The 72,089-nt window shown below is 31.4% G+C and overlaps 1 protein-coding gene across 3 annotated transcripts; it reads right to left on the bottom strand.

Moving 5' to 3' along the window:
* Positions 1-16,555: 16,555 nt before the first annotated feature.
* tup (LIM1_Isl and LIM2_Isl domain-containing protein tup) lies at positions 16,556-71,520 on the bottom strand. 3 transcript variants are annotated; one of them, XM_089218779.1, is made up of 8 exons: positions 71,218-71,520; positions 64,950-65,198; positions 41,104-41,317; positions 32,823-33,208; positions 23,030-23,346; positions 19,552-19,758; positions 17,539-17,733; positions 16,556-17,227 (listed from the first exon to the last, which is right to left on the bottom strand). In XM_089218779.1, exons 1-7 carry the CDS (start codon positions 71,249-71,251, stop codon positions 17,578-17,580), a joined length of 1,563 nt encoding a protein of 520 aa, XP_089074905.1. In that variant the 5' UTR covers positions 71,252-71,520; the 3' UTR covers positions 16,556-17,227; positions 17,539-17,577. The 3 variants fall into 3 exon arrangements, with proteins under 3 accessions (XP_089074905.1, XP_089074906.1, XP_089074907.1); XM_089218780.1 differs by having other exon boundaries at positions 41,104-41,293; positions 71,218-71,519; XM_089218781.1 differs by lacking the exon at positions 71,218-71,520 and adding an exon at positions 65,401-65,733.
* Positions 71,521-72,089: the final 569 nt, after the last annotated feature.

Genomic DNA, 72,089 nt, shown 5'->3' with positions numbered 1-72,089 from the left:
TTCGCTCTTTTTTACGACAAACCGCGCCGTTTGCTTCAATTTTAGCAGCTTCAGCATCATGTGTGTGTTAATTTATTCGTTTTATAATGTCAAAATCGTTAATTGATGTATGCACTCGAGCTATACATTCAGTTTTATAGCAAAAACGACAAAATCGGAGAAAAACTACTAGAACTCATCGCGTCAAACAAATACATAAAACCATTTTCAACTAAAATGTTTCATTCACGAACCGATTTTATTTATGAACAAGACATCGTTGCACTTCGCTTTCAAACACTACAATGAAAAATAAGAAACAAATAATGTGTCTCATCTCAAATATTGTACCCTATATTAACTTATGATAATAAATTACGGTCGTTATTTCCGGTAACACCGCTACAGAACAACGCGATAAACGAAATTCAATTACGATTACGATATAGGTACTAAGAAATTCCTAGTCTAAAAAAAAGTATTTTTAACAATTATTATAAAATAATTGTTCGTCCAAATTTCTCACGCCGAAACGGTCCTATGTCCAAACATCTCACTCCAAAATGGTTGTACGTCCAAATATCTCACGCCAAAACGGTCAAGTCCAAGCGGTCACGTCCAAATGTCCCATTCCCTTAATTTTGCGTTGAATCGTCCATCTGATATTTGAGATGTCTCTTATCTGTGTCTCCTTCAATAATGCATGAGGGTAATTTTTAGGGAAAGAGCCATCCACTATGCTAGGCGATTTTCCATCGAGAGTTCCTCAAGCGCCGTGAACCATTTTATTCATCACGATTTTATAGGTGACAGAACTACAATCTTTCCAAATTTTGCAAAGTTGCATAGCGCTGATGTCCAAAGGATTTTGTCCTAGCAATTGTATGTCGTGGAAAATTATTGTTTTCGCCAAAATGCAGATATAGCTTAATTTGCAATTGTAAAATATATTAATTATTGAACACAATGAACACTAATCGATATCGTTTAGCTAAAAATAAATATGATCATGACTTTCAAGAAGTCTGCGTATAGTCGATTTCGTAGATTTCTCGGATTCGTGGAATGTGACCATCTGATGTTGTTTTTTACGAGATAGTGTAATAATCATACTGCTATATTATAATAATATACTGTAATATTGTAATAAGTTATTACACTACCGTATAGCTTTTAAAAATTCGTAGTTACATAACATCTGCTGTTGTTTTACAATAGATTACACAACACTAATAAATACAATAATAATTGTATTACATTTCGGAGTTCCTACCCGTCATAATATTATACTTTGTTATATTACCTTTGATCTGAATTTTCCTTTTATTCCATATAGTCTTTTAAAATACTATTCTCCAAGTAAAAGCACTTTTAAAAGAACGCTGTATAATTAGTGATATTGCCTAGAACATGAAACAAAAATTCTTCCATTAGACTCATTTTTGTTTCTTCGTTTCAGCAATCATTAGAATTAAAATATTTTTTGAATAAACGCCGGGTTTTTGTTTATCCACTTTTCATAGTAATTTTCATCAATTTATAATACCTATGATGTTATGTATTGGATTCAAATCAGAAGACCTAACAAGAAATTTTTTTGTAAGTAGTAAAAATATCAATGGAATTTTAAACTCTTAAATCGAATTTCGAACATTTAGGTGAAATTTCTATTGGTATAACGTTAGATAACATAACATACGTACCTTGTGTGAGACATCTAGAATAACGAATCTATAACTTGCATTATCTTATACGTACCTATAGGAAATTCGTGTACCTTTTCCCATAATGATATAGAATTTTAAATAGCCAGGAAAGTTGGTTTAATGTTAAGATAGAGATTGTGTATAACACACCATTAGGTCCCTATATAAGTCACAGATTACTGTGAATATTACTTACCTGTACACAAGTCAATTTTGTAAACTCAATGATAAATCGTTGTATACATAATGTTACTAATTCAAAGATCTAAGAATATTTCATTATTATATATTTTTATTTATATTGCTTGTTAGTATTACGGTAGGTCGAATGCATTTTTGAAGAAAAAAACATCGTATTTATTATAATTTATATTATTAAAAGTTTCAAGTCTCTAATAATAATTGTTTTTTGCAGTTACAACTCCAAACAAAAATCTTTGCTTTTCGTTTAAATATACAAATTTTATCAACATTAAAACTTGAACAAACTGTCGTAAATTTATTAACTATTATAATAGACACTGGATTTATCTTGATATCCTGTAATCCTGCAATTAAATCATGTTTTTATAGGTATAATATCAATTTTATTATCGAGAAGGATATCCGAAAGGCCCAACAGGGTTCCATCATATACCGCATATTAATAATTTATGAATATTGTTTATCGATTTGATTTATACAAAGACAAATAAAATCATTTAGGATATATCGTAAAAGCAGACGTGGAGTACAAATTCACAAAGGAATATTCTCATTATCGGCAAGACCGATTTGTTTGAAATTCTTCTTCAAATCGAAATACCATCCCATTCTATATAACACATGGTGTTCCACAAGGCACTGTTCTTGGCCCACTGTTGTTCATTAAATCATAATATATTAAATGGTCTTTTAAAATATTAATGTTGATGCTGAAATAATTTGTCATGTAGACGATACAGCTATCTTAGTTCATGGTAGTTCTATTGTCATTATATATAACAGCAAGCAATGTTATTAAAGATATTAAATATTGCTTTGATAATAACTTATTAGAATTAAATTTAAATAAATTTAAAGATATTCACTTTAATATTAATTCAGACGTAATTAGTCCAGAATTAAATATATGATGCATACGCCATACATTCATCGATTCATCTAAATGTCAGTCTAGTAATTGTGATAATTGTGTTATTCTAGAGAATTCTAATTATATTAAGTACTTAGGCCTTACCTTGGATATTAAACATAAATGGAATTATTATATTAATTTTCTTACAAATACTATTCGAACATTTTTTTTAAGTTTTTTATGATTTAAGGCATATATTTAATATTGATATGAAATGTATAATTTATTTAGCTTTAGTTCAATCTACTTTACGCTATGGTATTGCCTTTTGGGAGGAAGAGTATGAGTCTCATATTCATTCTTTAAATAATGTAATCAAATGTATACTCAATTTACTAATACTTACCAATAACGAATTTGTATGCAATGTTTTTAATCTACTTAATAGTACATTTTTATTTTATAAGAATGTATTATTTTGTTTTCATAAATTAAAAAAACATTACTGTTTATGTTGATCATATTTATAATACTCGTTATAAAACTAATATTAATCTAAATGTACCTCAAAAATATACCATAAACAGTTATAGGCTTGAAAAGTGCTACTTCAATGACAGTTAGATTACCTATGTAGAATACTTAAATTAAATTTATATAATTATAAAAATGTATATGATTTAAAAATCTATTTAAAAAATGTTTATCTTACACTAATTGTAATGTAATTTTATAAATTTATTTTAGTAATAGGTATTAAATTGTCAGTAATTGAATTCAAATAAAAATCCCCATCACGAGCTATGCTTATAGGGGAATAGCAAATCTTTGTATTTTATATATCTTAAAGATACATCATATGTACATGTTTTTTGATTTGCATAATATACTATTATTATTATTATTATTATTCCTGGCTGAGTAGAGGAAAATTAAAATTGTGATTTAAGTATACACTTTTAATCGTTGTTATTGTTTTGTGTACTGCAGCTATATGGACGAATGTGGGGTGTTAAAGTGGATATATTTTGTCTAAGGCGGAAGTCACTCAGTTGAAGTTAAAAATAGAAACTTTCGTAGATACAGATCAACACTTTATTACTGGTACTACACAATATTAACATAATATTTTAATATGTCACCATAGCGAAGAATTTATTTCAAAAGTTTATTTCGTACATCAAAAGTTTGTTTGGTAAAACAACAAAAACATTTGGAATATATTATTCGAACTCAAGGCACATTTGCAAGACTTCGTTCAGATCAAGACGTATTTTTAGCACACACTTAGAATTATTATTTTTAATATCAATAAATAAAATAAATGTATTTTTACCACATTATAATGCTGCATGCTGCATATCCGTCTCTATTTATCCATAACATCATAATAACAGTATATACGGATATATTAAACTAAAATATAAAATATGTTCTAAATTATTTTTTATTGGTTACAGTCTATAGACGATACGTATTAAGCACTCGATGATGGACAATAGTTTTGTTTACAAGTGTATATATACCTAATATACACCACGACATGAGCAAACGAAGTCTTTTCTGTCTTCCGTTTATTATACTTGTGGCGCGATAGGAATGTACACATTAACCGTATGCATAATGCAATAAATAATAATATACCTACTGTATAATTTAGGCAGGTACAGTTAAAACTTTTGTTAACGGTATAACATTTATTATGTAACAACAGTCATTGTATTCTGTCTTATCGAGTGTTATGTGAAAATACATTAAAACCAACTACTATTATAAAGTAGACACTCTAAATAACGGTCACTCATCAATAAAAGTATATGTCTAAAAGATAAAAAATGTTGATTTATTTTCAATTTTACTGTAAGGATACTTTAAAATTATTTTCTTGTCAAAGTATGTTTACAACTGCAGTGAAATAAAGACGCGTACACCTGATAAATTTAAATAATCTTTTTTAACATTTGAAGTTATTTGCAAGAAAATAAATAGGTTAATATGAAAACAGTGAACGAACGTGATATACAAGTTAAAAAATATTTTAATAATTCTGAAGGACTGCGAGATATGTTTAGATAGATAATTCGCGAGTTGAAATAGATTGTTTTCCTAAAGTTCTCCTAAATGAAATATTTAATAATTACAAATGGAATTTGTATGCCCAGAGACTGCATGAATGTAATGGCATTAGGTATAATACAAGAAATTAAAAACAAATTATAATATTACACAATTGTTTTAGTTTATTATATTGTAGTGTGTATACAATTTAAAACAATTAAATTAATTTTACACAATTCATTTCTTTTCTAAGTGTGATGTGTACATTAAAATCAGATTTATATGTAGAATTTTTTGTTGATTAGAAGATTAGATACAGTCTTACAGATTGGTGGACGACTATTTTGTGGGATACATTCGTCAATTAACTTAAGAGTCAAGATTTTCACCTAAATTTTAAATATACGTATAATTTGTTTAAAATTAGATTTTCATACATTGACATACTTCAAAAAATATTCACCTTCGGAAAAGTAAAAAACTTAAAATGATAAAAAATAAAATAGTATATATTTTAAGTTATTATGGAAAAAAATTTTTTGAAAAACGTAAATATTTGTTGATATAATAATAATAGTATAACATCATCTGTTAGGTTGGGTTAGGTTCATCCAATAATACACTGAAATCCCACTCATCACGTTATATACTACGAAATATACTATTAGTTCGATCAACAATAATAAACTCTCTTCAATAGTATATAACTTATATGTGTATACTGTTTGAAAAATTTTAAATAGTAAATCAATACATTTTAAAGTTATACATATGCGTGTGTGCTTCGAACGATAAGAAAAAAAATCAAACAAATAAAAAATTAAGCTCTGTGTTAATTATATTTAATTAAAATATATATATATATATTTTATACCAGTTTTTTTTATTTTCATGTTTGAAAAATGTTGTTTAATTTAACATTAATTTTTTATAACTTATGCGTTTTGTTGACATTTGCATGCGATCGTACAATAATAAGAAGTGTAGGTAAAGTCCACGCGAGCCTGGTATATTTATAGCATCAAGAAAAAAAAAACATTATTTTTCATATTATTGTATTAACATAAAAACATAAAAAACAAGGTGCAAACAACGTTTACCAACCAATACACGTTTATCATCGATAGTGTATTATCATAATATTATTAAATATAAATTAAATCGATTGTACACCCAATGGCCCATGTTGCAGTGGATTTTTTAAATAAAAAATATACATATTATATTATATAGTATAGATACGGTCACTGGTGAATGGTATTTGATAATACTTTGGTATTTATTATGAATAGAGAATTTTTCTAAAGACCATACATACTAATATACTATAATGATGATTATGAGTTGTGACGTAGAATGTAGATAATGTGGAGTCGTCCGCGACATCGACTAAATATATTATAATATTATATACCGTATACCAGCGGTTCTCAACCTTTTTATAGTCACGTACCACCTACACAATTTGAAAAGTTTTACGTACCACTTGACCATTTTATTGGTTATTAATAATGTATACGTTTATGTTATATGTATAGAATTTTGTTAATAAATACATTTTTTATAAAGGTAGACTTTCTTCACGTACCATCCATGAGCTTTCCGCGTACCACAGGTTGAGAACCGCTGCCGTATGCAGTTACAACAATCATTTTCAATTTTTATCGGAATTCATACCTAAGTATCATTGGTGTTTTCAAATTTAAGCTTTTACGTATTATCACTTTATCAAAAATCCGTATGTTAAATATTAATTCATTTTGTGAATATTATATTCTTGCGTAGGTTAAATTATGTGCTGCTTGTTTATAACAAGACAAACAAATTTATTTTCATTTCGTATTATAATTTTATCTTTTATGAGTCGTAAATGGTTTGTGATTACTACAGGTCACAGGATATGTTATGTTACGGCCAATATGTGTGTAAACTTGTGTAAGTAAGTACCTACAGCAACTATGTGTGACTATTAATTGTATCCATGTCCTCAATAATTTGCTTTACGCAGTAATTATTTATAGAAGATTTGTTAGACACGTTAGTACCTAGGTACTAGGTGAATAATTATTAAATCATTAAATTTGGAAAATAGTTCAAACTGCAAAACAAATACAATTTCGTTTAGTACTACCTAACCTAAGTTTATTTATTTTATCATTTTGTCTACTACATCAGATAGTATATTAATTTATATTATAATCGCAATATATTATACTTTTCTCAATAATGATAAGATCTGTTATCTTTTACTAAACTTAAAAAAAAAATTATTATATTATTATATTCGTTTGTCGGTCCACGGACAGTCCTATGAAATGTCGCTGTCGTATAAATCCTATACGCTTTTAAATAGGTCATGATTGTTTAATTTACATTTAATTTCATAATGTTTAAACTAAACTTGATATTGGCTACTATAATAGCTAGGTATAGTATACTACAATCTACGGCGTGTGACTGTAGCAAATAACTATAATAAGTTAAACGTCGTGTAGTAGTTGTATTTAAAGCTTAGTGAACAACAACTATAACAAGTCTTTATAATGCAGTCGCGTACATAAATTATTTATGGTCTATTAAATTTTCTGTTTAGCCACGAACGAATCACTTTATCCAACTCAAAAGAGTAGCCGTCTGTTTTGGATCACTGCCATTTTTGGAACCACTGTATCAAGTAGATGAATATAATGATAATAATAATATTATTTTAAAATCACAAAACAACAACTGCAGGCCTTTTTATTGTACATTTGTACCTAATGATTACTATACATAACTTTGAATATTGCGTTCTGCATTTTAGTGATCATAGGATGGCATACTATTATAACGATTTATATATTATATATAATACGAAATTTGAAATATCAGTATTGTACGATTTACTATAGTAGGTACGATGAACCTACACGCGCGATGACTGCGTAGTGACACATCGACCGCGGTATATGGTAGCTGCTAACATACCTACCGCTGAGTATATAATAATATTATTAGGTACCTACACATGCTTATCCAAGAAATTGGCATAATATATATTATGTATAATATTATGACACGTAGGTCGGTAAGTATAAACGCGCTCGCGACCGAGAGTGTGTCCTAGAAATACTGGTTTTAAACGGAGTCATAAGTGGGTAGGTAATATTATCACAATAATTACTCGTGTGGTGAGCGTAAAATAATATGATAAATCTGGGCGCAATGTCAAACGCCACGGGTGAAAAAATAAACATTTTATAAATGTCACAAGAGTGAATGTCAATACTATAATATAATATTGTGGTACCTAGTAATGGGGACAGGGTATTTCTCGGGCAAATCGTGGCGTGCTATATATTGCGTTTGATATTATTTATTTTTTTACTAGCTTTTAGTCAACATTAATATTATATTATGCATTTACGTATACTGACGCATCGGTTGTTCTTGTTCGACAATCGCCCGGAAATTCGTGCCTTAATACGTCATGGTATGTGAGATGATATATTGTATAATTATGTTGTGTGCCTGCGCGTCGCACGTCGACTATATTATTATTATTATAATATTATAATTATTAAATATCAATGCGATTGGTACTGCAGTTGTATAAATAGCGTGCCACCGCGCCGTACAATTATATTATTATAAATATTATAATGTAATAACATGCGAGTGAGTATGCGACTGGGCTGGAATAGTACTTAATATATTTGGCAAATCGACGCAAGGCAATAATGAATTAATTATAGGAGGTTATTATAAGCGACATCGTCCGGACGCAATGTTGTAATAATAATAATAATAATAACAATATCAATTATTAACAATACAGGTGCGCCTTCTACGCGTGTAAACATAAACATTAAACGATCGCCAAAAATAAACAATTGGTGCATGTGTACGAATATGCAATACCTACCTAATACCTCTACATACGTATTATGATTTTATAAATATTTAGATTTCGATCTGCGAATACGCCATCGATGACTCGGCTGTCACCTACATCCTATCCATATCGTCTATGTGCAGGACACTACGCAGAAGCGTATACACATTCACATCGCACACACATATAGGTAATGTATTTTATTAGTTAGCACCGCATTTTGGTGAACTTCTGAAGGGAAACCAGTTTTTTATATGTATGTAAAAAAAATCATTTTGACTCTTTAAATACGCAATATTATATAATTATCCGGTGTGGTAGCGGTTCCCAACCCATTGGCCGGGGCCCACTTGTGGCCCGCGAGGAATGTGGTACTGTGGGCCGCCGCGGACGCTGATCGATGCCAATGGGGGCCAAACATTTTGATTGGAATCAAAATCGATATTTTGATACACGTCATAAATTTTCTTCTACCTTCTTGTTTGCGTTTGTCAACATTTTCTATATCTGTATATTATAAGGTAAGTGTGGGCTTCAACGTTTTTATTTTTTACATTATCGGTGGTCCGCACAGCTAAAAATGTATTGGGAATCACTGTGGTACGGATGTATTAAGTGTGTGAAATGTTGAAAAGTGAAAAACGAAAAATACCTACAACAGAGAAAAAAAATCAAAAATTTAAAAACGGTGTCGAATATTTTGTAAACCATAGGTACACACTGCAGTCTTCGTGAACTCGGTGGATGAAGTTCATTAATTACAATCTCGCGTGCGTCGTGTTTTTTTTTTTGCTTATTATATTTCCGCGTAAGACCCAATTTTATATTTTTAATCGTCCGCAGTTTTTTTTCTTCGCTTTTTATAAACGTCTGCAGTTATTCCGTTATTGGTGACAATTAAAACCCACGTATGTAAATTAACGAAACAGTATGGCTATATATATATAAATATTATTACAATCGAACGCGTCATGAAAATGTGCCATAACTTACTTTGTCCGTAATCATTGCATTAAGTACGCTCTGGTGCATGCTAAGACAATAATAATAACAATAATTTCACGTCGGCAAATATATTTATAGGTACAATGGACGATGTGACATACCGAATTGTGTTAACACATTCTGCTACCATCAACAATTTCCATCATGCGCACAATACGCGTCAAGACATCGAACTTTGGCTAGATTTATTGATATACATAGTTTAAAATTATATTTCCCCCTCAAATATTGATTCTTCTTAATTTTTTCGTGATAAATAAAAATATTCGTTGAGCGAATATATCATTGAAATTCGTCTTTTACAAACAATCTGCAGGAAACACGCAGTATCTATATACCTGCAGAGTAAAAGTAATATTTTAAAATATGATATGATGTTAATCTTAATGTACTTTCCTTTGTAAAAACGAACAGCTAAAGAGACCGCGAGAATCGATGTACAAATGTAGACAAAAATACATTTCGATGTCTGACGTTATTTTATCGACTGCAAAAACGTGACCGAAAGTAGTTAACATGTTAAATTTCGGAATATTTCAATTTCAGAACAGCCCTGTAGAGGAGTTTATGGACAGATTAAAACACAAAAGTCACTTACCTTTGTTTTGTTTTCAGATGTAGGAAACGTACAATGTATGCACGATAGATAGTCCCAAAAGTTGTTTGTAAGAAACGAATATTTAAAGGAACATTACACTGATTCAAAAAAAGTTTAATGATTGTTCTTGTATGCAATCCGCAAGCATTATCGCAGTACTAAATATTTGTATCGTTAATACCATATTATAAATAAGGTTGGAATTCGATAAAGATTATTATTTTTATACGATCATAGATTGATGATCTTGGATGGAGGTGTGAAAAACTTATTAAATTATATGTATATATAATAAAATTATAACATAAATCAAGCTTTTATTAATTTGCCCACAATCATTTCACCAATCTCAAAAGTTGACTCTTGGTGAATCGATAGTAATTCAAGGCATTAAGCTTTTTCTAAAACAAAAATATTTTCATTTTTTTTTTTTTGGTTTATTTATACTTAATGACAGTTTCATCTGTACTATGCAAAATAATCGAAGTTGATAAACATTTCTTAGACATTGTGTTTTTTAAGTATGTTTTAATTATTTTTAATGTGGCGAGAGAGACCGCTTTGCAGCTGTTGCAGCCATTAACATTTTTTTAAAGCACAGATTGACTTTTTCGATCGATGTGAGGATGAGGTCCGCATTTATCATTGTATTATATTAGAGTCTATAATAATTACTAATTTGACTATATTATTGCATTTCTGTTTCGGACATTTAACCTTGTTTTTTTTTCATCGTACTTATCATCTATATAGCTTTTTTTTATTATTGATTATTTTTATTATCTATCTAGTGATCATCGTGTCATAAACTCTGCAGGATAAAAACTTGAATATATTTTACTTTGTATAGTTATCATTTACCCTTCCGGGAGCGTTTTTATTATTATGAATACAAAAAAAAAAAAAAAAAAAAAATGAATACTTTTTCGCGTGTTAATATACAATTGGTTTTTCGACGGACGTATATTAGTTTCCGGATACAACTACGGAACTTGGTCAAAAAGTATAATATACCTACCCTGCAAATCCCTCGCACAGTCCCGTCATACATAAAATAATATAACTGTATATATAACCGTATAGTACATAATATCATACAAATGCACGGTAAGGCGGTCGCTTATCGATCCGGAGGAAGTGTTGTGGATGTCGGTGGCGGGTGAGTTGCAGTGTGGTGTGTGTGTGCGGGGTGTACGAGGCCGCAGAACTACGCCTAAACCACCTTCACTAAACGACTTGACGCGCGCGAAACTTTTTACTTGCGGTTTCGACGCCGCCGTTATATGTATATACATTTATACAAATTTTACAAACTGAGAGTTGATATATAGTGCCGGTGTAATACATATATATAGCGTTTACTGCACTTTTACTGCTGTACCGCTTGATAAACATGTATATAAGTATACAATGTTTAAACTTTTGATGCGTATAATATTATTATATTTTATGACATCATATATACTATATATAGATTATAAACTGTGTCCGCGAGAAGAAAATGAGCACGAAAACGGGAGATACATTATTTATAAAGTAAATACAATACTAAGTTTTCTATTTTTTTTTTCGGTATCGCCAAGTTTAAAATCTTATGCATTTAATGATCTAAAAAATAACCACGCGACGAAAATAAATCCTACCTATATATAGCCTTTAATATACATTCGTCGTAGTCGTACAAATTATACGACGTATAATACACTGCAGATAATATTATAATATATTAGAGATCGGGACCAACTGGCGAACACTTTTTTTACGGACCTTTATCCGCGGAGTAATTTCTAAGTTTTTAAAATGTTGATAATATAAATAAATATAAAAACTATAAGTGATGTGTGTCGTATAAAATGTATATTACGACAAGAGAATCGTTTATAAGTAATAATCTGCAGTATTTCTGTATTCGTAAACGGGGAAGCCAATGTTGAGAATTCAATTATAAATCCTGCAGATATGATGTGTGTAAATGTCAATATCACTGTTCGAGACCACGGCCAGTTTGGTAAGTTTCAAAACGGACCTCCATAGAAATTGGTTAGGTTAGGTGACCCCTGTATTAGATATTATATATTGTAGCGCACTGTGTATAGCGTTGTTGCGGTATACGAAACTTTTTGGATTGCATTCTGTTGCAGTACACCAGAACATGTATATATTATACATAATATGTCATATATATATATTATATTATATACTATATGGTCGGTTTTGTCAGGCACACACAATACATTATAATATATATTGAACACACACACACATACCCGCATATACGTATATATGTATAACAAAGTCGTTTACTGTGTGTGTGGGTGTGTGTAGGTACAGTCTGTACCATCATCGAGGGGCGCGAGTGAACGGTGGAAAACCCAAGCGATGTCCATCAATCATATAACATACCGGGCGGCGTCCCGAGCCGGAGTAGGAGGTAAAGGAGAGCGCAGGGGTCGTGGGCGGACGCGGTGGGGTGGAGTTTTTCCGAGTACGCCCTCGGAAAATACATTTTTCATGACCCTTTTAGGGGGTAATCGGGCGCGGTACCACACCACACCGCACGCACACTGTATATACACCCGAGTATAAATAATACTCACACACACACAAACGCGTATATTATTCGTTCGCATTTGGACCCTCTATATTACCATCACGGTGTATATATATCGCGAAATCAAGACCCATAACCGCGCTATATACAGCGAGAGCAGGAGCAGGAAAAGCGACGGCAGTATATATGGGAGAGGGCGTCGGCGTTTTTAAAACTTTTCTTGCCCACCGCGCGTATATATATATATATATATATATATTATATATAATATTGTACATCGCCGCCGCCGCACTGCAGCCTACACGGTCCTCTCTCATCGCCGACACTTATTCCTCGCACACATTTTACGATGCACTATATGGGCCGCATATATATACCCTTCCCGGGTCGTTTATTTCTTCAAGGTATATGCGCATAAAATATAATACTCAACTTTATACCTATATATAATATATATACGCTGTAGCAGTTTACCCACTCGCCGGACGCGCTTTACACTGCACCCTCTCATCGCATTGTATATACATATATAAGACGTCCGGAACGTGCGCCGTCGCACCCACAACCGGGAGGAACGACCGAGTGAGATATTATTAAAATATTATCATGAAAATCATTATGAACGATTCATCGACGAGTGGAAAACGATAGTGTATAAACAAAAATTAGAGTCGAGACCGTTCGTCGCCGCTACGTCGCAGTGTCCCGTCTTGGCGACGACGACGCGAAGATTTCTTCTTCTTCTTCTTTTTCTTCATATTTTAGTGCGATGCGGCTGTATAGCGAAAACCTGTAATGTTATGTACCTAAACAAATTTGTTTATGACAAATACGTACTACGCGCGTGTATGGTATATAGTCTCGATTATGACGTCATTCGTGTGAAAGTCGTCCGCATATACGGCCCATATATTATACATCATGTCGTGCTGCAGTGCATGCGTTCATTTTTTCGGCGACAACAACGTTAGGCGCTTTTTACCGTTTTTTACAGAAACGAGTGATTTCAATTTTCGTTTTAAAAAATCCACATTGCTCGTAGATACCTATTATACCGGGTAACGAGAATGCAGTCGTGATCGTGATGTGTACAACAGTACGTTTCGACACGATCCGAGCAATATTGAAAACGATACAATAATATTGGCCCCTTAGTCAGTTGTTGAAGTTCACCTACTAATTATTCTTATATATACTGCCTAAAGTTGACACTAAAAAATAATTACAGAAATTCGTGATATAATACCTATACATTATGTATTGTTTTATTGCCTCCGATGTGTGTCGTTGCATTTCTGTTATAGCGTCATCGGCCGACCGTCAATCGTGATGAGCGCGTCTTGTCTCCGGCGCCGAGAAATATAATGTTATCAAAAAAATTTCTATATATTATATAAAAATTGATTTCTGTCTGTCTGTCTATCTGTTTGTCATTTATGCGCATTTCTATAAACGGCTGAACCGATTGCGACGAAATTTGGTACAGAGATATATTATAGACTTATATGGGCAGAAGATAGGCCATGTTAAAAAGTGACAGGCCCAACCCCGGGATGTGCTCAAACGGACATTTCTAGATTTACGATGGTAATTTATTTTTATTTTATTGGGTATTAATTTACGCGTCTATTACATATACGGTATTTGTGTACGCCAGGAAAAACAAAAGACACTGTGTAATATCCAAATGCATCTCAATAAACCTAACCTAACCATTCAATTGAATGCTTGAATTGCCAGACTTTTCTCGATAAAACGAATAAAATTGCACGATGATAAACTAAATATTGAATATCGTTGTAAGATTATTACTCGGCATATTTTAACCGTTATCTGTCTATACGCATAAAAATATACTGCTATAGCATAATCACAGGTAACGAATTTAACAGACAGTTCGAGACATATAAGAGGTAGGATTTTTAACGGGCTACGAAGTGCACGGGTTCAGCTATACATATGGTTACATCATATTTTCCCAGATCTCAAGAACTACCTATATGCGCGCGCCGAAAATCGTAACTTCTGTAGCCATATTGATTGATTTCCCGCGCTCAAATCTACGTTTTAGGCACATAGACAAATAAAGGAATTATTGTCTGGAAATTTGCCGCATTTTCCTGTGACCTAGTTACGATTAGAAACAGTAATAGTTATGTGCCATCGAGGCATCTCAGCGCACGCGGCGACGATCATCACTGTAGTGTGATAGAAGGAGTAGGAGGTATCACATTTTTGTGTACGCACTAATTGACAAAATATTATATTGAATAGCCCGACGAGTCCTTCGGTCCGCAGACGAAGGTAGAACTGACGATCGAATATGATGGAACAAACGTACAAATTTAATTGTATCACCACTACTTTGGGCCGAAATTAATGATAGTAATTATTGTTGTAAACAATGCTTGTGGCAATGCTGAGCAAATCGCATTTTATTTCAACTTCAATAATAACAGAGCACGACTACGGCTCATTTAGGTCAATAATTGTAAGTACTATAAGTACCTATAGTTAATAACTGATGCGCAAAGTGTATAGTGTCATAATAGACTACAACAATAGTATAGTTATAATGTAAATGTTAGCCAATAATTAACTAACCTTAGTTGTTGAGACTTAAATAAATAATAATAATAATAATAATAATAAAAAATAGTAACTATGCACGTGTTTATAATTGTATAGATGGGATTCAAATCATAGAAACATAAAAAAAAATTACTATAAAAAGTAATAATTCGAAATGTGCAAAAATGGACGTAAGCCAAAATAATAATAACTATATAGTCTGTGGTGCACCTATATCGGGTAACTTAAACGAACCGGTACGCTTCCGGGCGATATTAGACTCACTCCGGAAACCTTCTCGTAGGTAAGACAGACTAATAATTTATTTGTTTCTCTGCAGTTGGCTACCAAACATTTCGTTTCCTGAGAGTTAAGTTAACATTTAGGGACGTTCCATTAAAAAAAAAAAAAAATGCTATAATCTACGTGTGAGAACTTAGATAAAATCCGCAATCAAGCATCGCAACTTCGGTTCCGGGTCGATTGGAATGCGTCGCCGGAAACGTTCAGCGCGCGTCCTAAATGTATTTAGTCCGACTGCAAATAACAAATCGACTGTTTACCTGTCCACCGAAAAATACGACCGCCACGTGTGTGTGTAAACGACTATGTATAACATTGGCCGCATTCATATTGTATCGATGGTAAATAGTTTAGTTGAATTACTCGGCGACGGCTTTATTTGAATAATTATAATAATCGAAAATTAATAACTTACGTAGCAAATGTAAAGGTCAATCGCCGGCAATGATAGTAAATACTGTAACATAATATTATATAATATATTGTGTATCTAAAACAAATTATAAACGCGCGTCGTGTAATTAAATGCAATAACAAAGTTTTTTTGATATATGATATTATAATGTATATAATATTATGTCTTTAACGGCCAGTGGGTAATTACTAATTATTATTAATTATTATTATTGCCCATGATTGGTATGTATGCAATAAGCCACAGTTGCTGGCGACTCGACTCACTATAGAGTTTCATAATTCTTGTGATGGAATTAAAAATAATAATAATAATAATAATGTAAATTTGGCGGGTAAAAATAATAAAAAAAAACAATAGTTTTATGCATGATATATATATATATATGCGAACATATATTTATACATGAATCGACACTAAAGGAAAATAATTCATGTATCATGTTCATAATATGTTTTTAATTGGTTTAAGTATAAACAAATTAGCCAATCACACTAACAAGATTAGTGACATTAAAAAAAAAAAAAACGAACAAAAACAAATAAATATTTTGATTAATAAAAATCTAATGAATTTCTTTCATTATAATATTATATTTACACAAAACGTACAACAAATATTACACACAATAATGAAGCGCGCGGCAGAACACAGCCAGCCCTCCCACAACGACTGCTACAGCGGCTGATTTCCGGAGATTTCTCGGCTGCTCGTCGTTTTCTTACGATTATTTGGTTTACAAAGATACATAATACGTATATAAATATATTATATATATATATATATATATATAAACACTCCATTCTTATATTTTTATAACATAATATATATTTATATATTATCGTTACAATATTATAATATTATTCATTATTATATTATTATTGTTTATCAATCATTAATATCATTATAACTATAATAATTATTATTATGACAGTGAGGGTTCACCACGTGTTTATATAATATAACGTCGTTTTTGGGGAGCGGGGTAGGTAATAAACATGACGAGAGAATAAAGAAAATACGTATAACAAATATAGAAACAAATCAAAGATAATATTTAATAATAGGTATGCCAAAAAAAGTATGCACGGGTATAGTCGTGACGCGGACCTGAAACATAAAATGACACGAGACAACATTAGTAACAAACATTATTGGTTATACGCTATTAGGTGTGACAAAATACGCATCTGCGGTTTAATGTTGCGAAATGTCCAAGTGAGATAAGCGCAAAAGTGTAAATTTGAAAAGAACTTTCTATAGGAAAAATGGTGCGAAATAATTGACCGCATGGATTATTTGCTACACAATATTAATTTGTGCATTCCGATAATATACAATATAGGATCAAAAATATAACAATATTGTTTTAATATTTAATAGGATTTTACATGTATAATATAATATAATATTGCACTCACCCGTGACGGTGTGATGGCGAAGACGTGTCGGCGGTGTCATTAGGGACTCGACGTGTCATTGTGAAGGCTGTCGTCGCTCTCTAGGTACGTGACGAACGAGTCGGTCGAATCCGGATGCATCATGTCCACGGGACCCGGGTCTATGTCCAACCGGGTCATGGGCAGAGGAGGACCGTGAATGTCGTAACCGTGCATCTGCGAACACAACCGCGGTAATGGTCAAGTAAATGCGATAACGTATTAGGCAATGTAGCAGTATAACAAAACCGTGTGTAATTTATTAATTATAACAATAATATTATTTCAATCGTGAACATTAATTATTTAGGCGTATTGAAACTAAAATAGACATAAAATTTCGTAATAGACGGATGATATCCGTGGTGGAGTGCAAGCGCTATTATAATATGAAAAATCGAACGTGTGTTACTATACATAGATACCTAATACATAATATTATCATCTCATTTGTAAATTATATTATTAAAATATTTTAATACAGCTGCAGCGTATGTGTATGAGCTTGTGTTGTTTGAGAAACCAAAAGAATTAATATAATTATCTATAAGAAATGCTGCACGAATTACATTCGGTCGAATAAAATATACATACGTCGCTCAACTCCTGTATACCTACTACACACACACACTCACACACACACACACATATATATATATATATATACATCACGCCTGTAAATATTTAGGTGCGTATTATACATATTATTATTTATTATGCGTGTTATACGATAGAAGAAAAAAAAATATTATATTATACGACGGGACAAGGTTGTCTGTACGACGTGCACACACACACACACACACACACACAACAACAACAACAACAGCACACGATAGTTGTTGTATACGGATGGCGGCAGTGACCGGGTAGGACCACTCGGTATATTTTATTATTACGTATATTCTGTATATACTATATAGGTACAACCACTACACCGGTGTTGCGGACACATCACGCGTGGTAATTACACATTCAGGGGCAGTGTAATCCCGCGTTAAGTCGACAGCGCAGTCTTGTGTACCTACACACACACACACACGGCTGCTGTTACTTTCCAATAATATCACCGGGATTATCCTTGTCAAGGCATCACGCATATTATAACCGTAGTGTGACTACCGATTATACAACGTGCACGTGTGTGTGTGTGTGGGTACCTACGCGACAGTAATGATGGTAAAATTAAAAATTAAAAAAAAACACACGATTCCTTGACAGCGACGGGTCTCGGCCGAATAATAAAAAACCTTCGACTGGCAACGTCATAAAATAATAATTATTATATAATTATTTTAAAGCGCGGTTGCAGTGCGCTACAGCTAGGCTGCATGTTGCAACTTTATAATATAAATTGTATGCGATCACGAATAGTAATGATGAGATTGAAAATTAGATCTATATACTGTCTATATTATTGTGTGTACGAGTATCATGTCACATAATGTACCTACTTTACTCCAGATACGAATTATTCGTAGACAATCAATTGCCATTGTGTATGTGTATTAAAAACCTGTGCGAATTATGTATTATAATGACATGTATAGCTAATTTTTTTATGAATATCACAATATAATATTGTTGAGCTTTTTCTAAGAATCATTTTGCTTCGCATAATTAAATCATAAAACGTACAAGCTAAATACGATGTGCAGGGCTTTTTTCACATCGCCGTGTCCTCTTGTACACACGCTCCGCCTTGTCTATAATATAATATGTTATTGTTTATTATCAAGCATGTCATTACGCGTTGCTGCGTTAGCCCCTATACACCCCTAAAGGCTTGCAGAAGTTATAGTATGCATTGATTATCGCACCAGCGTTTTGATAAAAATTATTCGCAAAAATGTAATATATATATATGTATATAGGTATATCAAAGATGAAGCTATAATCAAACGAACGGCTGTTGTGTAATGTGTGGCGTTTAAACGATTCGTCGACTGCAGGCTATAAATTGAAAATGATTACAAGTTATAAACAGACGAGTACCTGATTGACGAGCTGCTGGAAATGCGGTTGACTCGTGTCCACCCGGTCGAGATCCGAATGTAACGCAAACTCGGACAGGGCTTTCCACGGCGGCTGGAAGCTCTGCACATCGATCTGGTTCATGCCCAGCGGACTGTCGTGCCGCACCGGGCTGGACGCCACCATTGGTATACCCTGCATGCTGCCGTAGCCCATTTTTCTACCGTCCTGGAAAACATGCGACAAACCGGAAGTGTTAATATAACGACGATCGACAATCATATTATAATTTTCTGCCACGCAGATGTACAAATAACAATATATATATAGGTGTAGTAAAAAGTAACATTAATCGATCGGTTGACCTGTTCCAAATTCCAAATTTAACCTATTATTTTCATACCTATATATAAAAATATGTCTTACGAAAGTTCGGTGTTTTTAAACATATATTATATGTATGGACGTGGAGTTATTGAATTTCAAGACAACTATATAATACCTATATTATATAGTTAATTATAGCGTCGTATCGTCTCAGAAGGCACATAATCATCTCAAGCGAATCAAAAATTAATTTATCGAAAACAACAAAGATTTTGTAGCCAACAACTCGATTTGGTTAACAAATAAATCATTGGTAAATAAGTTTGTGTGTGTGTGTTTTGGCTTTCTTGCATGTATATATTGACGTTTATTTAGGAGTCCGGAGGCGGGGTCGTCGACGTTTTTTGAACTATGGGCAAGAGATGGGAAGGGGGAGAGAAAAAAGTTATAATAACACGACAGCCGAACGCAATGATTGAAGAGAAAAAAAAACCACCGCCCAAGTCGTTGGCAGTCCGTCAACAAACTGCCTATCCAAAATTGACGGTTCGAAAAATAAAACTCGGTTCGACTTAACTATATAGGCGCGCACGCGCTTGTTTGTAGGTATTTTAAGAATTACCCGTCATCTGTCGATTTGAAGAGTGCACAGATTTAATAAACGCGCGTGATGTGTAAAAATACCCATTTGGATTTATTGAACGAAGAGGCTTTGCAAAACCGAATAGATTCATTTTTCTATAGCTGCATAATATATTATTGTATCGTTGAGCTATAGAAAATGCATGTATACGCTAGATCAGTGGTATTCTTAACCTGTAGTCCGCAGCCACCTGGGGGCCTGCGATATTCATGTCGGGGGTCTGAGGTAGTCTTAAGACCTAACATAAGTCAATAGGTATACCATGAGTGCAATATTACGATAATTTTGGATTATTATTATTTTTCTTTTTTCATATAAAATATATCTTACGTTGTAAGAGATAAACCTATATGTTATTACTTCCTATAATTATTTTTAATATTAAAATAATTATTATAATTTTATGATGACACAAAATGTCTTGTAAAAAAGGCAAAAAAATGGTAGGGGGTCCGAGATTTCTAAAAATCTTTCATCGGGGTTCTACGAAAGGTTAAGAACCGCAGCACTAGATGAAGCGTGCACCAGCGATTGTAGATTTCTCTAAATTCTAAAAAAAAAATATCGATAATAGTGCAGATATTATTGCCTAATACACTCTGAACACTATTATTATGCTGCAGTGTATCGTACTTTAGGCTCTAGAACACAGATGCATTATCATGTGACATTTGAATATTTACACTTAGTACACATTATATCACATATAGTAGGTATATTAGTAACATATATTATAGACGATTGGAAAATGCATTCGTCGTTATCATTAAAAACTCTTAAGTGACTATGTCTAGTATATTATAAAAGTGCTTTTTGTCGCCCTATTGTTTATATTATACGAAATCGTTTCAAACCGTATTGGTGGTCGTTCGGTGGGCTAACGCCGCGCCGCTTACAATAGGTCGTAGTATCAACGTATATAGTATATAGATAAGAATATACATTGTAACGTATGAGCAGCGTATAAAATATATTAGTTATTGAATATATTATTATAATAGGTTTACGTGTTCGTGTCTAATGGTCTTGCGGTCTATAATATATCGGTATATTTAATTAACCCTGTCGCGTTCTCATATGTGACGTTTCAGGTATATACCTCATCGATACCCAACTATACACATACATATTATATACATAACCACTTCTAACCACACTGTGTTATTATAATAACATAATGTAGGCACTGCAACTGCTGCAGTAGGTACCTACCTCGTATACAGTGTCGGGTACCGGAGAATGAACGATCGTGGAGGTAATTATTATTATTATTCTTATTATCGTTTGCGTCGTCGTGGAGATAAAAAAAAGGAATAATATTATATGTAAAAACAACAACACACGACTGCGGACCAAAGGCGGCGTCGTCGTCATCGTCGTCGATGATGGGAAATACCGTCACGTCGAGCGTGGAACAAGCATTTATCTATCGACTTCGGCGATATCTTCCGCGGCGGCTGCGGTGGCGGCGCCAAACGGGCGACACGATGGCGACATTGTAATCGGAAGGCAGCCGTCACGGAACACACATAACCGGTTTCTAAGCCCGCTAAATGGAAACTCGAGAATATAATATATGTGTATGTGTGTGTATGTGTGTGTGTGTGTGTGTTTTATAATATATTATTCTCTTTTTATTATACACGATATTATACACGTTTATTTGTTCACAATAGTCTTGAAATTTTAATAAACCCTTAAATACGGTCACCGATTTTGTCCATTCGAAGTTTAATCCGTTCAAAAATAGAAAGCTTATAACACTCGCTTATACCCGTTACATGTAAAAACGTATTGTAAAACGACCATTTTGGGTGTATTTACGCGCCCAGCTCTGATCGCCGCATCGAAATAATCGAATACGTAATTTACGTCGTCGTCGAGGGACGATGGTTGAATTAATTACATCATGCGTGCAAAAATACGACGACTAATGCCATGTTAAATATTAACGATTAAAATAAACAAACACTGGAAGGTTTTTTTCTGTTGTAATGTTATATAGTACCTACCTTAGATTTATTTTCACATCGTTATCTCCGGATAATAATAATTGGTAATATATATTATGATGATAACAATATATTATATTATAATTGTGATTGGAAAACATTCATCGTTAAAAAATGGAACATCGAAAAAGTTATAGAAAATGTAATTTACTTCAAAATATATAATATGTGAAAATAAATGTCGACATTTCTAAAGTTCAGCGAAATATTTACGGAAATGTGGAAAATTTAGCTCAAAATTAAATTCGGCTTGGGTTAACCTAAACCGATTGATTCAAATCTTTTTTATATACACATACGCATTCATACCGGTGGGGAAGGGGGCCCCGTGAAAGCAGAAATATTATGATATGTTTTTTTTCAACATATATAATATAGTTAAGGTATACACCCTATACACATTATTGCAGCAGCACCTAATAGGATCATATATTAAACGCCGAAAACGCGACAGAACCATCATGCGCGCGGTCACGAAATATAATATATATATTCGTAAAAAAAATCGTATACGTACTTTGTCTTGTTGTATTTGCTGTTTGAGTGCGATGGCTCGTTTCTTGTCCTTGCACCGTTTGTTTTGGAACCACACGCGTATGACCCGCGGGCTGAGTCCGGTCATCTCGACCAGTTGCTCCTTCATGAGGGCGTCCGGCCGCGGGTTGGCCGAGTAGCACGTCCGCAACGTGTGCAGCTGCTTCTCGTTGAGCACCGTCCGGACGCGGGTCGGTTTGCCGTCCGACGAGCCTTTGCCCGCCGACCCAAGCCGGCTGTTTCCGGGACCGTCCGATCCGGTCCGGCCCGAACACTTGTTCGAGCCCGATTCTGACGAGTCTGAAACCGATATAAACGCGTCCGTTTCAATAGTTTATATTATATTATCGAGTATACAAAAACTATAATAATATAATATAATGATGATGGTGACGGATATGAAGTCTATTATATATACGTATATTATTATTCGAGCGATTAAAAGGCGCCTCATATATTCTGATGCGTTATTGCAGTATTCAGATTAGGCTATAGCGCAGCGGTACTTGAAACATTTTCTCTCTACTTGACCTCTGACACGCGCTGGTTGTTTGGTCAAAATCAAACACTATATCGAATTATAATGCTGTGCCTAATAACTATTGGAATATAATATAGTAGGTATATAATGGTGCAGATAGCAATGCTGCGTTAATGGATGATTTTTTTATTTTTTTTTTTTTTGCAGCCGGCCTTATATATATCATTATTCATTATGTATAAACACGACGACGGGCGCCGAGATTTCGGTTAGCGGGATTTTCGGGAGTGAATAAAAATCCTGCAGGGTGCCGCCGAAGAGTAAACACAGCTCGGGGTAGACCACACAAGTGGTCCAGTTCCCATGCCCCCTTGCGCTTTCAGTGCATATATAATATACATATACATATATATGTGTGTGTGTGTGTGTGTCCTGCCTGCCTGCTCCTTATGTATATGATAACCCTATCCGTTCCCCGTCGTTGTCGTCGTCGTCGTCGTCGTCGCTATCGTATTGTAGAGCCCATTCGGGACTCCGGTGGTGGAAAAAAAAATCGCCCACGACAGCTGCGAAAATAATATTCGTTTTGGATTTCCATCGCTGCTGCAGCGTCGTCGTGTGTACACCACTTTACAGCAGTCGTACACTCACTATATGTATATTCTAAACACATATAGGTATATATCGTTTACAGTGTACGTCATATTATTAAGTCGCAACACGCGTACAAATGCGCAAACCGTTGACGAAGAAGGGAACATAACGGTGCGTGCGTGCGTATAATATTATGCGGCGTTTGCATCATATACGCAAATAAAAGAAAAAAAAAACTATTTGTTCGATGAAATTTGAATAGAAGGGTTTTGATTTTAATATTATATTTATTGCACTGCGAAATTCAATTGTAATCCGAAACGGTCATTGCACCGAACACACTTGATGTGTTATTATATATGTGTTTCTCATAATTAGGACAATCGAGTTATATATAACGTCATAATATTATATTAATAAGTGTTAAAATTGACGTAACATGCACAAAATAATTACTTATTAGTTGAAAAAATTACGGATGATATTACAAAAACGTAAATATTCAATGTAGGTATTCGATTTAATGTATTTTACCACATAGCTATAGGTACTAAAAAAGTAAAAAACATATTTTAAAGTAACAAAAACAATTTTTTATACCTAACTGTTTATTAGTGACATATTGACATATTTTATTACTGTTAATATTTTAGACGAACAAATTAAACGTGATATTATAGAAATAAAAAAGATACCTATTTATAATATTATAAACATTCTATATTTATATATTTTATATATTACTATAAAATTGTAAAAATTCGGAAAAATATGCATTGAAAAATATTTAGGCGTACCTGCAGCTTAAATTCGTTGGATCGTGATAATAATCCTGATATTTATATACCTAAATATATAATAATATTACATAAACAATATACCTATATATATTTTTTTTTGGTTCTATCTTCAACATATTCAGTATCTCCCATGTATTTTTCAAGTAAATCTTATTAAGTACAGAAAAGAGTTTTTAAAAGCTTCTCTTATGCTTGTTTATCTTTGTTCACACACTTTCTTATAAAATATCGAAAATAAAAAAAATCCAAAGGATTAGCCTGTTGGGAGAAAAATGTGTAGGTATAAACGCGTGCGAATATGTGTTTATATGAATATATTTATAAAGGTTTGCTTTAAACACGTATATATATATACGCACTCACTACACACCTGTCGCAAAAGAGTAGGTATTATTCTTTAAGAGACTGCGTTCTGTGAAAACTTTTGTTTTTTAATCCTTCAAATGTAGGGTAGATACGTGGCTCAATGTTTTCTATATTATTGTTTTTCCGTTTTTTGGCACGTCGAGTAAAATACATATTTTACATACAAAATTCCCACATCCGCTGTTGTATCTTAATATTTTATGGCTTATATTTATATACCTATTTGGAGACGCAACGACACGACGGCAACGCTGCACCGTCTAGACGATCTCCGGGGACTTAAATTTTTTTCCCCGCATTTTAGAACTTTGTCTATAAAAATAAAAGAAAAGAAAAAACCATGTAAGTACATATTATATTTATATATCTGCGGACGATTTTCCCGCGTTTTCTTACGCACTACTCGACGTAATATACCTATAAGGCCATACGACTATATAATATATTGTTATTATACTTTACGTCACATAGGTACGACCTTTCAATATTTGATGTGGCGACTGGCAAACATAATATTTGTTCGGAGCGGTAAGATAAAAACGGTGCGGGCCCACCGCTACCTGAAGCACTGCGGGCAGGTGTGTTTGTGGCGTAAATCAAATAATAATGTGTACCTGCATAATAATGTATAAGACGTACACACACTACTGACGAAAAACCGATTGTCTCGATGATGCACGAGTGTGCGCGTGCACTATAGCGCGACCTCGATATTAACGTAAACCGCTTATTGTACATACAACTAATAATATGCATTATTGAGTGTATGCGCTTTCGAAATGTATTGGATATTATTCAAATCTATGTACACACGGCCCGTCTTCGTCGGATTCAATTTCACGGCCGCGCGATGGGACTCAAGCAGTCAGACGAATCAATGAAAAAAAAAAATAACAAATACCTAAAAAATACATTATTATAAATTTTCAATCCAACGCGGTTTTTTTTTATCACTATATAGTATGAAAAATTTGTAATTGTATTGTTATATTATAATACACACTGTTACGATGACGTAGTTGCGCATCACTCTCACTTGCGGTGTCTCCGAAAAAAAAATTTCGATTAGAATTTCGTACCGTATATTTACGCGCAAATCGTCGTGCGCCTGCTGCAGGAGTCGATGACCGAACCCGATATTATATTATTATTTTAATACTGTGTATATGATACTTATATAGAGTACAATCGAACTAATCCAATAAAGCGATGACGAGGAAGATATAATACGATATTAGCCAGCGCCGGTATAATATAGCACGTGGTGCGGCGGCGGGGATGATTGAAACGTCAACCGACCGCGCCCTGTAAGTATATACACCGTAGTCGTATGAATATTACATGTATTGTCGTCGGGGAAAACTGAAAATTATCGCGTTTTAACCACATTATGAGCCACGCGCGCGCTACACGGTGCGTCGGAGACGTTAATTTTTTGTATCGCGTCCCCGGAGACGGCGCGGCGTCGGTGGAGGTTCCTCGCTATGCGCGGGAGTGAAAAAAATTCTTCCCAGGGGACTCGGCCGAGTAATATTATTATTATTATTATTATTATTATTATTATTATTATTATTATTATTATTATTATACGTTTACTATCTATATAATTCTATATACGGTTGCGGTGAGTTTTTCAATTTCTTCCGTGATGTGAGTCCTGTAGCAAGTGCGGTTTTCAAGCGTGTGATGACGTGGTGGGGGTGGGGAGTGGGAACCGAGAAATATAACGGAGGAAGAGAAAAAAAAAGGCAAATTGAGGGTTGTATCGAGTGTGCGCGGTGTGCCGGGTCCGGAACCGTTTGTGTTCGAAAACCGACGTTCCGGGACGGTTGGCATCGGTGGCGGACACGTGACGGTTTTATTATTGTTATTATTATTATTGCCTCTTGCGTGCTGTGTTCACCCTCTCTACCGCACATCGTTTGCTTCTATATTATACGCCACTATTACATATAGTACGGTGCTACGTGCATATAATAATGATGACATAGTATATTTAAATGAAAACGACGAAAATGTTTCGGTCTTCAATATTACTATATACCAAGAAATAGAAGTAGGAAAAATCGTAAAAACAAACTTTGCAAAAAAAAAATCAAAATAATTAACATCGGATTCATCGGATTCGTTTATTACAATATACAGATAAAGTTTGGGAATGATGAAATCAAGCGCGCCGCCGTGTACTTTTATATAATATACCATATACCTGCTTCGAAAAAAAAAACAACAATTAAATCGTGGTGAGGGGGTAAAAAAAGGGGGGGGTGGAGCGAAAAAAGTTTCAGAATGTAGTTGTGCAAAATCAATAGTGGCACGGGCGCCGCCGTGTTCGTTCCCCCCTCTTTCGTATTTAGTTTCTCTCGTAAACAACCCGGTAATTAACATTATTCTAATAGCTTCGCCGCCCTTAATGGGCCGGACTTTAATGAGCACACCAGCAAAAGGGGCCTAATATTCTTTGTCGTTTACTCTGATGCTCGCCTCTCGGCTTTGAATATATATATATATATAGGTACTGCAGTGGTATATTATTATCATTTTTATTATTATGTATTACGTAGGTATAATGTATATATTATATTTACAACGTTTCGTGTACTTAAAGTCACCCACCTCTGAGCTTACAAGAAAAATAATAAACCGGCAAGATTTATTATGATGGCCACAAGAATAGTTTGAACTATGTCATAATAAACTTGCACAACCAAAATACTTAAAATAATGCTGTTGAGTGTATAAGAATAATCAAAATACAATTTTATTTTACCTAGGTACTATATTTTAAGGTTTGAATTTTTTTTTCGAAAATGTTTATCTATATTTAATGAAGATTATCGAATTTACAATAAATAATAATATTCATACGAGTACATTTTCATACGTAAATAAATTATACGTCTTGTAATATTATGTTAACGTCGTATTTAACTTTTTTTTTTTAAATTTTTTATTTAACTATTCGCTGTTGATTTTTTTTACAGAAAACGTGTACATAGTACACAAATATATTATAAGCAGATTATAATATCAAATTGCATTACGTGTCATAAACGATTAAAATAAACATTCAAGCGCACTCGAATCTAACCCAGATTCATTATTTTTGCTTATTTACATGATACACGAACATGTAATATTATACAGGATGAAGGATTGTCATTCGTCTCGTCATAGGTACAGAGAAAACTCACATAAACGGAAAACACCTCGGAACACACTCTATATCATGCTTCTTTATATTATCACAATATTGTTGTCGAAGGTTCCCGTTTACACTACACGGTCGCTTGTATCAGATAAACAGTATTTATTCGTGTAAATTATATCATTATGTTCTGGGAAATTGTAATGTAATGGTTATGATAAATCTACGCACTCCATCGCATAAAATATGTTCGATGACATTGCCGCAACAGTGTTGCGTGAATAATATCGTAAATATAATATGAATACAATAGTATATATTATATTATAGTATAGAAATCATCGGTTGTGAAATATTAAAATAATTGGTCTTAAGATGTCCAGAAACGTACAAATATATTTATAATTCTTGGTCTATGGGCATATTATTTATGTAATATACATAATATATCAAATGCAGTTTTATTATTATTGTGTAGAATTTAAAGTGTCGACGATGAAAGCGATTTAACGACGCGACGATGTAATGAATTAATATTTGAAATGAACACTATTTTATTTAATTTGTTGTGTTTCAATACAACAATATTCGTAAACGAATTAAATAAATGATTCAGATAATTCAAATATTACTGCCATCATAATATGAATATTGAAATGTTGGTCCATCAAATTGATAAATTGATCGATTATCGACGCGATTAATGCTGCATCATAACACTGCAGCAGTAGCAATAGTATGAACGTTAATATTATAATATTATGATAATATACGGACGCCGCACCGAGCGCGTCGTTCCGAAAATGATATCAACATTTTTTTCGCATTTCGATCGTTTATCTTTGCACCCCGTGGCGCGTCCGAGTCACAACCCGAAAACGATTATTATTATTATATAAGCTCGAAAAACACTGCGTACACACCCGCCGTGGATATTCTATTCTATTACTACTGTTGCACCGAGGCGACGTTATAACTCGATTTACCAAACTATATCCATACATATAAATATATGTATATAATTTCATTACATCGAAACCTATATTATATATATGCTATCGAGTCGTGTGTGTGTATGTGTGTGTGAGTTTGTGTGCTCGTGCGTGCGTGTGAGCGTAGAAAAGCGAAGTTAACGGCCATAAACGCATCGTGGTGGATATTGTCCGGGACACGGAGTTGAATAGGGTTTGTTTGGCGTAAATAGGGTTCGTTTAGCGCGGGCCCACGCGCGTGTTGGCCGCCACAGGACCGGAGAAACATACGGGGAGGATCAAGGGGATGAGGTCGAGGGGCGTGAGGGGGGTTGTTGGCGTGGCGGTAGATACAAAAACGACTTCTGTCCGCCACCCCTTAAGAACCATCCGAAAACGCTTTTAACGTGATTAAACTTACCTCCCCCGGCAAGCAGCTCGACGTATTTCTCCGCCCCTCCCCCGCTTCCTGCAGAGGGCATATATGTATATACACTACAGTGTTTGTGTTTTTTTTTTTTTTTTGTCAAGTTCCCGTTGACGCGTAATCGATAGTGCTGTACATGTATACTACTTGAACGTGCGCTTATACAAAAAAAAATACATACGAATATACTGTTAATATATCGCAATAATATTACTATATATGCAACGACGACTGATTTTTCATATTAACCATCGTATGTTACCTATAAATATCAGTTTTGAGACATTGCGCTGAAATGAGAACTATACGGTTATAACCCCTCTCCCACTCTGCAATCTATACCTAAACATGAAAGTTTGGATAGTATATTATATTTATGATGGTAGAAGGGCAAAACGTCGAAACCTTTTCAGTTGACGGATAACGAATGTGGTTATAAATTATAATTATTAAAAGTGATAACGAGATATATTGCTATAATATTATGTTATCATAAATCATAACACCCATAATAGTCTTACTATATTTTGTCAAGGAAAAATTATTATTTTTGTTATTTTAGCACATACAATTGAAATGAACTTAATAATAATGAAACATAATATTATCATTTCATGTCCCCTCCTACTATACAGATAGACGGTACATATAAGATAACGTACAGTTACAATGAAAACAATACGTCAAGTAGGTTTCTTGTGTACATCTATATAGGTATGTATACTCAATCATGTTGTTGAATTAGCCATTAGGTATACCGCACGAGTATATATAATAATATAATAATTTTATAGTTATGTATGTAGTAGTATTTAGCCAATATACTTGAACATATTTTGTCAGAGCGAACACTATATTGTCTACGTATATAGTAACTGACGTGCACTCGATAAAATCATAACTCTTCAAAATTACTAAAATATTGTATTGTAGGTACAATAATGTTCACGGATCATTATAATATTATCTTTTTAAAACTTTAAAGGCGCACGGATGCCTCTGCACAAATACCTTTTCTGTCTAGCCACTTCAGCAGCAGTGCAGGATAATAATATACGAATTACGAACAGTATATTATTCGCTAGAATTCGTCAACACATATATGTCTAATTGTCTAAATGAAATACAGTACAATATATTATATTGTACATATACGCTGTACATAATATACACTTATTTCGAATAAACACGATAAAAAAAGAGTATGGCGCGTTTTCGGGTAAGCTGCAGCAGGTTGCGCGGTTCTGACGGTCGCGGAGTGAGAAGAAAGATATTTCGATAGGCGCACTATATACGCACGATGTATAAAAAAAATGTTGTTTGTCGTATAAAAATATACGTAGACCTATGCGGAATGAGCTGTAAGGAACGAGGTGGATATGTGTGTGTGTTTATTGCTTCAACGGCACATGAAACGGTATAAAATTATACACAATATATATATATATATATACACACACATTCATACATATAATAACATAAAAGCGTTGCTGTGATTGGGGTGGACGATGTCCTGCAGTGACGCACGTATATACGGTAGTGTTTCCATTAGGCTAATGACTCGTTATAACATATACATACATACATATATATTATATATACACTGTCCCCGCGATCAACACACACACGCCACCGCTCGACAGTGTATTCCGCACCCTTTACTGCACTTTCACCGAAGTATATATACCTACCTTACATGTTTTTGCCACGTAGTTTACCGGCGGTACATCCATATATGTATGTACCTATATATATATATATAAGTCTTAGCTGAGCAGCAAAAAAATACGTACACGTATATATATTATGGCACAATAATAATGTATAAAACCCATCGGCGGTGTTTAATGAAGACGTAACTATATCTATAAGACCCCGCGGTGTTGAGTATCACGCACACCCGCTAACGGCGTCGTGATGTAAATCGAAAATCCATCGCACACGTATACCGGGTGATTCCTTTATCATTGAACACTCATTATTTCAAAAATTACTAATGTTTTTGAAAATATTTTTTCCCATAGTTTCAAGTTGTTCAATAACCAACGTTTTTATTAAAAAAATGTATTTTAAAATATTTTTTATCCTTATCATTTTTTAAGTTTGAATGCCAACATAGAGTTTTAATTTCATATTCCAAAGCAGAATATTTTTCCAAGTATTTTGATTCATAAAAATCGAATTTAGGACGAGTAGTTTATGAGTTATAAGTATTTAAACTTTAAAGTTTTTGATTGGCAGAGTGGAGTGGTACGGGGTGTCGGGGTTACCACGCAAAATGTTTGTCCACTATACTCCACTTGTCAAAACTTTAAATACATATAACTCATAAACTACTCGTCCTAAATTCGATTTTTATGAATCAAAAAACTTAGAAAAATATTCTGCTTTGGAATATCAAATTAAAACTCTATATTGTCATTCAAAAAAAGTAAAAACTTAAAAAATTATAAGAGTAAAAAATATTTAAAAATATAATTTTTTAATAAAAACGTTGGTTTTTGAACAACTTGAAACTATGTAAAATAATATTTTCAAAAACATTAGTAATTTTTGAAATAATGAGTGTTCAATGATAATAAAAGAATCACCCGGTATTGCAGTGTAACGCGGTTTTAATGTGTTATTTATTTATAACAATTTTACGGGACAAGCCCTTTAATATTATATTTTTATATTGTTTCGAAATGACACTATACGGACATCAAAGTCAAGATGTCAATCTGTATAGACTCTCGTGTATCCGATATACCGTTGCAGACATTAAATGCGGGTGCCTATAACTATATATTGTACACAGCTGGTGTCCTATATACGTTTTTTTTTTCGCAAAAAACCAAACTATTTATTTTCCTGCCGCTGCACCGCCGAAATGTTTGACGATTTCGAGCCCGTGAAAAACTTCTCATCGGCAATATTTTTACGACGTACACAATCGTGGCGCTGCAAGAGATAACAAAGTGCTGGCGGTATGAACGCGAGTACTTACCGGAATTCGACCCTTCGTTGTGGTGCAACGAGTTGGTGCTGCTGGTGTTGTGGTCGGCCAGCGCGGTGTTGTTGTTGTTATTCTCGTTGCTCTGCTGCAGCTGAGCGGCTATTTTACTCTTGGCGCCACCGCCGCCGCCGCCGCCACCCCCGCCTCCGCCGCCGCCTCCACCGCCACCACCGCCGTTCACGCCCGGATGATGGTCGTGGTCGTGTTTGCACAGCAGCGTGTCGTCACGCAACGCGAACTCGTCGCCGGGTATAAGCTGCCTGCTGCACGCGTTGCACCTGAAGCACTCCATGTGATAAACTTTAGTCTTGGCCCTCATCACGAGTTCGGTTCGGTCGAAGCTCAGGTTGCACTTATCACATTTGGTGCCAAATAATCTGTAACAATAATAAAAGCGTTATTGCAGCGACGACGACGAAAGTGAGACGAAAAAATTCAAATTTATACCGAAATAGGTAATGATTTTAAATCACCTCGGGCGTGAACGCACGCGAAGAAATATAAAATATTCGACCGTCTGCAAGTCGCATGACATTGTTTCGACAAGGTTCGCACTCGCCAAAACTTTTCCCGCGCTGCACCAGATTAATACGATAGCCATGCGATCCGATCGTGATTGACGAATTTGAAATTAACTCGGTTAAAAAGAACAAACCGGCATTTTGAAACTATTATCGTCGTCAAACTTTATTATAACTATGTATGGCAAAATTTTCAAAAGAGTTTCGTGACTTGTTATTTATTTGAGTCTATATAGTAAAACATGACGGATGCATCGAAATATGAACTTTTGAGAAATGAGAAATAACCATCGTTGTAATTATAATTAAATCGTAACATAACACGAGTAGGCCTATATACCTATATCATATTATAATCGAGTTTATTATTAAACAAAATAGCTGGCGATATTTGCGGTGATTATTAACTGCAGAGTTGTGTACACTATATTGTTATATCATATTATCTACACTGCAAAGTACATTAATATTGTATATTATAAATATTCATTAGAATAGTTGTGCTATACCTACACTAACCTCTAGATGTATGTATTAATTGAAATTTACATTCGACACCAAGTCGTACACCCGCAGAAATATAAATCACATACAGAGTACAGAATTGAATGGTGCACATTAATGGTATATACCTTGCAGCAACCGTAGACGCATATAGGAGGGGGTTTAGAAATATCCATAGCCCCCCCCCCCCACAAACTTTTCCTAAATGTCGTTTTAATAGCTTGTTAAAAATTATTAAAGTTAAGGCCTTAGCCCCCTCACTCAAATATCAAACGCTATTTTCACCTATATGTATATGCCTGCAATATTGTAGCAATAAAATTAATATTAGATAATCCGCCTCTATTGTTTGATATTGCTGTCTGGCTGCAAGAGTTATTATGATAATTTATACCTATATCATAGTTGATATAAAACCGTTTGAAAACTAAATTCGGCCTAAACACATAACGCACGTATATATTGTAGGCAGATACGCGTGAGTGTTCCAAAAAGATTTATTATAATAATGTTTTGCACGACTTGCCAGTTGCCGTCGCCGTCGCTTCGTGCGGGAGAGATATTTTGGTTTAAAAAAAAAAATAGTTGACAGGTTTGATAAAAAATAAAATATTTAAAAAAGGTCTAACCACCGCTGTCGCTGCAGCGTGCTCGTCGTATTGTCAAGTGCATCGAGCGCGTACGCACGACAAGAAACACGCGGAAGCCGAGACATATCAGATCTCATTTCGGCCACCCAACGAGATGTACATAATATTTTTAAAATATTACATAAACAACATGTCAATCCACAATTAGCGTTTTCGAACCCGGCCGTGTAGTACAGTATATAATATACACATATGCATATTAATATTATATACAGAGGACAAAAAACTATAAACACTTTATACGTCGCGTACATATTTTAATAATAAGTACCGTTTCGGAAACCGAAAACACGTGTGCCACACTGCCGTCGCCGAAGTCGGGCTTAAGTAAAACCAACTCGATCCGGATCATCTATAAAGGTGTGCATTGTAATAATAATATTATACGAAGTACGTATATATGTATTTACCGAGATCGCGACTACCGTATATATTCATGGTCGACTTGGTAAACAAACAAGCCGCGCGGACGAGAGTGCGAAAAAAATAAATCGTTTTACACGATCCTATATAATATTATACACTTACTATATATAGCTACTTACTATATACATTATTACCACAGCGTCAGGATTAATGGCTTCTATATGTTATATACTCTATACAGTACAATATATATATGCATTCCGCCATAAACATATAGTCTGATAAAGTGTATAACGCAGAAGCGCAGTTCGGTTCTGTAGTTCGTTTAATGATATATTTAATATTGTACGTACACTGCATATTATTATTATACCTAAACGTATATACCTTACAAAGAACCAGACAAAATAAGTTTCGCGCATTTTTTTTATCCCCGTATAGTCGTTATCACTATGATAATACAAAATACAAGATACTATAATATCATATCTGCAGTCAAATATCATATCGTAATATACTTATTAGGCACAACAATTATTCGTGAGTGACCAAAAAAAGAGAAAAATTCGAAAACCACGTTGAAGTCACAACGGTTCACCTGCAGCAGTACCTATAAATATGTATAACAATACGAAACGGGTTATTCTATATGATATTATAGGAACCAAACGGTTGAACGCCGAATGATGCCAAGCGTCATAATTTATGAACGTGGCAAAAAATGTGTTGAGTTCAATAATTTTGCTGTCTAACGAATCTCATTTAAATTGAAAACGTACAGCAGGTGTGGAATAATTTGCATCCAGTCGACAGAAACGAACAAACTGTACGTCAGAAAATATTGTTACTTCGAGTTCCGTAGTAGGTAAAATATAGACGAAGCTTAATATAACGAATGTGTGTTTTTAATTTTTCCACAAATTCATTTTGCCAATAGATATAAAACAAGTTTATTTTACATATTATTAAATTAAAAAGAAACCACGCCTGTTATTACTTATTACTAATTATTTACAAGTTACAAAATGTATATAATAACCCATATTTACACAGAGTAACTATGTTTGCTTTATATTAAGTATTAATTATTGAAATCTTTGGTAATAGTTTATTATTTGTTTATTTACTCTGTAAATACGCAATTAATGGGAGCTATTGGCTATAGTAATTATCATTCTTGATTATTTCTGACGTAATAAATTATCTAATTTTCGGAAATTTTTATGAAAAAATTATTATGCAATATTATAATAATATCGATTATTGTTAAATTATCAACAGGATAAGGAACAATTATAATTTCAAAAACACCTAACCTAACCATTTTAGTGACACCATACTATAATATATAATGAGCTGATGCATCATACTTATTAGTACATTATATTATTATATTATACCTTGTACAAAATATAAAATAATATCGACAACTATAATACAAACTATATATAATATACTGAATGGTGTTGTAAAAAGCAATTTGTAAGTTAACATTTTGGTGAAATATAGAGAGTAAGTATTGTTATTATTTAAATATTTTTTATTAAATTTAACTTAAAGGTTTGAAAGATATAATATTAATATGCAAAAAGAATTCCTGCCTCCTCTTCATATGGGTAACCCCTCCACACTTCCCCACAAATCAGAACAGGTTGACACATATAATTATATATTTGCTGTAAGTGTATAATGAAAAAAGAATAGTTTATAACATATAAATTAAATATAAATACTGTCATCGTTTTTCATTGTGAGTTAGAATTATACCAATTATATGTTTAATGTTCCCAAATAGGTAATAACTTTTAACATGATAAAATACATAAAACAGCATAAAATTATAAATAAATGTTATTATATTAAGGGTTATATGTATAATATTCCATAAAACACATAACGGCACACGACCACGGAAATATTAAATTAAGAGAATTGATCTCTGTCCGAAATACACTTATATATACAGATATATACAGAATTCTTAATTGACTTAGAATTGGCCTCACAAAACTCACAAACGGAACCTTATTGCAAAGACAAATTCATACCTATGCCGAACACACAATGCAAACTACTCCGTCAAATATATCATCGTCCACTGCCCTGCAAACTTCAACGCAACTACGAAGGACTTCAACGTCCCTGACAACCTGTACGAAGCAATTGGTCCTTTTACAAACTACCAAAACATAATTTTATACCTTAAAAAAATCTACAATAACATGTATCGTTGTAAAAATGTAATACTTTGGTTAAAGCTAATAAAGTAATAACCTATGTAGTTGATGCTCATCCAATAATAAAATATGTGTATAATAGAAGTACAAAGTATATTTTTAGGAAATCATATATAGGTACATATAATTTTATAGCTTATGATTGTTTTTTCAAATGATAAAATATGTAAAGACTGCAATATTGGTATATAATAATTATTATATAATATTATTTCTTATATTATGATATCATTTATAATTAATATTTATTATAGCCAGATATAGGTTTGACAGAATGGCAAGTATATTAGCTACTACCTATACGCAATCCAGTGATCTGTACTCTGTACTTATTATAACAATAAATTTACAGTATCTTGCAGAGTGCTTAATAAATAATTCCGATTAGTACTTTATTTTGTTTTTATGTGATAAACGGTCGTTAACAATTAAAATGAAATTATTACATAACTTTATATAGAGTAGAAGTATGGTTTTTTTTTGTATTGTATGATGAAAAAAACAGTACATATATAAAATAATTAACATATTGACCAAGAGTGAAAAAAATGACCTGAACAACATTAAAAAATTCTACTGATATTTAGTTTATTTGAATTTTATGGTGTTTTAAATTGACCATGATAAGTTAATTATTAAATTCATAGATCACGACCTATATATTATTATATTATTCATTATAGTCGTGATTATACTGTTGAAAACATAAAAAACGATAAACATAAAATACTATTGTATACTGATGACGGGATACCTATACACAATATTTTATATTTAAACATGTATAGGTATCTTTATTATATTATACGTAGGTACATAATAATATAATAGTGAAACTTAACTGTGCAAAATGATGATCGATATTAATTTAGCAGATTATTTTAAATGATTTATCGATAAAAATATAAACTGCAGGACTATAGTGGAATATGTCTATATGACTATATGAGCCTGTTCAATTGTCGTATATTATATTATTATTATTATTATTACTATTATGTCGAGTGGCGACGTTACCCTATACACATCATACGTATAAAAAAACATGCACCGCATATATACACATAACTTTGGCGGCATTCGTATGACCCTTGCAGCAGGAAATAATAGAATGTGTGTGCCTATATTGACACAATGTCATCTGTCATGGAAGGCCCCAGAGCCGATTTATTTACTCAAAGGGAGAATTGGGTATGAGTACCGTGTAAACATCGGCAGACATTCGAAAACAAGAGGCGTGCAGATGCATTTGACGTCCGTCACAGAATGCACATAGTAATCATTAAAAAAAATATGACATATATGTATATAATGTTATATATTAAAAATATCGAATGACTATGCTCACAGAAATTAGCAAAAAAATATACGGGTTGGTTTCATGTATTATAACGGTTTCCGCATTTAGTTTGTCGTATAAAATAAACCATGTAGGTAGGTACTCGCTTTCTCGCTGCTTATTGTTAAGCCATATATAGGTAACAATAGTTCTGTACGTAATTGTGATGTTTAGAATATGGTTTATATAATCAATTATAATATATAATAGGTACGTTTCATTGTTTCGATATCTACACATACAAGTACGCATTAACTGCAAACACCAGATCCAAGGTTATCGTCCGCAGAAATTTAATAATTTCTGAAAACTTTGAGTCGGGCACATTCGTGAAAGGTGTGGTTATATCATTTATAATTTATATGTAGTACCTACAGATGTATACTATAGATTTATATCGACCTGGAAAAAAATGAAATAAAATACGGCGCTGTATACTAGTCGTGTATATCTTTATTTTAGTATACCTCAACTCACGGACAAATCGGCATTGGTGTAGCTATAACTTTGTAAACTAATCCGAACGAGCGCGAGGGTGGCGAGATGGGCATAACCGGTGTGTGCAGTAGATAGATACAATTAGCATAGCAGTTGGTATATTTACGAACGGAGTTCAAATTATTTAAAAAAACTTTGTTATCTCTAAAAACAATCGCTGAGATGTTCGTAAAAAATTTCCTAGTAGTTTTTGAGGCTACAAACTGCAAACAAAACTTTGCCTTTTGTTGTACCTTTGTACAAACAATAATTAATTAAACTATATTAGTGAGTGGACAGGAAATCCTCAAAGGCTTATAAATGGTGTGAAAATCCAAATATTTGAAATTATACCTATAGCATTTAATAATATGTATTTAGAGGTACTTTAAATTTCCAAAAATCGGAATTTTACTAATTTCAATTCATAGTTAAAGAAAATCATGATAGTAGAAACTATAGTAAGTGATGTGTAACTTGCAGGTAGATCTTTCTGGATATATTAATTATGGAATTAATTTACCTATTTCAACAGATAATAGTCGTTAAGATAAAAAAAAAAACAATACGTAGGTATATAGACGATGATTTACACAGCTTTACATATTATATTACATATAAAGTTTTTAGACATCGTTATGACTGATTGTTATTGACAAGTTATCGTATTAAATAAATATTATAAGCCCACCAAAAAATATTAAATTCTATACGGATTACGGACGTCGTCTTAAAACATAGTTTACTAGTTTCCAGTATGACGCGTGATGCACACATATTATAATAAAATATAAATTATTATTATGGTTGTATTTTTTCCGAACTAAATTATAAAAAAAATGTTTTGTTTTCATAGTATTCGAACCGCATACTAACGACGAATTTATGCGTTATAAACATAACATTCTGCCAAAAGAGGCAATAATATAGTGATGGTAGGTATACGAAAAACGTTAAAATTTATGTTTTCCAAAAGCAAATGTATAAAACCGCGATAAAAAATAATTCACAGCATTAGATGTAAAACTAATAGTCATAATCATAATTTAAAAAAAAAAAAAAATACAACAGTTGAAAATTTAACTGCGTGCGTAATGTGTTTTATACTCCGTAAAAATAGTATCGAAACATTCGAAACGCGTGTAATATATAAGTAGGTAATACATAGTAATAATCTCATAGGATAAAGACGATATAATATATTACGATGACGTAATTATATATATATTGTGATATAATGGGCTAATAACAAACGTTATACGAACAAGCAGCATGCTAAAATGTGTTTTAGGTGTATAATGTATAATAATGCATATTTCATCCGGGAATGGATCCAAGGAAAAGTCGAGGATCCATGTATACCCCACCTTCACTGACAAGATTTATATTTAAACGATTTTTCAGTTTAAGGTATATATACATCAAACATATAATAATAAATATTAATATACATTCATAGTATATAGTATATATACCTATGATACTAATAAACGTTGTAACGCATAACTATATGAATGTATATATTAACATTTATTATTATATGTTTGATGGATGTACTTATATACATATATATATATAAGTCACAAAATTGATGAGAATCACATACAATTTTAATGTAATCAGTGATTACTAATCACTAATGTCAACCAGATTTCCAAAGATACTGCAAACATGCAGTGTATATTAATAATATATAAAATATATTATATATTGTTCAACAGGATAATATTATGCCCACCCACCCACATATATATTTAAATGTATATATTATATATGTTGTGTTAGTTATTTCGTCGATATTTATAGGTAAGCATCGCAGTTAACACACTTATAATAATAATTTATATAATTTACATAAATATATAATAACATAAAATATAAGATGATATATTTTGAACACAGTTGTCAGCTGTTTTAGATTTTTAGCAAACTTGTGATGAACGAGTTAAATTATTGTATTAACTATATTTGAAAATTCTCGAAACATTGCATTATTGATGGCGCATACATCTGAAATTATAGTCCCTATAATATCTTTATGTAATGCAGCGATGTACGCTTTATTCTACAACACTAAGTTACAATAGTTATTATTTATGAATTAAAATATTATGTGTGCATCGTAAAAAATACGTATAATTTTACAACTATATGATTATAGTACACAAGGATTATTACCTGACATAATCTAATTTACAGTAGGTTTTCCCGTCCCTCACGAAACAGGTACAATGTTCATCCAAAAACTGATGGCACTCGGCGCACTTGAGGCAAGCCGCGTGCCACTCCAAGTCCGGAGCGACCTTCAGTATGTATTGGTCGTTGATCGCACCGCCGCAGCCCACGCACAGACTCAGCCGCCGCCGTTCTGAAAAATTTAAAAACAAGACACCTGATTTTAAATAAAATCTATACGCTGCTTATGTCAATTTGCGAAATATCTATATTGATATACAGTGTATAATAATAGGTATAATTCTGCAGCGATACACGAGCGCGTGTATTATATATATATAAATGTATCCGCCTCATTGCAGTGCAATTCAACATGAAACCGACTGCTCCTGCAGCAGTCGACGACCAACACGCATAAAATACATATTATTATGATATAATATAATCGCATATATACCTAACATTATACATGCATAGGAAGTACTGTATATATGCCACCTGCGATATTTCGAGTATTTTTTTTTTTACTGCTTTCGACATACAGGGTGTAACAGATAGAACTGACTTTTAGAATAACTTTTGTTCTAATTAATATTTTTAAATTTTTTTTTTTTTTGTTTATTATTAAGATCCCCTTGCGCTACACGTACAATATAAAAAAAATTTTCATTTTTTTAATAGTGCCTACAAATAAAAAAATTTAAATTTGATTAAATTTTTGTTGGAAAAATTCAAAATAGCCAATTTGTTAATTTAATTAAAAGAAATATTTTGATGGTAAAAATATTTATCTAAATCAATTAGTTTATTTTTTAGAATTTTTTAAAATATCAATATTTTTTTGCATAAATTACTTTGGAGCGTTATATAACTTCTTTCAAATATTATTTTCAATATTATTTCTGAAATGAGTATATTTCTTAAATTAGTTATTAATTATATAATTTTCACAATTTTTTTTGTACGTTTAATTAGCATAATTTTTTTTTTTTTAGTCAGTTCTATCAGATACACCCCGTATTCGTGATAATGCTAAAAAAACGTAAACACCATATAATAATAAGACCCGGTCGACTTTATGCAGGTACAATAGTATATATAATATATTATATATTGCGTACCTATATCATTTGTGTACTAACATAATCTCTATGTATATACATATACGTTCTTGGTAGTCATATATACATTATATAGGTGCACGTGTTAATCTGTTTTATAGGTTAGGAAAAAAAAATTACGTACATAAATATTTGCGATTTATTTAAGGTTTATATATTATATATCAATATGTGATACATCTACATCCAGCATGCGGGAAATGTTTATTTAAGTGATTATTTTAATAGAAATTTGAACGTGCCTTAAATTTTTCAAAACTGAATTTTGAAGAAAAAAATGAATTATTAATGATTTTCGAATTAATGAGTGAACACTGTTAAAAATAATCACCTTGCATTAACAAATGTTTAAATAAGGTATCCATATTTCTATCGAACCGGCCTAAACGATCGCGGAACATGACAGCTAGGAATGTATTCGTGATTCGTAAAGATAAAACTATATCTATACTATCTATATAGATTTATAATATTATATTATTTAGCATTAAGTGTAATTAAAAGACTTAAAAACTATGTATAATATGCTGGTGTCGATGAATCTATATAGATCCGTTTATAATCGTTAAAACATTAATTATTATCCTATTATTTTATATTATATGATTCACGGCTCGTTCCTGTTGTCTGCAGCATAATATATTATGCATTAAAAGTTTAATAGCTGTGATATATAGTTAATGCTGAAGTTGAAAATTGTATATAAAATTATTTAACTATACCTACATATAGATAGAGGTACTATTTGATAATATATATATATATAATACATATATATATATATATATATATATATATATATAAGATAGGTCGAATTCTGTGTTTCTATATATTAAGGAAGTATGTATACAATACACATATACTAAATATAATATATACAAACGCATCGAGCGTGTTGTCTTTTACGCAAGCAAACTGCACGAGGTGGAGTGATGGTGGCGGGCTACTTAAATATACTTACTACACCTACATATTTTATAGGTACCTATATGAGAAAACGTTTGCCTTATCACGATGATATTGGTCTGCATTTCAATGAAATACGGCCTACATATAAATAATACGCATATAATTAATCATCATATATACGAGGATACCTATATATAATACGCATTTCTATATATCAATTATTAAATATGTGTATATAATAATAAATATGCATGACATACATTACGATATAATTTAACACTTTCACTTGAATATTATTAAAGGTCAACTCCTAAAGTCGTATTTACCTGTAATACCTATAGAAATTAATAAAACATCTGTAATACATATTTATAATATGGGATAACCAGAGGTGATAGGTACCTATATTATATTATGTGTTTTTTTTATTATTATTATTTATTTAAAGTTTCCTGACAATAATCATCTAAACTTAGGGATATATACAGTAGTAAGTTTTTGACGTTTTTTAAATCAGATCATGTTAGGCATGAGCGGGACCCAAAGTTTTTTGATGTACAGAAAAATAAAAATCATCACATTATGATGCAATTTGACAAACGTATTTATAATAGGAATTAAAATATGCATTCTAAGCAGATATTATTATTTTTTTTTTATCGTATTTAAATATGTTATTTAAACTATACTGTATTGAAGCCTGCAGAATGACTTGCAGGTGGCAATGTCCTTCACCCATTATTTTAACTGAGAATTGAGACTATAGTACCTATATACTATACTTAGTATGTTCACAGATTTAAATTCATAATAGCGTAGCAGCAGAGACGTTAATTCCTATCCCCTCATTGACATTTCACCCCTGATACTAATGTATTATTTTTTATTATTATTTAAATAAATAAGCCTCGGCGTCTATGACCATTGGCGCATACAAGGAGTTTAAGGTTAACAATTTTTTAAGGATACAGTATTTACATTGAATAATGTATTATTTATATACGAAAACTGTAAGAACCTACTTTAATTTAAACTTTATCCCCCTCCCCATTCATAATTTTGACTATATACTTCTCACTGCATGATGGAAATCATGTAGGTAGATGTAATTTATTTACATTCAAGCTAACACGTGAAATCTTTCTTCTTCAGGTTATTTATCATATTATGTTATATTATATTGTGCCTATATATATTATATTATACACAACAATTATAGACTTATATACTATGGTATAATTTAATTAACATATTGTAGACATTATTCAATTTTTTTGGGTTATATCAAATTGGAGTATAAGTCCTATACATGCAGCTGGTCACTATATTATAATATATATTCTATATTCTCGTCGTCATCGTCGTCATCGTCGTCGACCCGCACGCTCTCATCCGTATACAAAATATAAACACACGGCCGGTATACGCGTCACGTTATTATATATATTACACACGTGCACTAAATTATACGCCGTACACACACGCACACACACGTATATATTATATACATATAAATTATTATATGTATATACACGCATAGTGCGTCGTTGCGGTTGTCGTTCTATTGGTCGCGTATTGGTACAGCCCTCCGGGGCGGAGTCGAAACGTTGTGCGTCCGTTCGGAACCCGTTCGGTAAAAGATAACGTCTCTTTGATGTGCCGCCGCCATGTTTGTACTTACACGAGATCGACGTGTTTCCAACAAAATAATAATAATAATAAAAAAATATAGGTACACACGTAATAGCTAGGTATGGGTAGACCCCCCTCCCCACACTGATAATAATAATAAATATATACATCGTGGTATGTATATAGACATATAACAATATAGAGATATATAATCAGGGCCCGGACGGACTGACGCCGAGACATATTATTCGATAATAATAATTATATATGATAATGTGCATGGCCAATAGGCATAAAATGTAGTAAATGGTAATTTATAAGACATATATACAAATGCATTCAATCCAGTAAAATTCCACGCACAAAACTTGTATGAATTAAATATATTCATGTTCATTTACGTATTATTTAATACACCTAAATAACAGCTACATATATACATATATATATAGAGGTACACGATAACTTGACGTACGTATTATTATAATACATATTTACATGTAACACTTTTGTTTTTGTTTTTTTATTCATTTATATATTTATATGATGGTAAAAATAAGGTGTTGGGCCCTGATGGGTCGGAAGTTGCGCAGAGATTACGCTGCAGACGACCACGACGCGCACAGACATCTTTCGATTTATGGCACACGGCAAAAAAAAAAATAATAATAAATATGCAGTGGATCCACGACTGCCGTCATTCCCTAGCTGTGCTGCAGTGCGATTGCGTCATCTGGTTTTCAATATTATAGGAATAGAACACCCTCTACTGCAAGTTGCATGAGCAATTTAGTCAGTATACTCATGTCTCCTTTTATGTAGAAGTGGAGTAATATATCGCATACATATATATTATTATATCATTATGTACACACACAGATAAATCGATCTATAGTAATGATCTCCCTATACTATCTACTTTTGTGATTAATCATTGACAAATACCTTTTCGAGGACGTACTTTTGATGTAATAATAGGTACCTATAGTACCTGTATATATTATTATATACATACCGATATAAGCACACGCGTTACTTATATATACTTGTAACTCTAGCCTACTAATTTAACCTTCCTGCATGATTATAAGAGTTGTATAGGTATATATCTCATAGAAAAATAGTAATATATACTTGATATAGACTATTAGAACTACAATTTATAACTACGTTTTATAAATTTTAGTGAAATTCGGCGTGTTAAGTGGAGGAGTGCTCGGAATTTTCTACAACTCGCGCCGATCTCAACACGCCACCTATAACATCATATAGCAGAAGTGTTCGGCGAAAGTCAAACACCAAAAATAATAGCATTTCTAAATATAGATACAATCACTAATATCATTAAAAAGTTGTAACTCTTACGCTCATAAGCTCAAGATTATGTAATATCTAATCCCAAGAAAAAATACCTAACCATATATAAAAATTAATGTCAGACTAATAACCAAAGTTGTTTAGGTCATAATATTTCTTTCAAATAAAAAAAAAGGAAAAATTTGGCGTTTAATGACTACGTTATTATATAATACTATCACTTCGGCTGGTTTGGGGAAATTTTATGTGAGCAGTATACGAAGTTTCAAAGCAGGTGGTGGTCATCCCGCGAAGATCCCTGCAGTCGCTTGTCTTGCAGTCTATACGATCACTCGACCTTCAAATGTTTCTATTAATAGTAGTTACTATATGTATGTAAGATTTTTAAATTTGTGATTATAATAGTACAATAAAAACGTTGCGGTTGAGGTGGAAGCAAGCCAACGCAGTATTTACCCCTGCAGTTGCGATAACACATGCAGGAGAAAAAAAAGTACATATATTATATATAATATACTAAAACAACAATTTTAAAACAATTAATAATTATTTAAAAATAACATACTATTAACTAAATGAAAATAAGATATTTATTTGTTCCTTCTGCAGCTATAATTCCAAACGTATCTATTAGTTTGTATAGTATATATATTGGTGAAATCCAAATGATTCATCTTCAACACTGTTTGTGGTCTTTGTTGAAGTTATTGGTAATGATATTTTTATAGGTACATTAAATATACCGACCACTTTTTTAGCCATATTTAATAATGATTTTGTTTTTAAAATTTGTCCTAAGTTAACTATTTTAATGGGTATTGACTTTGCACTGTCGTGTTTATGTTTATTAAACGTTTGTTCAAAACTACAAAATATAAGGTATCCTTATATTATAAAGAAACAGTTTTTGTGTTTCATAACACAATTTTGTGAGAAATCAATGACATGATGTTGTATACGAAACGGCTGGTTGTACATAATGATGGTGAATATTAATATAAAAATAAATAAAGTGATATCATTTCATAACTCTTGATTACAATGAGCACACAAATATTTTTTCGGTGCAAATAAACCTTCACTTACGGTATTATTGCCGATAAATAATTACAAGAGTGTTAATTTTAGTATTATTTTCGTTCGCCACAAGTTCAATATAATAAGCGCAATTTACATTTACCCAAACTTGCAGTAAATGAAATAAGCAAAAATAATACAAATAATTCTGAAGGGGGGGGGGGCTAAGCCCTCTATATATACACCTATGCGTGTGTTAAAATTGATCATATACCTATGCAATAGGTTAGGTTAGGTTTTTTTTTTAGAATTTTTAAAAATATACCTATTTATAGATCATATTTTAAAAAAGTTTTGATTTTTTGTACTACTCAAGTATAGTGTTCTGCGGAGTTACAAACCATTTGTAATGACTATTATCCTTAATACAAACGCATTTTAATAACTAAAAAACTACTCATTCGAATTTTTAATTACGTTGATTAATTATATTATAATTATGTGAACGCAAATTTTCCGTGTGAATAGATCGAAAACAAATCATATTATAGTTTGATCTCAAACGCAAAATGTTCGTGTTCAGTAGCCCGTTATAAATGATTCGGGTAAGTTTGTTCCGAATTATTGATTAGGTAGGTACAGCACGAATTTATAAGCTGTTTTCGTCTGAATTTGTACGTTTCCGCCACATCGCTCACAATAAGACGTGGTGATATATGAGTATATTATGCCTAATATGTATATAAATACTATAAAAGTGTAATATTATACCCAATATTGTTAGGTATGTTATAACATATTTATTTTTATTTTCATGAAATATTATCAGCGGAGGCGACATTTATGTTGCGTACAAACAACAGTGCTTATTCGGGTGGATACAAAAATATATAACAAATTTATTTACGCGCATAACGATTACGTAATTATTAGATGTTATTATGTGAAGCCATTTCCTGCCATTTTTAACTCTCGGTGAAATACGAAATTATTAAATAGCTTTTTTTTTACCTAACTATATAATATTATCATAACATATAGGTACTGTATAATATATTAGTATGTACGACGGCATGCTCTACAATATTATTGATGAACTACATTAAATATAATTATTATTGAATACATACGGATAGGTAATTGTTTTTAAGCTACACGGGCCTCGTCTTTATTATGGCATTGGGTGACGTCATGCATGGTGCATTATACAAATATTTTATGTTTTTTTTCCATACCTAGATTTCCGTCTGCCGACATTAGTGGTGTAGTATTTTATATCAATGTTTCTTAAAAACATAATAATTGTTTATCACGCTGTATGTATGGTAACAATATAATTCGATAAGTATTTGTCACGCAGGTATAATATATACAGTGCTCATTATATTATAATGATATTACTTGTTCACGGAATACACAATATTAATTGTCATAACATTTATAGGCTGTGTACTAGGCACTCATTCTATAGAAAATATAAATGAATAATGCTTATTAATTATTATACATATACTAACTTCAAGAGGTTTTATATGTGTGTATATAATATCTATATTTAGTTGACAAAAAACGATATGATAAATATTGTCGAACCGTAGGAATTGTATCTGTACCTACCTATAATATTATTAATGGTATGTAAAATATATTGATAATGAATATTGTAAAATCGAATTTTTAGTTAGTTAAAATCTAGCTGCAGTGTATGGGTGTGATGAAATTTAGGCATACCTATATTATGTATATTTACATAATCATAGAATTTAACATAAGCGTATTTGATATATGTGTATATAATATAATGTGTAAAAATTAGATTCTATGTAAATTAAGAATTTAATGCACAATATTACTTATTATTCGCAAGCAAGTATATAAAAATATCGAAAACATGTTAGTTACAAAAAATGTATAGATAAATATTTATGGCCAATTCGAAGAACGAGCCTGTACCATATTGACTGCATTCGATAAAAAATAAAAATAACAAAATATCTTATGCATACAAAAACCTAATGTACCTATTACCCAAATTGTGTACAGGTAGATATCTATAATATTGATTATTGTGTCTGTAATATTTTATATTATTTCATACCATCACGTGGTGTCATGGTTTATGATTTTTATTCGCTGCGACATGGTATAATTATAGGCACTTACACCGGAAATATAACGTTCGTTATTTATAAATAATAAACAGCGCGTATTTTTAGGTACGATGGATTTTGTACACAATAATATACCTACGTCCTATATTATTGGTCAAACGTCACTGACGTACGATGATCATCAAGTAGGTACAATACCTATACAGCACTGTATAAGTACCTATTGGTTATTTTGTACCTATGTTTAATAATATAAATTTGTAGAATGTGTAAGGTGTATGATGCGTATATAGGGTGTCCCGTGAGGATATACCCATTAGCTGTATAAATAGGGACTCACCGCCCGGATAAAAAAGAGTTTTCCGCTGTTTTATCTATCAACTAAAATAATAATTATGAAAAATCATCTCATTGATGAAAGGATAAAATTTTCAGCAAAATAAACTCTATAAAATAAGGTATCTTAATATTTTTAAAAAATTAAAAAATAATTTTTTTAACTTCTTTACCAAAAAATTTAATTAAATCAAAAAATAAAATACATGTAGCCCTTGTCTATATGCTATTATTGTCATATATTATTTATTATTTCGGGAGGTATTGCAATGATGGGCAAATCCTCGCAGGACACCCTGTATAGACAATCGTGAAACGGAAGAAAAAAAAACTGTAGAAAATAAAAAGGGGCGGCAAATCACGATAAACGGACCGGAATAGTATTACTATTATACATATAGAATATACATATAATGACGTAGATACATGTACATAGGTATACATTAATATATACACGGGTAGGTTACCCATACTTCCTAAACCAGACTGAGGTATATATAGATATGTATAAAATATACATATAGGTACTATCTTTTATATGCGTATATATTATGCGCACGACGACAAGACGACCACAAGACCCGTTTCGTATACCTCGAATATACCTATATAGTATGCACACACACAGTGCACACACCGATACACACATAATATTATTATGTATTACTGCGGGGGACGTGGGTGGACTTGTGGCGCCTACAGCAGCAGCGTGCCGCGGGGCGGCGGTGACGACGACGACGACACCCGAGTAAAACATTTTTCACCCGATCTGTATGTGGATATACATAATATTATTTATTTATATTAAAAAATACGCGCACGCGACACAAAAAAACCGGGTCTCTGGTTCATTCATAGTATATACGTAGTCGCGTATGCAGTGTTGAGACGCGCGTGCAGTATAGTAATATAGCATGTAGGTAATAATCGTAAAATCGTCGTCGTGACGGTCATATTATTATTATATTGTTATGCATTATATTGTCGGCACGTAAATAGATACGATATTTATAGATATTCCACGAAAACAAAAGCGCGTACCTATTATCATATAATATATGCATGATGATATTATATATAGACTACATAGTACATAATATATACGTCATGATGTTTGGGTACCTAAGTAAGTAATAATCATCCGCGGGCGACAATAATTTGAGCGGACTTTTGGCCGACGGCCGTCGCAGCAGACGATTATATTTTGTTTTAATATAATATTATTAATACGCGATTTCAATGATACACTGCGCGACGACTGCCGTGGTCGTCGACGGTGTACTTGGGGGTTATGATGATATTATATATTTTAGGAAGAATATATACGTACAATAACGTTTCCTGAGCGCAACCGCCGCCGCTGACAACTACAGACGAAATATCCAGTTTCCGATAACGCCGGCGCCGGCGATCGAATATTAATTCCCCCTCCTACACCCCTCCACAAAACCACCCAGTGCCACTCTACCACCACCCCGTCGCCGAAAGCGGCGTGCTTAATTAGACATCGTCGTCGCCGTTTACGTTGCGTCCCAAACCGCTGTCGCCACCATCACCGTCGCCGCCACGCCGCTGAGACGAGTTCGTTGTTCTTATAACAAGTTTAGATCACCTGCAGTCGTACGACGTGTGTATAATGTAATATGCATAACATTATGCGTGTGTGTGTGTGTGTAGGTATACGCGAAACGAAGAGAACGCGAGAAGGATAATACGTAAAAAAAAAAACAGAAAAAAAAGAACAAAATAAAACGTCTAATAATAAAATAAAATTCAAATAGGTAAATGTTCGATGGGTAGAGACGTGTTGTACGAGGTCCTGCAAAGGGCAAAGGGGAGATAATAAATATTCGCACTAAAATTCCGCGGTCGACGATGATAACATCGCGATTAATATTGTAATTTTTTTCTCTTTCGATAAGTATCGTTCGTCGACGTACACATTTTTTTATACATTATGCACGCGCGTATATACACATATTATTATACACATAAACCTATGTTATGATGTGTATACCTACGATACAACCACAATTATTATGACTATCAAAAAGTCAACTCGCGTGGTGTGGTACACATAATAATAATATATATTTTATTGTACGTTTGTGTATATACCTACCTATAACTTTGTCCACGATCAATATTATATTATTCCGGTGATGTAGGAAGGGGGGGGGGGTCCCGTTTGATGTATGTATACTGCAGTAAATCCCACCCCCTCGAGATTCTGTGTACGACTACATACGCACTGTTCACTGCATACACGACAAGGGCGATAGCTTTTTGGCCAACCCTTTTAGTCCAGCTTGTGTATACTACATATTATATATGTATACATAAATTCAATAATTATTTGTTGACATTTTCTTTAGGTATTTAAAAGTTCCTACAGCTTGTACAGTGTACACCGTTCCACAATTCTATCATGTGCGCATACAGCACGTAAAAATTATAATACGATTTGTTTTTAAATGGTAAAGAATAATTTATTATTAGGTACATACGTAATAGTCCATTCATATTTTCGTTAAAGTTTAAAACACGGAATATAATATATAGCTATAGTATGACCATGCTTTGAACAATATGAATTTACTATACAAACTGTTTTACATTCTTTATTATAAAATCGAGGTTGCGTGAAAAAAAATTGTTAAACATAACCTTACAGATAATACAATAAATATATCTATTAAAAGAAAGTTTCTAATAAAAATTATAACTATCAGGATTACAGTCGATTATATCGTATGAAGATGATCAATCAATTGTACATGACAGTATTAAGATTTTATCTGTGCCTCACGATCATTTTAAACTTTAAAATAGTTCTATAGGTGTTCCTAGTTGGAAATATAGTACCTATATATTTTAACAATCCTCGTCTAATATAGACATTTTTTTACAATCTCAACTGCAAAATTATTATACCGTAGTAGTATTGTCTATATTATATATTTATATTAAGAGCATGTACGTCTAAATTCTAGGGTAGCAATAATTATCTACAAAAACTTTCTATTAAGTTGTTTTTTTTCTCATGTGGTATTTTTCCGCGGCATATCAAAAGTACCCCTCGATACCTTTAAGTGACCACTAATGCCTATGAATTATGATATATAGGAGAGGTTTTCAAACCTTTTCATCCCGTGGCTGCTTTTTGGGTGCACAATATTTTTACGGCTCCCAAACTATTATAAAAAAATTTAAACAACTCTGCACGGATACAATATATTATGGCCAATATGATGGGTGATAATAACAGTGGCTTTAGTATTATATAAATATAATATACTAATATACTATAATATATAGTCTGTTATATACTAACTAATATTTATAATTGTTAATTATACTAGACTTATAGATACAATGTTGGTTTCCGGGGTGCTTTGACGCGGCTTCCTTCGCAAACTCTAGCGACGCCCCTGAGGAACAGCGATGCATAGAATATTTGAATATCTCTGATATATAGTTTTGTTGCATTATAGGTACCTCGTACCTATACCTAAATATAATAAGTACCCATACGAAAACCGGTCGAATTAGTACGTATATTTTAACACGTGGACGACGATGACGACGTGGTAACTCACTCATTGTGAACATAAACGATAACTGCATCACATTGTATATATAATATATATAGCATACTCGTATACTGCAACGTAAACAATAAACATAGGTATATGTGTATTATAATACGTTATGTAATATATATATATATACGAATAGCATATTATTAGCATGAATTTATTTTGTACGCATTATGCGAAGAAACGACGGATAACGCGTGACGCGAAGGTGAATTTCCCTGGCGCCCCCACTTTGAAATTTCGGAACCAAATCCGGGGCTTTCGATTCTTCCATCCGTTTGTTTGACGAAATTTTCAGAACAAACAAAAACAAACGGAGAACAATCGAAAGCCCCGGGTTTGGTTGGTTCCCAAATTCCAAAGGGGGTGGGGGGTGCCAGTCGCCAGGGAAATGTATACCTGAGACGCGATTTTTGCTGCCACTGTTGATGCTTGATATATAATATATATATATATGTATATGTATATGTATTTGTATGTATATATACTTATACTAGTTATACTATGATACAATTTATATACAGATTAAAATTGATCTATACGATTTTTCAAAAACACCGCGGTTAATGTCACACACATATACATATATATATATATATATATATATAAAGGTACCTGATGTGAACTTAAAAATATTATGATAATCAATATTGATCTATTTAAAAGTGACACTTATCCGGTAGCATAAATGGGCAAACGATAAATTATAAAAATGTATAATGTTGTTGTGTTACGACCGAGTGCCACGCACTATATATACCTCGTATAGTTAACGTGCGGCTCATTAACGCTGACACAACACGCGTCGGTCGCGAAAATTCATCGCACTGAACGGCCACCGTGTGAGCGGCACCGCCGCAAAGAACGGCACATTTTTTTACAACTACACCGTATTATACATACATATATGCAATGTGCGCACATATTATGAGTTTAACATATTACCGTATTTCATTAAATATGCGTTTGAATAATAATTTAACAAAAACAAAAAATAAAAATAATCAAGAAATGTATACCTACATAATATTTATATATATACACACTATAACTATGTAAAGTCATATAAACTATAAACTATTATGACATGACATCTATTATTTTCCTTTAATTATACAATAGCCACATAATATTATACCATAGGATTTTCGAATAATTAATTATGTCATACGAGAAAAATTGTCTCGAACCTATTTTATAAACATAAATTCTAAAAATATATAGGTCCATCGTACATGATTTCGTTACGGTTATAAATACATAAAAAGAAAAACTTCTCAAGATTTTTTTTAAATACCTTAACCTTGTTCTTATATTACAACGTTTATTAAAATATTATTAATAATGGAAATCTATAAAATACAGTTGAAGGATTTTATACGATTTTGGTAGGTACTATTATGTTTAAACATTTCAATGCATCATAGGTACGGATCGATCTATTCTATATTATAGGTACAGATCGATGTTCTAATTTTGATCCATCATACGCTTTTTGCTACACAGGAAAACAGGGTTATAATATACTTAAATCCCCTAAATTGACACCAAATTTATATCTCTATATAGTCTATACAATCGGCTGTTGGGCGTTGAGCGAAGTATATTCATTAATATCGTATAATGTCGGACTATCTATGTTTACATGAAATAATTTGTAGTGCTTATTGTGTGAAATGTAGGTGTAGATATCGTACTGCTTCACACAATCGATTTCAGTCAAAATAAGGGACGACAAATAATACAAGTATATAATATAATAATATGAATATTGCGGACAATAAGTATAATGAATAATCATATATTATAGGTACCTAACTAACACACATTTAGATTAATAATTGTTCAAATATGTTTGCTGCAGAAATATGATGCCACATTATGTGATATATATCTACTTATTATGTAATATATGGTTTTATGGTAAGAGTTCGAATCCAATAAAATCTATTGGATAAACAACTAAGTACCTACACACATCTATATATGATAAAAGTTCAAAATAAAAAAATTCCATCGTTAAATTTTTATATCTTTCAGATTTTTTTATAACTCAGACTTTTACACCACGATACCTAAATTTTTTACTCTAAAATTTATCATTTCTCGTTTTTAAAAGCCAAATTACAATAATTATTCAGAGTTTAACTTGTACATTTTGTATAGCCTACAATTTTTCAATATCGATCAGTAAAAGCACGAAACACGAGACTTATTTGTTGGATTTTTCTGTACTAGAGCTGATATAAATTGAATCTGCTGCAATATAAATTGTGATGCTAATATGATATGTAACAATGCATATAGGTATTACGCCTATTAAAAATCAATGAACATAATGCCAATAATTTTTAGGTGTAGATACACATTTTTCGACCTTACTAAAAGCATAAAAGCATGAGTGTAACTGCCAGTAGACTAAATACAATAGAAATATATACATATTTCTTATCTCAAGTTGAGATTCTCAACACATAAGTACAAATTGATTGATATAATTACTTTATATCATTCTCGAATTTAAAAAGAATTGATCAGAAAAAAATAATATTATTAATTATTCATAAAATTGTTATTCAGCTGATAATAATGATGAAAATAATTACAGTATAACTACATCAGATGTACCACTAAACACATGACATAGTGGGAACTAATTTGGCCTGCTGCAGTGTAATTACTAAGCTCAAAAACCGATTCGGGAAATCAGCCATATACGTGAGTAGGTAGTATATAACTATTATAACTATATATATATATATATATATATATATATATATATATATATATATATATATATATATATATATATATAATATACATATATACATATATACATATGATCATGTACACTGGCGCACTGCAGTATTGAAAATTGAGAGTGAATATAAGCTATAAACATTTAAATTTGAAAACCGAATCGTCATTGATGTTTGCAGGAAAGTATATTATTAGAAGGACGACGACGCAATGAAAGAATATAATATAGGACCTGTACGTGGCATCTTTGCCGCCGCCGGCAAATGGGTGCAGTCTTATTTTTATGGGTTTTTATTATTTCGGTTTTTTCTTTTTATATACTCGGGTATATTATATTATAAAAATACTGCAGGTATATATATTATGTATAATACCTCTATCTTGGACAGCGGCGGTGGTGGTGGTGTAGTTTTTTTTTTCGAATATATAATAATATAAAACGTGTTGACGGTCCACACGGCCGACAGACGATAAAACAATAAGACGGTCATTAAAAAAAAAGACAAGACTACGGCGGCGGCGTCGGCGGCAGTGCATGCATAGCGTATAGCAACGGCGGCGGCTACGACTGCGATGATTTTAATGTGTGCCCCGGCGCACATAATTAATCCAATAAACGATCGATGCCGCGCTAATTTCAATATACACACACATACAGTATTCTGTCGGTGGTGGTGTTGTGTGTGTGTATGTGTGTACGTGAGCGCATATGTATAATATATTGGAAAACAGCGAGACGAAAAACAATTTTATACGTACACAATCTATACCTATATATATATTATGTGTTAAGGAGAGAAGACTCGGACAGTTGGTCGTGCTATAGGGAGAGAGAAAAGCAAAGAATGAGAGAGAGTGAGAGATCGACGGAGACTGCAGAAGAATCACAAAGACGGCGCCGAAACTAGTTTTTCTTTATACTTTTTTATTCATCGTATTAAAAAAAAAAAAAATAACACCACGCACCGGAATACAAGACCATTCGTCCCACACTGTCCTATAATGTGGAGTAATATACATATATACATACATAATATAATATACAAGAATTGAAAATAACGCGATGACGTTAAACTTGTAATATTATTTTATTGCCCCTTGTTTTTTTTTCTTATTCTTATTTTATGAGTTGCTTATGAGACGATTTTATTATTATTATCATTCAATGGGACTTTGACGGAAATGTCAACTGTCAGTCATTATATTACATATTATTGTTTACGTTTTATAAACGACAACATAAAAGCTTTATTCCATCGTTTAACTAAATATATATACAATCTAATTACTGTATTTTCTTTAGGACTCAAAAAACATTTATACATATCATGACGTATATGGCTATAACGCTATATATTTACCCATATAATTAATAAAGTAGGTATATGGGCTATATGATATGTTTTTTTTTTGATAAATGATTGTTACAAATCTAAAATTCCTATAGTTGATACATTTTTCTAATTAACTTACAAAATACCAAGTGGGAAAGTAAATTGTAAATTTTATGAGGCTGCAGTTGCCCATTTTCCCAGTTTACGTTAACATTTTTCTAGTTATTTGTCCATATATATATATATATATATATTATACATAAAATAGAAATATTATTAACTAAATAGTTAATGTAACATTTTATAGGTTATAGGTAGGTACTATACCTATACCAACATGACACCAAGTACTAATAAATAATAATATACGATAACTAGTTAATTTATGTTTTTTATTTTTCAAAAAACAGATATTACATAATTCATCTTTATAAATAATTTGTATTGTATGGATCTCTTATATAAGGGACAATCATTATAATGATGGTTCATAGATTCTACTAGTTAAATTTAACATACAGAATATATTAAATTATAGGTATTGTAGTTAATATAGATGTTAATGATATTAAATTGATAAATAAAATATAAACCTAAAATGATAGCTATCCTATATTATTAGTTATTAGTTATTACATACCCATTTATAATTTACAGACTACAATTTGAATTATAATTAAAATAAATTCTATTTAAAACTCAATTAAATGTAAAATTACGTTTTATATCTATCAATATCATTATCCCTTTCAAATAAATCATGTCCCTAATTGTCTATGGTAGTAGGGTCTAAATAATTTAACACTTTTAGCACCAAACTACAAATGCTATGTAATCTATATTATATATCACTACTTGTTTACTATAATATTATAAGCATTTATACCTATCACTATGATCATGATTTATATTATAAACACTATTACGAACCTACCTATTTGTGGGGATACTATAGCTGTAGGTAGCCAATAAATACTAAAACAAGTTTCTAATAATGTTTGTATGATCTAAACATTTTATATAGTCATTAGTCACAAAATAAACGTAAATAATTGTACTGAGATCCTGAATTTTTTTCAAGATTTCATATGTTATTAGTCAAAAATAAATTGTGAAGTAAAAGTTTTAAAACAAAATAAGTTTGAAAATTATAGAAAAAATTTTATTTAGGTACATACAGGTACCTAACTAATAAAAATACATGAGTTGAATTAATTTCTTGGTTAGCAAACAAGATTGCAAGTAGTTTTAGATGTTTCAGTAGCTCTTACTCATATTTATAGTATAGGTAAGAGTTATCTATATATTGTATAAAGTATAAACATACTATTTTCCATAATATTTATAATATATGATATATATATACTTGGAGACCAGTTTTAAAAAACCCGCGTATTTTTACTCATGAATAAAATAAAATATTTTTGAAATTTGAAATATCACCAATAACCAGAATGAACAAAATAATGATTCAATGTAGTCAATGTATATTTTCGTACAAGTAGGTACTTACAACGCGTTTTATGCGTGTGAATTATAATTTATAACTAATATTCCTATAAATTATAATAAGAAAACCTCATGCAGTCATACGCACCTCTGATCTCAAAAAGTGCTAACATAAAAAAATATTATCTATAATATAAACGTTAGGTTAAACTAACCAATGAAGTCATCGATAAAGTAATAATAGTGTGCGCAATAAATACAAAATATATAATAATAATTTATTGTAACCGCTATATATTTTATGAGCAGATTTAGAGGTCTGAGTAAGTCAATAAAATCCAGTTGATCATTATCTATCGTAATGTTTCTCAAATTTCAATGGGTACGGAAAATGTTAAATGTTAAAATTATATATTTTAAAGATTAAATCAGTGTATAGAAAATGCTGTAAAACTCTCCCGGTATTTTTCTGTTGTATTTATAAAAACATTTCCTATAAAAAAAATTTAAAAAATAGTAATAAAATAATTTAAATACCTACCTATATACAAACATATAAAACTGATTATAATTAAATAATAATAAATAATAATACAAAACAACGATTATATTTATTATTACATAATTATTATCCTTAATTCTAACCCGATATCTGTTAATAAATACTTATACTACAACACGTCAATACATTATAATAACATTAATAACTATTAGGTAACTATACGATTAAAATAAAATTTAGAAATATTCCTATACCTTTATTACTAATATATTTTATTTAAATTAGCTAATTTAACATGAAATTAATTATTTAAAATATTAATCAGAAATAATATAAGTAATAACGTTGTTGGATAAGTTTATTGTCAGCTATACTTACGAAGCTCTAATAATCTAATACAGTCATCAGTCATCAATCAAACATCCCTATAAAGCTATGTGTAGTTAAAACTTTTTTTAAATAATATAGGTACCTATATGATCGTTTTCTCTTTTGTTAACATTTTTCTACTCTTAAAATTTACTGATTATGTCAAAAAATTATGCATCATAAATGTTTTAAAACTAAAAATATTTTTATTTATATAGATGTACAAATAATAATATTATATTTAGGTAAATTTTTTTTAAATTTCTTAACAATCAAAAATGCCAAAATAATATTTTGAATAAACAATAATCAAATATCTACGAATTTAATTTATTATTATAAAACCTATACTGTATATTAATAGAAGTAAAATAAATATATGATAGATACCTACTAAGAATTATAATTTTACATTTATAAAATTATGTATTAAACAATTATTATTGTGATAACTACCTATAGGTATGTACTACTCTATGATTTTAATTTTTGTGATGTAATTAGAGCCATCAATTTGAATTGGGTTTGTATAATTTATATATAAACACAGTTCACTGAATGTATGTTTAAAAGGATAACTAAATATCAATATATACTGAACAATATAGCTAGTATAAATGATATTCGAATAGCTGATTGGTTGAACCAATGTATTATATAGGGTATAACTTGTGGGACTCTAAAAGATAAAAACGTATTTGCAATTTGATAAAATGTTGGCAATATCCATCATATCATTATAAAACAAAGAAAACTAAGTAGGACGTAGGTAAAAAATATTCCGTTGGTGAGTGTTATCAACTAGAAATACTATTGTAATCTTGTTTTATAATATTTTATCAAAACAAGTTACTGTATCTACTGTAGTTATATGTTACATTAGCTATATTAATTTTTTTAACGCATCAATACTAAATTTTCGATGATAATACTAATATATTATTTATTTAATTTATAACGTTATCAATTTATCATATATTATGTCCGTGGTAACAATGGAAGACCTCATATACAACTATATAGAATACCCAGCAGCTAATTTTTCCGTAAAAGTCACAATCACGCGATTTTGGTTAAAACACACAATGTCATTTTAATATTTGAAATTATAATAGGTAGGTACCTATTGTAAAATATATAAATATAGTTAGGTTCATTCAAATTATTTAGTTACAAGCTGATTTATATACTATTATATACCTTTGTTGCTTTCATTCTGAAATTTGACTAAATATTTTATTAGGCATCACCTGTCATTTGAATCTTATAGAATACAATTATATTAACGTGTGTAAATCTATACTTATAATTAGTTAATTATTATGTACATAAATGATTTAAATTTGACATTCAAGCACAATATACATAATTTTTTTTTAAATTTTAAACAGATTTAAGAACAATCATATTTTTGATAAACTTAAAAAACACAGTAGGTATAGGTATATGAATCAAGAATATTGTTCAGTTTCATGTAGGCGGTAGATTATACCCCTTTACGTCCCACAAATTGAAACTTTGAAACATAATAAATATTTCCATGTAAACTGCAGTGGCTTATATATATTATATGTTAATAGGGTATAAACTCTAATAAAACATATAGGTGTCTACAGGCGCATTATACATATATCTGTTATATATATCATATATCATACAACTATAATTATAACTTTTTATAATTTGTGTTTTGGCTGTGCATATTTATTAGATTTATACTTTAAAAATAAATTTATAGGTAAACTAATCCTGCAGGGTTATATAGGATTAGAGTATCTGTAGAGAATTAGGACTCAGATTTTAATGTATTTATTACATGATTAAATATTTCAATTTTGTCTTGGTTTTTGAAGTTTAAGAGCAAGTTATTCTAACGAGGCAATTCTGGAATTTTTCATTTTTAGGTATAAGGTATATATGAGAAAAAAATTGCCTTAGATTTCAGCATAAAAAATTTATTTTATTCATTTTTACGTTGTGGCATGTTGTAATCTGTAAATTTTAAAATAACACAATATATATAGTTAAGGATTTATCGTAATAATTTTGATGATCACTGGTCCATCACAAATACAGAATACAGATATCAATTTTGTTAATTAAAAACTTGTCGGTCCATTATTTTTTCTAAACTACTTGATTATTAAATAATAATTCTGTTGTACCTAATTATTGTGAATTTAAACACTAATTTATTATTCTAACTTATTTTTTTTTTATTTAGAGCGCATTATATACAAAAGTCCAGCATTATAGCGATTAATATCTACTTATTTTACCTATATTCCCCGAAATACCTAAAAACAAACCAGCTAGTACCTATACAGTTTTTTAATTTATATACTATTGAAAAATTGGAACACGATAATAAAATGTAGATGGTAGGTAGTATAAATATATAGATAAAAAAGGGCGTAGTTAAAAAATAAAACGGTTTTTTTATAAATATGTAGTTACGTATCATAAATGTCTTATTATAAGTAATAATAAAGACATATTATTATACAACCTATATGGTAACATCAATATACCAATACAATAAGATTTATTCAATATTTAACTAAATCATAATTATTTTATAGGTATACTTAACCTAATTGATGTATAGGTATATTATAAGGTTATATCGACATATCGTAATAAATGTTCATCATTACGACTCGGATAATTCAATGCATTTGCATCTTTTTTGAGATGTCTTACGTGATGCTTTCCAAGCTACAAAAATGTTTCAATTACTTGGTGTTCTAACCACCGAAGTTTTTAATGTATTTTTTAATTTTTTTGGACATTTTAAACCTATTTCTAGTATTATGACTACAAATTTGACCTCATTGAAATATAAGTAGGTACTACATATATAGTAGTATAGTACTACGTAATATAAATTATTTTCATTTTGAACTATTTTGAACTTATCCAATTAGCCAATTTTATTATAAATTTTTTGTGCAGTGTAGTGCAAATACAATTTCATTTTTTAATAATAATTCGAATTTATTTAATAATACATTTTTTGAAAGGGCATTTAAAACCGAACCCTACTCATCACATACATAAATTATAGGTACATTATGGGTATTATGCTTCTTAACTAAAATTAAAGTTAAATATAGGTTTATAAATATAGATGATATACCAATCTATAAAATATAAACCTAAAATTAAAATTAAATTTGAATTTTATGTGATATATATACATATATAGGTATATAGGTTTATACAAATTTACCTAGGTATTAACGTTGCAGTCTTTATCACATTTTATGAGAATAGTTAAATTATTATTAAACCATCAATTCCCTAAAAATGAAAAAAAAAACAATTTAATGACTTAGGAAATCCACAATACTAAAAAATTGCACTAAAATATTTATAAATGCACGATGCACCTACTTTTTTAATTCAACAATACAAATTATGTGGAACTTTGTGTAGAATTTGAAGATCATTATTTAAAAATGTATACCTATATAGAATAAATATTTTAGCAAGTACGTAAAAAAAAAAATTGAAAATATTGAAGATATTATCAAAACTTTGATAATGATATAACTGTAATATATTATAAGATTAATATTTATACATAAATATAAAACGTATAATAGGTAAATAGGTAGGTACCTACAAATATCCAAGCTATATAGCAATTTATTAATAATAGGTTAATAATAATAGGCTTATATTATATCCTATGAGGAAGCGTAATATATTTTATTTAGAAATTAAATAGTATCCATATAATACATATATAAATGAAAAGTGCCCTCAAATATTAAAAATAATAAAATTAAAAATTAAAATTTCATATTTAAATCTTTAGATGTAGGTACCTATACCTAAATATATTATGTACATTTTGCGCTTGGAAAGTAATGCACGTTAGAATATTCAGAATTCTTTTTTTTTTTTTAATTTAAATCCATCCATTCAGAATAATAGTTTTAATATTTAATAACCAAAACTACGCGAGTTCCTAAAAGTTATAATATATGCTTCACAAACAGAAATATTGAAAGCCAACTATTATATACAGTACATATCTGGAATATACGTTAATGTATATAGGAGCAGTCTGAAAATGCTAAGCCCTCATGCCTGTAATTTGATTTTTTTTTAAGTTCTAATTGTCTTTTTACCTTTATTATTAGTAATAGGTACTTACTACACATTTACATATTTTCTGATTTGTGTGCTGTAGAATGTAGATTAGAATATCTATATATAGTGCATTTACATTTTATTTCATTTAATTTCCTAAATTTAAATTACTGTAATTACTATTACCTAATTTTGTGGTTAAAAAGTTAGTTAATAAACACTAAAATGTATAGAAACATATGCCTCATATTCATAATATGTATATTAAGTAGGTATAGTTATAAACTATAAATTTGCGGCACTTGTATTTTTAAACATGAATAAAGTAGGCACCTATACCTATGCGTGGTCGACATATATTGAATAAATAAATATATATATGTATATGGATATGGATATACCAATACAAATGGCTATATATGACTACAATATTTTATAAATTTGTCATTACTAATACCTATCGTCAATACAAATATTTAGGTACTTATATATTCTGAGTATCCATTATCGAGACTATCAAAACACTTATTTTCTGAATTGATGAAGGTAAAATATAATATATTTACCATTTTATACAATGATTTATTTGAAAATGTAATGTAATATTATGGTTGTGGATAAATGGATATCATAGTTTTAAATTTTTTGAGATACCTATAGTGCAATATAGGCATATTGCATTCATTTTCTACTTTTATTTATTTTAATAGATTTATTTATAATGTTTTCTAAATGGATTAAATGGATTATTTCTGTGAAATCTAAATAAGTTGGAGAAGTATTATATATATAATACCTATTCCCTTTGATGAGCTATTACCTTTCCTGCAGTATACTATAGGTATACTATACATAGTAGGTATAATATAAATATATAGGAACGCGCGCCTAACAACTCATTGTTAATATATTTTATCTGTAGAATCATACCTAACCTAACTTATACGAATATATAAATAAATAATAATATATATAATTGCAGTATTATATTTACGCAAATATAAATGTAAAATTGTTCATGTCTTATACTTTTATATATATCTAAATAGGGTACCTAGCTATTTGGCTTATTTTTAAAAACCATAATATATTATATTAAAATTTAAAGTGCATACCTATATATACCTATAATATATACGCAGGTATATACATATATGCCTAGCTATGAATAAATATGTACTTTAAACACATATAGGCGATGCGCGCGCGTGTGTGTATAGATAATAGGTGTACCATTATATAGGTATGCGATATTATAATATTACGTATGCAGAGATTAATTTTTGACTTACTTATAGACGGCGGTATGTCGGCGGCCATGTCGTAGGGCTCGGACTTGACGGGCGATATTCGCAGGGGGCCCCTGTGCAGGGCGGACGGCATCAGGGCAGCCAGCGTGGAACCAGCAGATGGGCTGCAATACTGGGACCACGCGTGTCCCGGCGCCCACGCGCTAGACGTTGTCGAACTCACGGTGACGGATGCTCGTTCAACCATAAAACAATCGCCGCCGTCGGCAACGAACTTGGGCCGTGTGCAAACTACAAACGAATTAAATTTTTTTTTTTACCGCGATAAAACAATACATAATATTACTATCTTTAAATATATTATACAACAGTTCATATATAGGCGGTATTATTATAATGCGGCAGATGGTCGCGAAGTGGCTGTATTTTATATTTAACACACAGATATAGTCGTATATATATATAACTACATATCATAATATATATTATATACCTATGGTTGAGTATTCGTGTAACGATTACTGCAGCTATTAACTGCTGCAGCGGTATTGACTAAATTTCATAACGACTCGCGTATTGCGAAACGGAAAAAGAAAAGTTATACAGCCGGCGAAGTCGGCGGCGTGGCACTGTACACACGTTATGATTATAATACACGCGTAGTCTTTGCGATTTGAAAAAAAAAAAATTAAACTTGTCGATCGTTTTAATATGTCAGGCACAATGATTGATTTAATTTAATATTTATAATTTTGCGCTTACTCGGGGACGGACGCGCGTCCCGGCGGCACCGCACTACACACTGTACTGTCGGACTGACCGGTGTCGCCGGCCGCCTCCGTCTGGCCGCCGGCCGAGACCGCGCCCACCGACGCCGACTATTGGTGACGAGCGCCGTAAAATGGCCGGTCTGGCTCCGGTCTTTGTCGGCGGTGGCGGTGGCGCGTGCGTGTGAGCGAGGCGCGCGCGCACCTCCGTCCGGCCGTGTGCAGTTATCGATTCGGCCGTCGCCGTTGTTGTGCGTCGACCGTCGTACGCTACGGCTGTTAGGTTAGCGCATCCGTATGAAATTTTCGCCCACGAGTCACTCATCATGTTACCGATAAAATAATATGATATTAGGTGGTAGCCATATAGGTGTACACCACATAATATAACATATTTTAAATGTTTATATATTATAACGTAATTTTTTAGTGATTGAGAAAACAACAACAAAAATAGCCAACGAATCTTTGTAGGTATATATAATATACCTGCACGCATAAAAAATACGTATAATGATGATAATACAAAACGTTTATAAAAAAGTTTCGTGGCGCTTGCAACGAAAGTACGAGAGATAATAAACGTAGGTATACGAGATACCTACTTTAAATTTGTAAATGCAAATCTTGGTATATATAGCTATTATAGCAATATACAGTTATGCATTTTACCAAAATCTACCTATATGTTACCTATACCGTTTAGATAAATCTTAGAAATTCATCAAACTAAAATATAAATAAGCTCGATGCTTGTAAAACAACTGAAAACAATTAATAATCCTATTTATATAGCTTACTTTAATATTTATATTATCTATTTACTGTTTAAAAATATTCGAAATGTGTATTCTATATTTTCACTGCAGCAGATCGCTGTTGCTCATATAGTGTTAACACCAAATTGCTTAAGCTATTTAAGCAATAACTATACTTATAATAGTTTATTCACAGAAGAATATAACCAGCAACAACATATTATACGAGTATATGTAATCAATAATGTTAATCCTATATACTTTTCAATTTTCACTGTCTAAAATATGAGCTGGACCTATATAGGTACATCTATAGTAGAAGATCAATGTACCTATCACAGGTATACCTATTTCAGCGAAGAAAACTCCGTGAAACAATAATCTATACATTTTTTCCTACCCAAAGCCTAAAATTGTTATAGTAAATCATAAACACTGTAAAGTTGAGCTAATAGAATTATGTATAATTTGTTTTCATTTAAATTAATTGGAATTGCCAGTTAATAAGTTTGGAACAACATTATTATTAATTATTATATAGCTTTGTAAATAAATAATATTTTATTAGACATTAATTTTGAATTATACCTACGTTTAGTTTTGAAGAAACATAATAGGTATATGTATACGTAATGTTTTCATGATTGAATTATACAATTTATTAATAATAACATTTTATTCGTGCATTATTCAAAAACGTGTCTTCAGGGATTTGGAATATAAATATAACTATAGCAAATGTTCAAATATTGTGTATGACGAATAGGTAAATAACACAGATTAAATTATTTCACATTAATATTAGCTATATATATACCTATATGTATACATCATATATTTGTTTAATATAGTATAGGTACAATATGTTCTGTAGGTATATATATATATATATATTATATTCGTTTGTTTGAGTGCTGTACAAAATAGTTTTGTGTATAAGACAGAAAAACAAGTAAACCTACTTCTTCGAAAGTGTAATCAAAAAAAGGGATTCTACAGTCAGAGAGTCCCACGAGTGACTTTTCTGTGTTATTACTTTTTTTTCATCACTGCACGCACTATATATATATATATATATATATATATATAGATAGATAGATAGATTGATCTATAGTTATATACTTGTATAGGTAGGTACATATAATACATATATAACTCTATCTGCAGGATTTGCAGTATTTAGGGTAGTAATTTTAAAATAATAAACTACAACGACAGAGCCCACTGCAGATATATAACATTACGTATATAAAAGTAGAAATAGGTATACGCGTTTTAAAAAATGTATGTTTTGCGTTTTGTATGGGAGCGAATGTGAGACTAAATTATGCGAGGGAAGAAAAAAACGGGTTCTCTTAAAACTTGTAGGTACATATATCTATAAATACGAATACTGGAATATAGGTACATGATAGGTATATGAACGTAACAACATTTTTTTCGGATGGCTCGCGCGTGCTTGACTATAATATATAATATGTACGTATTTATATAATATAATAGGTATAAACCTATATATATATATATATTATGTATATAGCTATAGGTACATATACCTATATACTTTTTACATCGTACATTTTGCAAACTGCCCATATGCTACCGTGTGTGTGTGCATGTATAATACATCTCTATGTACACATAGAACGCAGTAAAACTTTACAAAATAATAAACTTTTTCTAAAGAATATCTACAACTTTTACATCACTATGAGACTTTAAGCGTATACCTAACCTAACCTATATCAGCTATTATACCAAGTATACATCTTTAAAGAATACTTAAACATATGGTTATAAAAAATATTACGAGTTTGTGAATTTTTTAAATTAATTGCGTGATAGATAAAAAGTATAATTTTTTGAAACTGAATACAATGATTCCACTCATCGTGCTGCACTGTATGTCCGCGGAGTCAATAAATCAATTTATTGATACCTATATATATTATATATACATATAGGTTTATGTAAGCAAACCTATATTCACCTGTTAAAGTTTTATTATATAAATACGTAATACAGTGAAACCTCTAAATACCGGACACTCTCGGTCGCTTAAACGTCGTCCGCTATTTGGAGGTGTCCGCTATTAAGAGGGGAAATATAGTGAGTATATACACATTTCACCATTCACAAAATTCCATCCGTTATTTGGAGGTGTCCGATATTACAGATTTTTGAAAAATATAGAACAGCGTAAGTATATAGGTATTCCGTATGTATATCATATACATGTAGATATAACACATGATAAATAATTGCTATTATTGAGTTATATTGGATTAAACTTATCGAAAAAGTGTTAAAGGTAAAAATCGTAGAGGGGAAGACCGCAACTGCAGGGATGTATACACGACTACACGATAAATGGTATTTTGACAATGGTAAAAAGATAAAAAGGAATAATGCAAGTTACAGAGAAAGATAGAGCATTTTTGCAAACTAATATTAGAGTTGGAAGTTGAGGGATGCAGAAATGAGTAAAATAACATCATATATACATTTATTTAAGTATGATTTTTATAGACTATATTATATCCAAGCGTATTCGTGTAGGTAGGTACTATAGGTACCTATATATCAACCTACCTATATTATAGTATGTTATACTTAAAATAAGTTTGACATAATATCGTGTTAACCACACAAACACTATATTTAAACGAAGTAACTAAAAACGTTTATAGTGCGTCTACATGTTGTGTGTATACATAGGAACTAAAGTTTTGAGAGATTATAAGTTTTAATAGGTTTTATATATACGTTTTATGCAGATAATCCTCGTTTATAACAATTATGTGTTCGTTATAATTTTATATAGTTTATGAGCGTTTCACTAGGGAATATTATCTATATTATAGTGTAGATAAAATTATCTTATAAAACGACAAAAAGTTCGTCCAAAAACTGTGTTATACCTATACCACTGAATATATATAGTTTAAACCCATGTAAATACATTAGTCTGTAAGATATCAGAATGTTAGTAAAATAAATTGATTGTGTGATGATGTGTATAACAGTTACCTATACCTATATAATAACCAAAAGCGATTATCAGTGTATTTAATATTTGAATGAATAATGTGTCAATAATAATAATATATAATTTAGGAATATATCCAATTTGAAGAACATCGTTAATTTTAATATAATATTACGTTTCATAATAACGAGGATAACATGCGATTAATTAGAAGTTAGATATTTTATTATAATATAAACTCTTAACCCATATATATTGTATAGATATATAGACTATATCTGCATATTATACAGCTGCTGAAGCGATAGGTATATATACTATATAGGTATATATATATATATACCTATAACGAAAATCCGTGTCCAAGTACGTTTAGCCAACAAAATAATTGATTACGTTATTGCGGGAATATATAAATATAGGTACCCGCCTATTAAAAAACTTTGCCAGTTCGGAACGTTCTGAATGGAATTACACGCATTGTTACCGAATTTGATGTATAGCTCTCGCACCCTTTTGACAAAAAAAAAAAAAAAACATGGAAACATGCATACGATTCAAGTTTATAATATAATATATATTATATTATTATACGCACGGGGTTCAACCATGGTACACGCCGACGCCGTTGTCCTTATATATAGCGAGGGCGTATATATTATGGCGCCTCATGGACGCCTGCTTAAGACTAAAACGCCGCCACCGCCACCACCGACTGTCAGGTCGTAGGTATATAATAAAAAAGAAAATGCCATCAGATGCGCACTCAGACACTATAATATAATATAATAACATTTGATATTATATTATATAACCTTACACTATGCAGGAAATTATAATATATATAATAAGAATAACAATGTATAAGTATATGCGTATAAAATAATATTATGTTTATACTGCAAGTGTGTACGGTTTTTGGCGTAGGTCTAACCTATGTGTCTATATGATTATGCGCGTATAACATTGTATTATTTATTTCAATATTTTCGTTATTTAATTTTTAGTTAGATTTTAGTATACATATATTATTATAGTGGTGAATTTCAAAGTGAATAATTGTTGATATTTAATATATACAATATGACTAAATTGTTATTATATACTATATTTACCTATATAAAAAACCATTTAATATTGATAAAATAAAAGTAATTACATAATTTAAATTAATCTACATTCGTCAACTATTTCTGTTACACTTTACATATGTATATAGATTATTGCATGGTGATGATTTAATAATATATGATTCGTGATGATTATTATTTTAAAAATAGAATTGGGAGCAGTGCCGTAGCTAGATACTTGTGTGCTCCGGTGCAAATTGGTGTAGGTGCCCCATAATTTTATTTTTTATTTGTTGTATATTTTAGGTCACATTATATCAGATAATCGGCAAGGGCGTATAGGGCCCTTTCAAAATCAAATACCCCGGTGCATTGCACCGCCTGCACCGGCGGTTTCTATGGCACTACTATGAATAGTTATGCAAAATTAACTATCTATATGAAAATTAAAAAAAAAATTGCATGCAATATCTATAACATGCATAGATCATAATATAATATACGTCAATATAGTGCACGAAAACTAAAAATCAATTTTATACCATATTATTGGTACAATATTATGTACAGTGTACACACCCCAAATAACGAGCCAAGTATTTAATGTACAATGACTTATTACAAGCACACACAAGTCCACCATATGATTAATATTATAGAATATGTTTAAATTAAGACTTATTATACGATCAAAATATACGTTTATATAATATATATTATACTCACTATCATCGTCCGACGTACAAAAGTACGGAGGCATAGCCAAACTCGACGTTGTTAAATTTGATGATGGTTGAAGTCGATGATGATTTGGTGTCAGCAGGATAGGTACTCTACCTATATAATATTAATAGGAGTATATATTATTTTGACAGTGCAACGCATGATGAGTCTGTTTGTTAGATTACACACTGCAAAAGATATAATAATAATAATAATAATATGAGGTGCGTATAATACGCTGCAGTAGATATATTATTATGATTCTCTTTTACACGTCTTGTACCGCCGCGCGACGTACCTTACGACCGACTGAACTCGACACACCACGCTGGTCGGTTTATTGCAGCTTATAGGCATGTTACACGCGTGTAACATTTTCTCCTCTCCGTCTTGTTTTATTTCTTTTGCGTCTCCTATAGCTCATTCACTCTCTCCTTCTATATTATTATGTGTTTCTCTCACCACGCGTCGTCGTTGTCCGCGCGCATATCATCGAGACACTGCACACACACACACACACACACATACACAGAAATATATATATGTATAGAGCATGTTGTACGTGTGTCCAGACTGGCGCCAAAAATGGGTAAGAACCGTCTGCGTGAATCAGGTAAATAAAATACGCGACACGAAATTCGGTGCCTGCCCGGTCGGGGACATAAAAATCCACGACGACGACGTGTGACAAGATCGAGGCGCCGCCACCACCACCGCCACTACCACTACCACCACCTTCATATTGCTTAGACACTGCAGCCGAGAAAGGATACTATGTAGGTATCCATGTATGTATATATGTATACTTGTAACAACTCCTTTATATACATATAATAATATTGATACGTGACGTGGACAATCGAAACTTCCGGCAA

The sequence above is a fragment of the Diuraphis noxia genome, unplaced genomic scaffold (genome assembly GCF_037042655.1).
Source record: "Diuraphis noxia isolate RWA-SAM2 unplaced genomic scaffold, SU_Dnox_SAM2 contig0002, whole genome shotgun sequence".
NCBI classification, from domain to species: Eukaryota; Metazoa; Arthropoda; class Insecta; order Hemiptera; family Aphididae; genus Diuraphis; species Diuraphis noxia.
This window is presented reverse-complemented; position numbering and strand designations above follow the sequence as displayed.

What these genes read in the sequence shown, in the direction of transcription:
- tup (XM_089218779.1), bottom strand. Translation starts at nt 71,251, where the DNA reads ATGCCTCCGTACTTTTGTACGTCGGACGATGATA. An exon ending in CGACATACCGCCGTCTATAA is followed by an intron (nt 41,318 to 64,949) that starts GTAAGTCAAAAA and finishes ATTTAAAATCAG; the next exon opens with GTGTCTTGTTTTTAAATTTT. An exon ending in TCCAGCAGCTCGTCAATCAG is followed by an intron (nt 17,734 to 19,551) that starts GTACTCGTCTGT and finishes TTGTGTTCGCAG; the next exon opens with ATGCACGGTTACGACATTCA.